General features: G+C 45.4%; 1 long non-coding RNA gene across 1 annotated transcript; it reads left to right on the top strand.

Annotated features, from left to right (window-relative positions):
• Positions 1 to 26,601: 26,601 nt before the first annotated feature.
• Positions 26,602 to 48,122, top strand: LOC146064892 (uncharacterized). Its single transcript, XR_014471866.1, has 4 exons — positions 26,602 to 27,106; positions 28,443 to 28,597; positions 46,315 to 46,384; positions 47,721 to 48,122. It is a non-coding gene; the product is annotated as an uncharacterized LOC146064892 (long non-coding RNA).
• The last annotated feature ends 23,967 nt before the right edge of the window (positions 48,123 to 72,089 follow it).

Genomic DNA, 72,089 nt, shown 5'->3' with positions numbered 1-72,089 from the left:
ATCAACCTGCGACGGTACAGGCCCTGTACCAACCCATTTAAATTGTAACAAATGCCTTCTGCCATATGAGTTCTTTTGTGCATTCTCTTGATTAGCATTATTATCTTTAGACCTTACGTCCCCACTTAATATTTTTGCATACGATATTGGGGTCTTAATCTTAGTCGACACAGACTCAGCTGACATGTCAGCAACTGACTTTTTCTCCACTTGGTCTGCAATAATTTTTAGAGCACTCTTAGCACCCACAGGCGCACCAATCTGACCAAACACAGTTTTAAAGATAGCTTTTTCCCTTGCAGTTAAATTGTCCACATTCAGTCTTTTTTGTCCTTGCGTAAGTAGTTCTCCCGCCTTTGTTACTGCTGACACTTTTCCACTTACACCATTCTCATGCCCTAAGCAAACATTATCAGCATTTACTTTTGCAAAAGAAACAGGCTTCTCAATGAATTGGACATTACTTGGTCCAGCCTTTTGACTGTCCATAACACAGTCTTTAAATTTATTGGAGGTAGTCGCAACCACAGTCTTTGGTATCTCCCTTCGGTCCTGAACAGCGCTATCAGCAGCCGCTGCTTTTCCCCCCGCTGTTAGGACCTCACAGGGCGACGGCAGTACTTCTGACATTACATGCGCCTTAGATCTCAAGACCTCTGGTGTCCCCAGGAAGGCAGCGTCTCTCTCGGTCTTACACATAACGATTTCCATACTCACCGCCTCCTGGGGGTCCTCCGATCTGGGCTGGATGGTAGATTCTTCCTCCATCCTCTCCATCTGCATCATGCTCTGCTGTCTTTCTCCCTCTGGATTGGATTGGCAGTTTTTTTCATACACAAATGGCAATCTGTCAATCTGCACTCTGGCCTCTGTTTCCATGAGGCTGTTTTCTTCCACTCTCTGTGCAGGATCAGCCTGGAGCAGTACCCCTCCCCCATGGATGATGTCATCACTGCCTTCTGCTGCTGCAGGTGAAACCTGCATCACCTGGACTGCCATTAACCCTTCTCCTGCTGGTAAGGATTGACCTTTTTCCTTTTCTTCTTTCATTTTGATAGATATTTGATTTTTAACTTTGGAACAGGAGTTAGTGTGTAACATTATTCGATCTCTCCATTTCTGGCGCTCCCATATACGACAGGTATTTCTTTTCTTTTTTGCATGATATAACCTGCTGTGGATCCTTTTCGATTCAATGAGTAGCTCTTTTAGACCCATTTTGACAAAAGTCTCTGTTTCACTTTCCATCTCACTGGCATTTTCCTCTTCAGACACTATGAGGTCATCCTCCACCTCAGATGGTAGGTCTCCTTTGCTTTGTCCCCCCGCGGCCGCTATTTTGCCGCCGCCGACGTTTGCTCCCCCGCCGGGTTCTTCCATTATTTCCCCCCGCAGCTGGCTTGCTACTGGGGTACCTCCGGAATCATCCGGGGGGACATTCTCCATACCTTGCACATTTTCCTCTGAGGTTCCCGCTGCTGATGTACTAGCAGCAGGGATGTTTTTCCTCCTGGACGGGCACACAGCACAACGTCTTCTGCCTTTCACCATGATATAGCAGGCCCTCCGGCACCAGGACCTGCCTGCACTCTACCCCCACAGAGGTCCCCTGGCTTGGGGAGGCCTGAGGGGGGAGCTCTCGCTGTGCACTGGGATTCTACCTTCTCAGGAGCTTCTGCAAAACACATCCACTCCCTTGAAAGTTACAGTGTCTTATATAGCGCAGCAGATTACGTCACAGTGTCTTATATAGTGCAGCAGATTCCGTCACAGTGTCTTCTATAGCGCAGCAGATTCCATCAGTGTCTTATATAGCGCAGCAGATTCCGTTACAGTGTCTTATATAGCGCAGCAGATTCCGTTACAGTGTCTTATATAGCGCAGTAGATTCTGTTACAGTGTCTTATATAGCGCAGCAGATTACGCTACAGTGTCTTATATAGCGCAGCAGATTCCGTTACAGTGTCTTATATAGCACAGCAGATTCCTTTACAGTGTCTTATATAGCGCAGCAGATTCCGTCAGTGTCTTATATAGCGCAGCAGATTCAGTTACAGTGTCTTATATAGTGCAGCAGATTCCGTTACAGTGTCTTATATAGCGCAGCAGATTACGTTACAGTGTCTTATATAGCGCAGCAGATTACGTTACAGTGTCTTATATAGCGCAGCAGATTACGTTACAGTGTCTTATATAGCGCAGCAGATTACGTTAAAGTGTCTTATATAGCGCAGCAGATTCCGTGACAGTGTCTTATATAGCGCTGCAGATTCTGTTATAGTGTCTTATATAGCGCAGCAGATTCTGTTACAGTGTCTTTTATAGCGTAGCAGATTCCGTCAGTGTCATTTTAACCCCTTCCCGACATTTGACGTATATATACGTCATGGCTGGGATGTACTTCCCGACACATGACGTATATATACGTCATGACTTTAAACTGTCCCCGCGTCTATAGACGCGGGGACAGAGGGACGATGTCTGCTGTCCCTGACAGCAGACATGTCCCTGCATGCCCAGGGGGGGCTGCGATGCCGCCCCCCCGTCGGCGATCGCTGTGATTGGCTGTTCAGTGTGAACAGCCATTCACAGCGTTTTCCTGTGTTACCGGCGAATCAGACGCTCGGTAACACAGGTGTCAATCACCGCCGGGCGTCAGGGGGCATGAGGGGGTCATCGGTGACGACGACACCTCACCCCACCTGCCCCCAAGGCTGTGATTGGTCCGTGGGACCCACGGACCAATCACAGCCAAGGCGCATGATTTAAACTAACGGTGACTGCACTGCAGACGTCATTCCGGTCTGGAATTGCGTGCAGAGCGGTCACCGTGCCAATCTGTCGTGATACATACCTGATCCTTGCCTGAAACTTACCTGATCACCGCTGATCACCGCTGGTAGCGTCCTGCCAGCAGCTGGATACTTCCTGGATCTTGTGACTTCTGTGTGTGCTGCTGTCATAGAGTCACAGATCGTGAGAGATAGGGACAGATAGTGACAGAGAGTGATAGAGAGTGATAGAGAGTGATAGAGAGTGCTATATTTTGTGTCTGCTGCACCCCCTTTTGTGCTGATAACTATATCTGAGGTGATCAGCAACTTTTTGGGGGAGCAGAGCTTTTTTATATATATATATACCTGTCAGTTCCAGCAAAGGTTGTGCTGCCTGTGCAACTGACTGCTGCCCCCCCCCCCTGCTGCCCCCCCTTTTGTGCTGATTGTGCTGATTAATTAACTGATCAGCAACTTTTTGGGGGTCCAGGGTTTTTTTTTTTTATATATACCTGTCAGTTGCACCAAAGGTTGTGCTGCGTGTGCAACTGACTGCTGCCCCCCCTGCTGCCCCCCCTTTTGTGCTGGTCAGTTTAAATTAATTAATCAGCAACTTTTTGGGGGTCCAGGTTTTTTTTTTATATATATACCCTGTCAGGTTGTGTGTCTGCTGCCCCTCACTGCTAATCAGTGGTGCATCACTGTATCACTGATCTGCAGTTTTGTTTTTTTTGGAGAGTGCAGTGGGGTTTTGTTTTTACACCCACGTTGCTTGTGTGGGTGTCCTGTGGCCACTGAGCACTGATCAGTGACGTACAATCACTGAACAGCATTTTTGGCACAGGGTTGATATCATTTTTTTTTCTGCAGTTTTTTTAAATTGTTTTTTTTTTTTTGGAGAGTGCTGTGGAAATTTTTTTAAATTGTTTTTACACCCACGTTGCTTTTGTGGGTGTCCTGTGGCCGCTGATCAGTGACGTACAATCACTGAACAGCATTTTTGGCACAGGTTGATATCATTTTTTTTCTGCAGTTTTTTTTAAATTGTTTTTTTTTGTTTTTACACCCACGTTGTTTTTGTGGGTGTCCTGTTGCCTTTGAGCGCTGTTCAGTGACGGACGTTACTGACCAACATCTGTGCTCAATTTTTGGCGCAGGACCTTTTTTTTTTTTAACCCCTTCAATTTTTTTTTTTTTTATTGGGATCAAATTCCTGTATAAAGTATTTTTTTTTTCTGCACTACATACACACTACACACTACATACCCCCCGTGTTGAAATAAAGTTTGTACCCCCCCTACACTATACACGTGTTGAAACATTACACTTACAGAAACACAAAAATAAAAATGGCATCCCAAATGTCATCCCAAATGTCATCCCAGTCATCCAGAAGAATGTATTCAGCGGAGGAGGCATATGCCATGCTTGCCTCTGACTCTGACACAGCCAGTGATGCAAGCGGGGAATTTGAAGGATTCGCCTTAAGCTCCTCTTCCTCCTCTGCTGATGAGGGACCCCCTCAAAGACGCCCCCGTAGAGCAGCTGAGACCCCCCCCAAATGATTGATCCCGTATGGACCCCACCACCAGACAATTTTGAGCCCCAGGTTCCTGAGTTTTTGGCCATCCCAGGAATCCAATTTGATTCAGCAGGTCTCAGAGAAATTGACTTTTTCAAATTATTTTTCTCTGATGATTTTATAAATTTAATGGTGGACCAAAGTAATTTATATGCCCAGCAGTTTATTGCTCAAAACCCCACGTCATCATTTGCTAGGTGGACCCCTGTAGATGCAGTAGAGATGATGACGTTTTGGGGTCTGGTGTTACATATGGGCATAGTAAAAAAGCCAGAAATTAGGCAATATTGGAGTACAGATGTTCTGTACAGCACCCCATTTTACCGTATGGCCATGACTCAGGCTCGTTTTGAGATAATCCTTAAATTTTTACATTACACCGATAATACACTGTGCCCACCCAGAGATGATCCCACCTTTGACCGGCTATTCAAAGTCAGGCCGGTCATTGATCATTTCAGTGCCAAATTTGCAGAGATGTACATCCCTGAAAAATTTATTTGTATTGACGAGTCCCTTATACATTTTAAAGGAAGGGTTAAATTCCGCCAGTACCTTCCCAGTAAGAGGGCAAGGTATGGCATAAAAATGTATAAGCTGTGTGAAAGCACCTCAGGGTACACCCACAGGTTTAGGGTATATGAAGGGAAGGATTCAAGAATTGAACCGCCAGAATGCCCCCCCTCCCTCGTAGGTATTAGTGGAAAAATTGTCTGGGATTTAGTGCACCCCTTCCTGGATAAAGGTTATCACCTCTATGTGGATAACTTTTACACTAGCATCCCCCTGTTTAAGGCCCTTGGTTCAAGAGGTACAGCAGCTTGCAGTACTGTGCGTAAGAACCAAAGAGGCCTCCCAAAAACGCACATTGCCCAAGTAATGAGAAGGGGTGAAAGCAGGGGAATATGCACCGAAAAAATGTTGTTGGTCAAATATAAGGACAAGAGGGATGTCCTTATACTGACAACAATTCATGGAGACAGTACCACCTCCATCCCTGTACGAGATACCAGTACCCACACCTCAAAACCTAATTGTATCCTAGATTACAATAGGTACATGGGCGGAGTGGATCTTTCAGATCAGGTACTGAAGCCGTACAGTGCCCTGCGGAAAACAAAAATCTGGTACAAGAAGCTGGCCGTGTATATCATCCAGATGGCACTGTATAACGCTTACGTGCTATTCCGTTCTACCAGCCAGAGGGGGACATTTATGAACTTTCAAGAGGAAGTCATAAAGGGCCTAATATTTGGGAACCAGCAGGCAGAGGGCCCCAGTACTTCTAGTACTGACCCCCGTATTGTACCAGGGCAGCATTTTCCTAACGAAATCCCCTCCACTGCAAGAAAGGGCAGGACACAAAAAAGGTGCAAAGTTTGCTATAAAAAGGGAATAAGAAAGGAAACTATTTTCCACTGTGAAACTTGCCCCGACAAACCCGGCCTATGTATAAAGGAGTGTTTTAAAATATACCACACATCTATGGATTATTAGGTTCATCATTTCACCGTGCTTCGGGGGTCTTGCTAATGCCACATAGCACCCACCATTCATTCCACCAGAATCTGAAAAACCCCTCCTTCCCTTCTGAGTCCTGCCATGCACCCAACTGGTATTTTTTGGTCACATATGAGGCATTGCCATACTCGGGAGAAATTGGGGCACAGATTTTGGGGTGCTTTTTCTCCTTCATACCTTCTGAAAATGAAAAATTTTGAGCCAGAACTGCATTTTTGTGTAAAAAAATGTAATTTTTCATTTTCACTGCCCAGTTGTATCAAAATTGGTGAAACCCCTGGGGGTTTGAAATGTACACTATACCCCTAGATGAATTCCCTGAGGGGTGTAGTTTGCAAAATGGGGTCACTTGTGGGGGGGTTCCACTGTATTGGTGCTTTGGGGGTCTTGCTAATGCGACATAGCACCCACCAACATTCCACCAGAATCTGTGCTGCAAAATCCAAATATCACTCCTTCCCTTCTGAGTCCTGCCACTTTTTGGTCACACATGAGGCATTGCCATACTCGGGAGAAATTGGGGCACAGATTTTGGGGTGCTTTTTCTCCTTCATACCTTCTGAAAATGAAAAATTTTGAGCCAGAACTGCATTTTTGTGTAAAAAAATTTAATTTTTCATTTTCACTGCCCAGTTGTATCAAAATTGGTGAAACCCCTGGGGGTTTGAAATGTACACTATACCCCTAGATGAATTCCCTGAGGGGTGTAGTTTGCAAAATGGGGTCACTTGTGGGGGGGTTCCACTGTATTGGTGCTTGGGGGGTCTTGCTAATGCGACATAGCACCCACCAACATTCCACCAGAATCTGAGCTGCAAAATCCAAAAATCACTCCTTCCATTCTGAGTCCTGCCATGCACCCAAATGGTATTTTTTGGTCACATGTGAGGCATTGCCGTACTCGGGAGAAATTGGGGCACAGATTTTGGGGTGCTTTTTCGGTACTTGTTTCCTATCTGGGCGCCCGTCGCGGGCATCGCGGGTACATTTATGTATGGCCGAGACGCGACCGACGCGATGCCCGCGATTTCCCATTGAAACCAATGTTAAACTTGGAAATCGTGTCGGTCGCGTCGCGGCCGGCCATAAATGTACCCGCGATGCCCGCGACGCGATGCTCCCGATTTCCCATAGGAATCAATGTTAAAAGCCGCGATGGACCCGATTTTACTGTTAAATGCCTCAATCCACCCGATTTGGCCATAGAAATCAATGTTAAATGGGCCACAGAGCCCATTAACCCTTAAATGTCCCCCCCAATTTTTGACGCCACCCCACGATCGACGCCAACCCGAAGCGTGGCGAGCGCAGGGAGCCCGCGAGGGGCGGCGGTACGCATCCTCCGACCTTTTCATGCCCTACTATCCACTAGGGCGTGGTGTGAGAATATAATAGTGTGGCGAGCGCAGCGAGCCACCGAGCCCGAAGAGTGGCGAGCTCAGCGAGCCCCGCGAGGGGACGCGGATACCTTCACAGTTATGCGCGTCCCCTCGCGGGCTTCACAGTGAAGGTATCCGCGTCCCCTCGCGGGGCTCGCTGCGCTCGCCACGCTTCGGGCTCGGTGGCTCGCTGCGCTCGCCACACTATTGTATTCTCACACCACGCCCTAGTGGATAGTAGGGCATGAAAGGGTCCGAGGACGCGTACCGCCGCCCCTCGCGGGCTCGCTGCGCTCGCCACGCTTCGGGTTGGCGTCGATCGTGGGGTGGCGTCAAAAATTGGGGGGGGGGGGACATTTAAGGGTTAATTTGCCCTATTTGGACCCAAACCGGGTCCATTGAGGCATTTAACAGTAAAATCGCGGTCAATCAGGATTTTTAACATTGTTCCCTATGGGAAAATCGCGGTCATCGCGGTCATCGCGGGCATCGCGGCCATCCCAATTTACCCGCGATGCCCGCGATGACCGCGATGACCGCGATTTTTACCCCCGATGACCGCGATTTTGATCGTGGGCGCCCAGATAGGAAACAAGTACCGCTTTTTCTCCTTCATACCTTCTGAAAATGAAAAATTTTGAGCCAGAACTGCATTTTTGTGTAAAAAAATGTAATTTTTTCATTTTCACTGCCCAGTTGTATCAAAATTGGTGAAACCCCTGGGGGTTTGAAATGTACACTATACCCCTAGATGAATTCCCTGAGGGGTGTAGTTTGCAAAATGGGGTCACTTGTGGGGGGGTTCCACTGTATTGGTGCTTGGGGGGTCTTGCTAATGCGACATAGCACCCACCAACATTCCACCAGAATCTGAGCTGCAAAATCCAAAAATCACTCCTTCCCTTCTGAGTCCTGCCACTTTTTGGTCACACATGAGGCATTGCCATACACGGGAGAAATTGGGGCACAGATTTTGGGGTGCGTTTTCTCCTTCATACCTTCTGAAAATGAAAAATTTTGAGCCAGAACTGCATTTTTGTGTAAAAAAATGTAATTTTTCATTTTCATTGCCCAGTTGTATCAAAATTGGTGAAACCCCTGGGGGTTTGAAATGTACACTATACCCCTAGATGAATTCCCTGAGGGGTGTAGTTTGCAAAATGGGGTCACTTGTGGGGGGGTTCCACTGTATTGGTGCTTGGGAGGTCTTGCTAATGCGACATAGCACCCACCAACATTCCACCAGAATCTGAGCTGCAAAATCCAAAAATCACTCCTTCCCTTCTGAGTCCTGCCATGCACCAAATGGTATTTTTTGGTCACATGTGAGGCATTGCCGTACTCGGAAGAAATTGGGGCACAGATTTTGGGGTGCTTTTTCTCCTTCATACCTTCTGAAAATGAAAAATTTTGAGCCAGAACTGCATTTTTGTGTAAAAAAATGTAATTTTTCATTTTCACTGCCCAGTTGTATCAAAATTGGTGAAACCCCTGGGGGTTTGAAATGTACACTATACCCCTAGATGAATTCCCTGAGGGGTGTAGTTTGCAAAATGGGGTCACTTGTGGGGGGGTTCCACTGTATTGGTGCTTGGGGGGTCTTGCTAATGCGACATAGCACCCACCAACATTCCACCAGAATCTGAGCTGCAAAATCCAAAAATCACTCCTTCCCTTCTGAGTCCTGCCACTTTTTGGTCACACATGAGGCATTGCCATACTCGGGAGAAATTGGGGCACAGATTTTGGGGTGCGTTTTCTCCTTCATACCTTCTGAAAATGAAAAAATTTGAGCCAGAACTGCATTTTTGTGTAAAAAAATGTAATTTTTCATTTTCATTGCCCAGTTGTATCAAAATTGGTGAAACCCCTGGGGGTTTGAAATGTACACTATACCCCTAGATGAATTCCCTGAGGGGTGTAGTTTGCAAAATGGGGTCACTTGTGGGGGGGTTCCACTGTATTGGTGCTTGGGAGGTCTTGCTAATGCGACATAGCACCCACCAACATTCCACCAGAATCTGAGCTGCAAAATCCAAAAATCACTCCTTCCCTTCTGAGTCCTGCCATGCACCAAATGGTATTTTTTGGTCACATGTGAGGCATTGCCGTACTCGGAAGAAATTGGGGCACAGATTTTGGGGTGCTTTTTCTCCTTCATACCTTCTGAAAATGAAAAATTTTGAGCCAGAACTGCATTTTTGTGTAAAAAAATGTAATATTTCATTTTCATTGCCCAGTTGTATCAAAATTGGTGAAACCCCTGGGGGTTTGAAATGTACACTATACCCCTAGATGAATTCCCTGAGGGGTGTAGTTTGCAAAATGGGGTCACTTGTGGGGGGGGGTTCCACTGTATTGGTGCTTGGGGGGTCTTGCTAATGCGACATAGCACCCACCAACATTCCACCAGAATCTGAGCTGCAAAATCCAACAATCACTCCTTCCCTTCTGAGTCCTGCCATGCACCCAAATGGTATTTTTTGGTCACATGTGAGGCATAGCCGTACTCGGGAGAAATTGGGGCACAGATTTTGGGGTGCTTTTTCTCCTTCATACCTTCTGAAAATGAAAAATTTTGAGCCAGAACTGCATTTTTGTGTAAAAAAATGTAATTTTTCATTTTCACTGCCCAGTTGTATCAAAATTGGTGAAACCCCTGGGGGTTTGAAATGTACACTATACCCCTAGATGAATTCCCTGAGGGGTGTAGTTTGCAAAATGGGGTCACTTGTGGGGGGGTTCCACTGTATTGGTGCTTGGGGGGTCTTGCTAATGCGACATAGCACCCACCAACATTCCACCAGAATCTGAGCTGCAAAATCCAAAAATCACTCCTTCCCTTCTGAGTCCTGCCATGCACCCAAATGGTATTTTTTTGTCACATGTGAGGCATTGCCGTACTCGGGAGAAATTGGGGCACAGATTTTGGGGTCCTTTTTCTCCTTCATACCTTCTGAAAATGAAAAATTTTGAGCCAGAACTGCATTTTTGTGTAAAAAATTTAATTTTTCATTTTCACTGCCCAGTTGTACCACAATTGGTGAAACCCCTGGGGGTTTGAAATGTACACTATACCCCTAGATGAATTCCCTGAGGGGTGTAGTTTGCAAAATGGGGTCACTTGTGGGGGGGTTCCTAAATTTTAGCATCTTATGGTGCCTAGAAACCTACATGGTGCCTAAAAATTAATCTCATAAAAAGGAGGCTCCTAAATCAAGTAGGTGCTCCTTCTATTATGAAGCCTGTGGTTTGGTCAACGTGCACACTAGGGCCACATATAGGATATTTATGAAAACAAAAGAATTGGGGGAAGAATCAATTTTTAGTCACATTTCTCTAGTAAAATCTACTGTGTTCCTTAGAAAAATGTATTAAAATTGCAAATCTGCAAAAAAAATTAAATTTTGAAATTTCACCTACACTTTGTTTTAATTCCTGTGAAACACCTAAAGGGTTAACAAACTTCCAAAATGCTGTTTTGAATACTGTGAGGGGTGCAGTTTTTGAAATGGCATCATTTATGGGGGTGTCTCACATACAAGTCCCTCAAAGTCACATCAGAACTGAACTGGTCCCTAAAAAAATCAGTGTTTGAAATTTTCTTGAAAATTTGAGAATTTGCTATTCATATTGTAAGCCTCCTAGTGTCCAAAAAAATTAAAAAGAAGTTGAAATAATGATGGAAACATAAAGTAGACATATGGTCTATGTTAGTTATTAACTATTTTGAGTGGTATGATTATTTGTCTCACAAGCAGAAAATTTAACATTTTGCAAATTGCTAAATTTTCCATTTTTTTACGACATTTTGGTATTTTTCACAAAAAAACACAGACTGTATCGACCCAAATTTACCACTAATTTGAAGTACAATGTGTCACGAGAAAACAATCTCAAAATCACTGGGATAAGTAAAAGCAAAAAAAAGTTATCCCCACTTAAGTGATACATGTTAGATTTGAAAAAAAGGGCTCTGTCAGGAAGGCAAAAACTGGCTGTGTCAGGAAGGGGTTAATGGGGCGCAGCCCCCTACGACGGTGTGAAGAGCGCCTGTAGGGCGCGATGAATCACCTAGTATATATATATATATATAAACACACACACAGTATATATATTATATATATATATATATATATATGTATATATATATATTTATACACACAGTATATATATACTGTATACACAGTATATATATATATATATATATATATATATATATATATATATATATATATATATATATATATATATATATACACAGTTCGTTTATTCACTCTGGGGACAGTTTTACAGACCCGGCCAGTGGTAAGGATTATAAAATTCGCTTTCACCTGACTTGTGAGACCCGTTACGTGGTTTATGTTATCATGTGCCCGTGCCGAATGGTTTACGTAGGCAACACCATACGCCTTCTTAAAGAACGCATAAACCAACATCGTTCTTCTCTCAAAAAAGCCCTTAAAGGTGTCTATGCCAATACTCCACCTGTGGCGAGACATTTTTTTGCAAAAAAGCACACTGTAAGGGATTTCAGCTTTATGCCCATAGACCATATCCCTCCCCTCAGACGAGGGGGCGATCGGGATAAGCTCCTCTTGCAGAGGGAATGCATGTGGATCCACAGACTACGTTCCATGGCACCTCACGGTCTGAATGAGGAACTATCCCTTAGTTGTTTTTTATGATATATGGTGGTTGGCTGTGTTCAGTTTATGCATCATAATTTTTGTATATATTTTTGAATTTAATTGTATGCAGTGTATTTGCGTAGCTGTATTACTGTTTATTCTTCACATTATTCTCTTTCGTTGCCTTGTCTCTATGTCTGTCCCTGTCTTGTTTATGTGTTTTCGCACAATATATGTATATACCATGGTAGGGCAACACAATCTGCTTAGCGATCCCTATATTCTCTTTAATATGTGGACTGGTCCGGCGCCATATGTGGCTCTGTTTATGCTCTATATTATATAAGTCCGGCCACTCTCCCTTTAAATTGTTGCCATGCCAACCTTCCGTTGTTGATGGGACACACGTGACCCAGCGCCGGCTGACGCGGGTCGTGCCCTCCGACGGAATTACAGCATGACGCTATACCGGAAATACGTCTTTGACACTTCCGTTTTTTTGATACTGCTGGGGTCCGTCCTCTGTTTGTGACGCGCGGCGCACGTGGGTGTGTGTCCGCTTAGCCAATCAGTTCATTCCCTCTATGGTATATATACCTGTGGTTGATCTTTAGGTCAACAGCACATGACTAAGGTGCTTGGCTGCACCGAAACGGCCGTCGTGCCATGACCTTATTGGAGATGTACCGGTTTTCAACTATGCTGCTAAGTATCTCTTGATTGCACTTTATTTGCATGTACCGGATCTCTTTTTGTATACTTTTGTGTACATTGTCACTCTTGCACTTTAAATAATATGCCATAAAATCTTTTTTTGCATTTATCTGATGTTGCTGGCTATCAGTTTGTAAGTCTATATATATATATATATATATATATATATATATATATATATATATATTAGAGCCCCACTGTCACTGTTAGGGCCAGAGCAGACATGCTGCAATGCTGACAGCCTGACAGGTTATGCATCCATCCAGGGAAGGTATGGGAAGCAGGGAAGGTATGATAAGGGGAGGAGAATACAATAGGGGGCGGAGCCACGTGTGTACCTGGGTAGTAGGGGCTGGCTGGGGCGGCTGTCCTTTGGCCACTGCTCAGCAGTCAGCACTCTCCCGCTACCCAGCCCGACTCACGCCGTCGCCGCTGCTGCAGTGCTAGCCCCTCCGCTGGCCAGGCAATCACCGCAGCTGCAGGAACATGAGCTCTGATTGGCTGGCGGACGGAGCTACATTTCAATTAGCCACCGGCTAGTCTGTATAGCTGGGGGAAAGGGGCGGGGGTGACCATTACCTGGTGGCCCGAGACAGTGAGTAATAGAGCGGCTCAGGGGGCACATTGCATGCTGCCACCCTGCCCAGCCCACAACTGCTGGTGAGCACCGGCGGCGCCCCGCTGGAGCTTGCTCCCTCAAGCAGCCGCGGTGGCTGCCTGTCCGTGTGGCATTATGTGAATTTTGGCTCAATCCATGTGGCATTATGTGAATCTTGGCTCAATTCATTGGGTAGGAAAAAACACAGACTTGTTCGTACAGGTCCAAATTCTGCCCCGGCCCTGATGGTGAGTGTCCGTGCATGCACATTAATGCACATGTTTTTCCCTCAATGGGGTGTTCAAAAATTGAGTGACAGGCAGGGAGTGGTCACTGGGGTACACCCAGCGTTTCATGGTCATGCTGGGTTTCCATGCTGGATGGATAGGTGGGAACGCAGGCGTGGTCCTGCATGCTTGAAGTGGGCGGATGACTTAGCATGATGTCAGCGCCTGCCCCAAAATCGACGGGAACCGTCCATCAAAAAAGTAAGCATAGGGTTACAGAGAAATCATTGTAAGGGTAGTAACCGGGAAATGATCTCTCCTCTGTGCAGATGCATGGGAGCGAATGTGTAAGCGGTCACAACTGCTGGCATCGTATAGCAGGGATTCGGGGGGGGGGGTGTTTGGCATGCGTTCGGTGGGGCAGCGCTTACCTGCTTGCTAGGCAGCAAATATACACAGCCTACGAGCCAGTCTGAATTACCTCCCATTGTTTCCCCAGCACACTGAATTATATCAGTAACCAGATTTTAAACCCACAAGGTACTGTAGTACAGGTTGAGATATCCTTATCCGAAATGCTTGGGACCATGAGCATTTTGGATAAGGGATTTCTGGGGGATTTCGGATTATATTTAGTTTTTCATACTTACCTGGTTTCCTGGTGGTGCCCCGATGGTCCCCCGGCATCCACGGCGGCCTTCAGGATCCTCTTCAGCGGCATCTCCGGTCCCAGGGGTGCATTGAGCGTGCACCCCGTTGACGTCACAGGCGCACCCGTGCATTCGTGCAGTGCACCCCTGGGCCTGGAGATGCTGCTGAAGAGAATCCCAGAGGCTGCCGTGGACATCGGAGTATGAGGTAAGTATGAAAATAAGTAATACTCTGAAAAATCCAAGGTTTCTGTAATATTTCGCTTTCTGGAATACACAGATAAGGGAGACCCGACCTGTAATATTCAGATATCTTGGTTACATATATTTGCAAATACACATATACTGTACAGATACTGTATCACTAAACTGATTGAGAGTCTGCCAGTATGTATTTGTGTTGTGAGAGGCTGAAGGGAGCCTGCATTAAGAGGAGGAGCTGGTCCTGACTTGCCACATGGAGCACTGTGGGATTGCTTAGTTGCTTAGATTAGGTATAGTTAACTATGACCCACTAACATCTGGCGCTATACTAGTTAATTATATGACCCACATTGGAGTTAACATGGGCTTGGGAAGTGGTTCCCCTATGTTGGTGTGGCTGGGTGGCTCTAAGGTGGCTCTAAGGTGGCACACCATTACTGTATAGTCTATTTAACACTTTTCTATTACAATTTGAAGATCCCTTATCCAAAATGCTTGGGACCAGAAGAATTTTGGAGAGCCGATTATTCTGTATTTGAAATATTTTTATATTTTAATGAGGTATCTTGTATTTATGTTGTATAAAGCCCATTAAACACATGGAACACACACAAATATATTTTATTTGTAATAAAATAGTAAAAAAAACACAAGCTTTGTGTACTATCTCAGAAAATCAATGAATATGATGATAATCAATCATTTTATTGCACGGGAAGCGGTCATCTATTAGAATGAACTTAGGTCTACAGTCATTAGGTCGACCCCACTAGGTCGACTGGCAGGAAGGTCGACCTGACTTAAGGTCGACATGGGCCAAGGTCGACATGACGTAAGGTCGAATTTGCATAAAGGTCGACATGAGGAAGGTCGACTGGTCATAAGGTTGACATGGGGTTTTTCACTGTTTTTTGAGCCAACATGTGCCGACAGGCGGTATTTCATGCCCTACCATCCACTAGGGCGTGGAGGAGGTTAATAAAGCGGTGGCGAGCGAAGCGAGCCACCGTGCCCGAGGCATTGCGAGCGAAGCGAGCAATGCGAGGGTCCGATTCTCATTGCCAACTGTGTCCATGTCGACTATGTCGACATTTGGGTAAAAAAAACAGTGAAAAACCCATGTCGACCTTATGACCAGTCGACCTTCCTCATGTCGACCTTTATGCAAATTCAACCTTAAGTCATGTCGACCTTGGCCCATGTCGACATTAAATCAGGTCGACCTTCCTGCCAGTCGACCTAGTGGGGTCGACCTAATGACTGTAGACCTAAGTTCATTCTGATAGATGTACCGATTCCTATTGCACATATTTAGTGCCAGTTACATATCATGTCCCCAGTAGTGTCAGTTACATATCATGTCCTCTGTAGTGCCAGTTATATATCATGTCCCCAGTAGTGTCAGTTATGTATCATGTCCCCAGTAGTGTCAGTTACATATCATGTCCTCTGTAGTGCCAGTTACATATCATGTCCCCAGTAGTGTCAGTTATGTATCATGTTCTCTGTAGTGCCAGTTACATATCATGTCCCCAGTATTGCCAGTTACATATCATGTCCCCAGTAGTGTCAGTTACGCATCATGCCCTCTGTAGTGCCAGTTACATATCATGTCCCCAGTAGTGTCAGTTACGTATCATGTCCCCAGTAGTGTCAGTTACGTATCATGTCCTCTGTAGTGCCAGTTACATATCATGTCCCCAGTAGTGTCAGTTACGTATCATGTCCCCAGTAGTGGCAGTTACGTATCATGTCCTCTGTAGTGCCAGTTACATATCATGTCCCCAGTAGTGTCAGTTACGTATCATGCCCTCTGTAGTGCCAGTTACATATCATGTCCCCAGTAGTGTCAGTTACGTATCATGTCCCCAGTAGTGTCAGTTACGTATCATGTCCTCTGTAGGGCCAGTTACGTATCATGTCCTCTGTAGTGCCAGTTACGTATCATGTCCTCTTTAGTGCCAGTTACATATCATGTCCCCAGTAGTGTCAGTTACGTATCATGTCCTCTGTAGGGCCAGTTACATATCATGTCCCCAGTAGTGCCAGTTACAGATCATGTCCCCAGTAGTGTCAGTTACGTATCATGTCCCCAGTAGTGTCAGTTACGTATCATGTCCTCTGTAGTGCCAGTTACATATCATATCCACATTAGTGCCTGTTACAGATGTCACCAGTAGGTTTTTATTTTAACAAAAAATACATTTTGGAAACTGGTTTTCTGAATAATTTGGATAAAGGATACTCAACCTGTACTAATAATTTCATCACTAACCCTATCCCTTCATATTTTAATTCCATTCCTCACTTTTGTATCACTTGCTGTGCTCTGGCTTCTTAACACTTACTGATACTTTTTAGCACTTACATTTTTTTCTCTGGTGTGTTGCTCTGGGCCTTCTGGCTTATACCGATTTTTGGGGTGCCACACCCCGCACTTTGATATATCATACTGACCCTCAATACTCAGAGAAGATTTGAGGGATGGCTTGGGAGCTTACCCATCTATTTGCAAGTATATGTAAAGAAGATCTATGAATCCTACTACTACAGTATGTAGTTTTGAAATCTGGATACTAATATCATTCAAGTGTGCTGGGGGAAATAGTTTTTTTCTTACTCAGGATAACCTCAGTTTCACCCACCTGAGTGTTATCACTAAACTGATTGAGCATCTGCAAGTTTGTACTTCTGATGAACTGTTGACAAACGGTGTCTGGTGTTCTCTTACTTTCTCCAGACAGCATCAATAGCTACAGCATTTTTTTCTGGGTGGTATAGTTGCATATTACATGGATCTGTGAGGCTGTATCATTCTCAGAATTTTTTCTTCTAATTACCCTAACATCTCAAATCCTTCCCCTAATGCCTGACCCTAACCTCATCCCAAAGCCTAACCCTAACCTGCTCCCAAAGCCTACAGTAACCCTAACCTCCTCCTACAGTAACCCTAACCTCTGCCTACAGTAACCATAACCTCCTCCCACAGCCTACAGTAACCATAGCCTCCTCCCACAGCCTACAGTAACCATAACCTCCTTCCACAGCCTAAAGTAACCATAACCTTCTTCCACAGCCTTCAGTAACCCTTAACCTCCTCCCACAGCCTACAGAAAAAATAACCTCCTCCTACAGCACACAGTAATCATAACCTCCTCCTACAGCCTACTGTAACCATTAACCTCAGCCCACAGTAGCCATAACCTGCTCCTGCAGCCTAACTTCATCCCACAGCCTAACCTTAACCACCTTCCACAGCCTACAGTAACCATTAACTACTCCAACAGGCTACAGTAACCATAGCCTCCTCCTACAGCCTAACCTCATCCTGACTGACCCTAACCTCCTTCCAAACCATTGCAAATCTATGGATTACATCTGTTTGAACAGTGGACATCCATGGCCATTGAAAATCCGTATGTATCCATGGTCTTATAAAAGTGCTGAGTCCCAGGACCAGTACGCAGACTACAGTATTTATTGCCTCAAAAGATCAAGCATACTTGAGCTATTTTGTCATTTTTTTAAATAGTTTTAGTCACCCATGAACATATGTAAGGTAAGTTACAAGTTATGTTGTTTATTCTTTTATTTATGGAGTAGGCGCCACTGTGGTCTTCCCAAACTTACCTTCTGTTTTCTTGCGGGAGGGGGGTGTCGTTTTGGGTGATGAACCAAGGGAATCCAGGTAGATCATGTTGTCACTTACCAGACATTATATCCAAAAATATGTACTTTAAGACCAAGGAGTTGGACTTCCGCTTCCGGGTTTGATGGCGACGGAGCTCCCACTCTGAGCTCCACTCACACCGCCCGAATCCTGGAGCCTCCACTGACCCCTCCTTACCCCAGGACTCCTGCTGAATGGACCGTTACCTTGCGCCTCAGTCCTCACAGCTGCCACAGCAGCAGACGTCTGACATGTGGCGTGGAGCAGGCAATATGGCGTCTGACGACGCTGACTCTCCCTCTCTCCCTGCACACAAGAAGGATGGTGCTGAAGGTACTATACTGAGGGGACACTTACAAAAGGGGCTGGAAACACCTGTAACATACAGAGAAGTGGTAGAGGCAATTAATGCCACCATGTCCCTACTACTATCGAAAGCTGTGGAAGACATCACCTCTCAGATACAGAGGCTGTCCCAAAGAGTCACGATTACTGAAAATCAAATTGTCGGTGCATGACATGATATAGCCAAAACCCAGGTGGATTTAATTAAGCTCACCGAAGAAAACTATCAACTCTGAAACAAAGTTGACGAACTTGAGAACAGGGCACGCAGAAGTAATATTAGGCTGGTTGGTCTTCCCGAATCTGTAAAGGGCCCTGCTCTAGCCCAGTTTGTCAGCAACACCCTCCCCTCGCTACTAGGCATAACAGATGCCTGCAAGGACATGGTCATAAAGAGGGTACATAAGGTGGGCCCACCACTGACTCCGAACAAACCACGCCCATGTGTCACATTGTTCAAGTGCCTCAAATATTTGCATAAAGCTGTAACTTGGTCTGCCTCACATAAAGTCAAGAATCTCACCTGGGAAGGCAACAAACGTTTTATATTCCAAGACTTTTCGGCCAAATTGTCTAAAACTAGAAAAGCCTTTTCTCCAATCTGCTCAGCCCTGGCCTCTGAAGCAATGAAATTGGGCTTTTATACCCAGCTAAACTGCGGATCTACGATGGTTCCACTTTTAAAGACATTTTGGACCCTTCTGATGCATCGGCCTATTTGAAAGAACGATCTTATTCTACTATGGATTACATCACTGACACTCCACCTTGACCGGGACTGCTGTCCCTGACCTCCATCTTGGCCTCCTGCCACACAGTTAATACCCTGCCCGCACCAGCACCGTACTCCCCCACCCCCTTCACCTAATCAAATAATTTTCTGAATGACAAATCTTATTTCTAAGTCCACCTTCTATTTTAAGGTTGTAATACTGTGTTAGCTATCATAGATGTGTTTTTTTGTTAGAGATTTAATAATTGAATTATATGTCTAAGCGGTAGTAATCTCGCTCAAAGCATCACTTATGATAAATTGATCTATTGTTCCTTATCCCCCCTCCACACTCCCATTATAGGATGCAGGATTCAGCTCCATGCTTCTTAAGCGATTCTGGAGTGCTATGAACCCTATCACTGCCGATTCACTACTTAGTTTGTCTACACACCATGTATATATTATTTAATTCAGGAAGTTTTTCCCCAGGCCTCTCCACCTGCGGGATATTACTGCTGTTCTCATCTACCATAATCTTCTTTTCCCTTGCTCTTACCCCCGTCCCCCTTATCCCTCTCTACTTAGGCCTAGAGGACTTGTCGACAAAGAATCTCCCACTTTCTAAGACACAAGCAGGTCTTGGTGTCATAACCCATTTAGTAACTGGAAGGGTCATTCCCCATTTACTTTTGCTGGCTCATACTGTAGCATACGTACATCTTTTCACTGGTACACACCATGACTAATAATGTATAAATCAGCACCTGGAATGTAGGTGGCATCAATTCTTTTTCTCCTATTAAACGCAGATAATTGCTAGTCTATTTAAATAAATGCCACACAGACATTGCCTTTTTGCAGGAAACTCATTTAATATCTTCTGAGGTCATGAAGCTGCAGATGACGGGATGGTCTGTGATAACCTATTCCTCTTTTTCCTCCGGAGCTCGTGGAGTTGTTACTTTCGCCCACAGGTCTCTCGTACTGGAGGTGATGCACGAAGAAACAGATGTGGATGGCAGATACACACTTGCGGTGGTGAAATACCTAGGTAAACAATATACCCTCGCTAACATATACGCTCCGCCGCCATACTCCAAATTACTATATCGCACTATGCTGACCCTCCTCACCCCACATATGGACAATAACCTTATCATAGGAGGCGACTTTAATATGGTATCCTCCCAGACTTTAGACAAATCCACTGTAAGAGGCACTCCTTCTCCTCTCCCAAAAATAGGTCTCAACATACTGATTAAATCCCTTAAGGTCATTGACGTCTGGAGAGCACTGCATCCCACAGACAGACAATATACATGCCGCACATGGTTGCTTATCAGGTATTTATTTTCTTCTGGTTTCTCCTGCACTCTTTCCACTCATCTCTACCTCTTTTATTGCCCTATAATTATCTCTGAACATGCTTTAGTCTCTATAGAAATGCAACCAGCTCCTGAATCAGAGTCAACTAAACTATGGAGATTTCCCTCCAGATCTATAAAATCAACCAAATTTAAGGATTTCTTGAAGGCAACCTTAACAGAATTCTGCCTCAATAATGAGAAACATAAACACACTAACCCCCCACTGTTTTGGATGACTATGAAAATGGTTTTACTAGGGGCGATTCTCTCCTTCATGGCTGCCTCCAACAGAGACGATACTAAGCAATATTTGTCACTTCAATCCTCCCTAACGGACGCTTATACTTCTTTTCAACAAAACCCCACTCCACTACTTAAAGAACATTACACCCTAGCTAAAACCAACATGGAAAGTTATATTTCAGAGATTGGAGAGAGACAACTGTTTTCAGTTAACTACAAATTTCATAAATTTGGTAACAAGACTGGCAAACTTCTATCTGATCTCTTGAAAGGCATGGTAAAGCCCTTGATAGTCCACCCTTTACTTACCCCAGAAAACACCCTCACTGGGTCCAATAGAGAGATCGCCCAAGTTATGCAGATGTTCTACAAAGATCTCTATACCTCCTCATTACCTTCTCCTACTCCAATTAACTTAGAACTCACTGAGCCTGTCCACTCCCCACCCCATCCCTCACCATTGTGGAAAAACCTACAATTCTCTACATTTTCTTCAGATATGTCCTCCTTCCTCACAAAATCTGTCACCTATACAGAAGTAGAATCAGCTAACAAACAACTAAAGCCCAATAAAGCACCTGGCCCTGATGGTTACTGTGGCGCTTTCTATAAGCTTCTGCTGCCCAAAATAGCCCCGATACTAGTGGACCTTTTTAACTCTATCATACTGCCGGATACAAAATCAATCTCTCTAAATCCGAACTCCTCCCTCTTCTTCCCCCCAACACCCAAATTCCATTAATCCTTACTACAGATGGAGCCGGCCTGGTTTTTGCAGGGGATGGCGGAAGAATCGCTTCCCCCGGGTCCCCGCCGCCTCCCCGCTCTCCCCCACTGCCTCCCCTAACCCTGTCCATCTCCCTGAAGCGGAGACGGACAGGGTTCCCGTCGCCCCGCCGCCCGGAAACTGAGATGCACGCGCATCTCAGTCAGATGGAGCGCCTCGCCGCTGGTGGATTGCCAGCGGAGACAATCTGGCGATTCGCCAGCAAGAGGGAGGCCGGCTCCATCTGTACTCTCCCGTTTGCTATCACTAATTCACATTTTAAATATCTGGGAATCCAAATCATCACCTAGCTTCAAGGCTGACATGAACTCCTCCTGACTTTCTGTAATCAAATCTATTATATTCCTGAAACTTGTCATGCAACTATTACCTTTTAAACTGTCCTCTCCTGATGAAAACACCTCAAGAAAGCTGTTACCCATTTCTTATGGCATGGTAAAAAAAAAATAGCACTCGCGAAGATGGTCATGGACAAACTTAGCGGCGGCGTCAATGTCCCAGACTTTACCTTATACTTCATGTCCATCTTGGCAATATATGCTGCTGATTGGATACTAGAAAATAACTCGTACACAGATCTTTCCTTGGACACAGAAATTTTTCACCCCTACTCCCCTAACGCACTGCTTCACTCCAAAAGATATCTTATTCCTCCACATATACTCTCCCATCCCCTATTCCATGACACTTATTTCAACTGGATTAAACTACGTAAAAACTAGCTAGCGATCACTCGGCCATCTTCAGTGGAAAGCTAAGGGACTGTGTGCGGCAAACCAAATGTTCGACCCAGGTAGGACCTTACTCCCTTTTTCCTCGTTAATGGATAATTATAGCCCCCCAAATTCACACTTTTATATGTTCCTCCAAACACGCCACTATATCTCATCCCTTCAGTTACAGTCGTGCCATACAACTCCCTCCTCTTCCTCCCCTATACTGAGACAGCTTCAGAGGTGGCAGAAACAACCTTGCAAATTGAAACATGTCTACAATCTACTAATTAGCAAGCTGGGAAAAATTCTATATATGCTTTCAACATATATGTGATATGTTAAACCAAGCATGTTGTCTCTCACTGTATGCTTTTTATGATTATCAACATTTACAAAACCTAAAAAAATTGATTATCGAAAAAAAAGACCAAGGAGTTCTCCTATTGTTAACTATTGACATACAGGATATGAAAACTACAACCATTCAGATACATGATCAAAAGTGAGAAAAATCTTGGAATGTTTTTCAACATTTTCTCATTGGTGGAAGTTTTCGACCAATCACAAATCATAGAAGATTATGGAAGAATTTATTTGGAGCCATGAAATTAAAAATTTTCTCATACAGTATGTATATATTTTGCACATTTATTTGCAAAAGGAGTTGGTCTATTCTGTTCTCAGTTCTACCCTATATTGGAAGAGAGGAGGCTGACATAAATATGGTCAAATACCAGTAAACCAAATTTCATTCTATCCCATTGTTTAAAGCTATACCTTGGGATGTGTAGAATATGGTTTATCCTTTTTTAGATGCTAGCAGAACGAGGATGTGTGCTCACAAGTAAGGCTTTGCAGATAATGTACCAAATTGCTATGCAGTTATTTGGGGATTACAGGGGACCAGTTTGATTGTATTATAAAATCCATTCCCTTTATTTTTATGAACACCTATTTTTTTTTATTAATTGTGCTTGCTTCTGTAGTTACATGACTATGAAACAGCAATGGGTATCAGGTATTCCCCAAGTTTTACCAACCTATTTACAGAGCTTGGCTTGGCAATGGGAACCAGGTTTGCCAAAACTTTTGCTAACCATTACATGGGAATGCTTGAACAGTATTTGTTTTGTTCTGTGGAATGCCTGGTGCTCAGCAAAAGATAACTAGAATATTTTATTTTCTTTATTTAGTATGTGGTCAAGATTTTATCTCTAAATGCGTTGATCATTTTAATCACAACATATTCAACCTGACTTTCATGAGAACACTTCACTCTTATACTATTTACTTCTTAGATATTTGAGTAAACAAATATCTTAGAAATGCGAATTCCTCCTACCTGATTGGCAGGCAGAGGCCTTCACAGAGATGGATGGGGCAAAGGCGTCTGGCATTCATCAAAATGGGGGTTGCCCCCTTTTTGCAGCTCTGTGGCAAGGACAAGGACTGCATCACATATACAGTTTCCTTGGCCTCACAAGGCCCACTGCGACTAAAAGCCTGGGTAAGGTTAGACTTAGTTAGGCTGCAGTTGCAGTTGAACATCACAATCTGGGATCGCATCACAATTTTAGCAACCGCAAATGCAGGCAGGAGGTGGTAGGCTGGAAGAAGGTGGTATACAGGCAGGGGGAGGTATAGAGGCAGATGGTGCATGGCAGCCATCAGGGGGGTCTGCCGGGACTCCAGTCCAGGGCCCAGACAGAAAGAGGGCCCAGGAATGGAGTATATAAAGCATAATTTGTTACAAACAAAGTCCACATATCCCTTGAAGCACTGTAGAGATTGATCAGTGAGGCCAGTGCTGTAGACACAGGTCTAACAAGCCATTCCAGGTGTTTCAGAATGGAAAGGGGGACCCTGCCTATTTTGTCAGTCTCAAGCCCCACAATTTCTTATGGCAGTCCTGAGAAGGTGGTATGCAGGCAGGGGGTGGTATGTAGGCAGGAAGTGGTGTGCAGGGAGGTGGTGTGCAGGTAGGAGGTGGTGTGGAGGTAGGAAGTGATGTGCAGACAGGAGGTGGTATGTAGGCAGGAGGTGGTGTGGAGGCAGGAGGTGGTGTGGAGGTAGGAGGTGGTGTGGAGGTAGGGGGAGGTATGCATACAGGGGGTGGTGTGCAGGCAGGGGGAGGTATGCAGACAGAAGGTGCCATCTAGGCAGGAGGTGGTGTGCAGGTAGGAGGTGGTGTGCAGGAAGAGGGAGATATGCAGACAGGGGGAGGTGTGCAGGCATAAGGTGGTATGCAGACAGGAGGTGGTATGTAGGCAGGAGGTGGTGTGCAGGTCCAAAGATACCACTGATCAGAACATAGGACGGGTTATCTGTGTAATTCAAAAGCATAATGTTTGCCCATAACAGAAAAGAGACCATGTTCCTGATTACACTTATGTGGGTGTCTAGATGGATATTAGTGAATCCGGAATCTTTCCTGCACATATTCTGGGCATGTTTGAGGAGTGACACAATTAGAATACAAATGGCTGCACAGAATATGAGGAACGGTGCGATTGATCCTACAAAATAGACATTAAGCACATCCACATAATTGGCGTCCACAGTTCCATTTCCAAAGCTAGAATTATTACTGTCCTGGGTACAGGTCACGTGGTGTCCTGGGTACATGCACCATATGCTGCACAGACTGGAGAGAAGAGACACCAGCAGTGATGTCAGAAGTAGCCAGGGTGCCATCCTGGAGATGTTCATCTTCAGTCTCAGGAAAAACCTGTTGCTGTAGTTTGTGATCATCACGCAATAGAAGATGTAGAGCACGGTGCTCCACCACAGGCTGCAGAATGCGACAAACATCATTCCAGCCTCAGAAGTGATCCTAAGAAAACTAGTTAGAAGAATCATCCTCACCGCTCCCAGGCTGGTCATAATGATGTCAACTGTTTGTAGAGTTTGCCCCTTCAGCCACCAATTTAAGTTCTGCATCAAAATAAATGCATTGAGAAGAAAACCAGTCAATATCAGAGAACAGCTGACAGTTAATATCAAGATGAAAGTTGGAAAATTCATATTTTCTTCGCAGGAAGATGCAGCAATGTCAGAGTGATAATCGTCTTGTACTGTCTGGTTTGATAACTGTCTGCTATGTGACATATGTACATTTGGAGTTTACATTAAATAAAGGACGGTTTAATTTATGTTTTACATAACGTTTGACTACAGATTTGCAATTTTACATTTGAATGCGATGAGTAATTTACTTCCTTTAAAGCAACAGCAGATATGAGAGAAATTTGTCTCCTTGTCCTTGTGGTAGAAATCTCTGGAAACGTGTCATCATTATTACAATATTAAACTATATTATAGGCAGCACTGTTGGGTAGTGGATAAAATGATGCCTTTGAGTTCTGAGGTCGTAAATTGATTTCCTAAATAGGGCCCAATCAGTGGAAGTGTCTTCATTTTATTTTTGTCTGCAAGGGTTCCTCGTCATGTTCCATTTGGAATACATACACGAGGCCAGAGGTCGGGATGCGGCAGTCAGAAGACCAACAGCGGCATCCCAGTGCTGAGAATCCCAACAGGAGTGCCCGAGGTATACCTAGCTTCTCCCTGCCCCCCTAACTCTCTGCCCCAGCCTAACCCTCCAGTTTAGTGCCTTAATCTCCCCCCAGTACCCCAGTTCTGTTGCAGTTGATTATGGCTCTTTAAATAACTTCCTTCACTAGCATAAGAAATAAGGAACCTACTGCAACTTGTTACCCAACTCTTCCTGTTTATTGCACCATTCATACAGGCATGAGAAAACACAACCATAATGGCAAAGTGCCAAATATATACTTATAGAGTGTATTTACAAATATATTGGGCGCAAAGTAAATACTTGAACATACCCTCTTCTGCCCAATTTCAAATAAATGAAACATTACACCACAGCTATTGGCAAATAAATCTACATAATATACAGTAGCCTATGATGAAACAAAGCAGCTACAGTTATGGCATTCATTTGGTTCCTGCGCAGGGCAGAGCGGCCAGGAGAGAGCGCTTCAGTTTGGCATGGCTCGATATTAATACAGCAGAGTGCAGGCTGGGGTAGGCAGATACAAAAATGCCACAAATGAAATAATAACACTCATTTCCTACCTGGAAGCTTAAAATCATCAAGTATGAACTTATAACATACAGAGCATAAAAAAACAGAAAAGAGACCATGTTTCTGATGGCACTTATGTGGGCGTCCAGTTGGCGATTAGTGAATCTTGAACCTTTGCTTCTCATATTCCGGGTGTGTTTCAGGAGAGACATAATAAGAAGACAAATGGCTGCGCAGAATATGAGGAATGGTACCATAGATCCCGTGACAAAGATGATAAATGTGTTTCGATAATCTATTTCAAAACATTCATCCCCAATGCTAGAGCTGTTACTGTCCTGGGTAGAGTTCATGTAGCGTCCTGGGTACATGTGTAATATTCCACTTAGGTAAGTATTTATTCTCTTTGTTTTCCGAACAAATCTCTCAGGCAAGGTTTAACAACAATTTATTACACGGCTAGCAAACAGTACAATAATTAATTTCATGTACACAGGCTTCAGTGAATACAATATAAACAATACCAAAATGAACCAAGTTTTATTTCTCTGGAACAGTAGTAGTTTGTCCTGGAATTTCTGCGATAGCCTGGTTTCAGGAACTACTTAACAATGCATTACTCTAATAATCCTACCTTTTCCTATAAAGTAATAAGGTTATTTCACATCTCAATTACATACAATAACCAGGCAATTTCACGTTTCAATTAGTAACCGTAAGATATGAGAGGCCTCTCTATTACCAGTATTTATTATTGCGCAATAATCCTCTGACCTTACAATAGTCCTGAAATGTTCCTATCGTAACTGCAGTTACTGCTTCACTAAGCGCTTAGTTTAGGCTAATGTCTTTTTCCTGACAGGAGTTCAAGTTCCACACTGAGAAGCCGCGTTCCCAGTGTATTTGTAATCCAACAGAGAGATCCTGTCCCGGTAAGTATTACAAAACCCAAAACTCTGTCCTTTCTACTGGTAGGTGCTGAATAACAGTTCCTAGACCATAAACGCTGTTAGCTGTGCTTAGTACTCCCTGCACTTTGTTCCTCGCTGTCCGCCTGACGTACTTAGTTACAAAGTGAAGAGATAGGGTCTTGAGGTTGGAATAAATTAACTTCCACTGCAGCTGGCTATAGGTATTGTTTCTCCTAACCAACTTTGCTTGAATACTATGTGACCGCTGGCAATAAATTATACAATTACAGTCTTAGAGATAACTGTTCTTTCAAGCGTTTGCTGAGGTGAATGCTGTTACATCTAGAATCACTTTAGCCCCTTCTATTTTGGGCAGTTTCTGAGTAATCTGAACTCAATGAAGATATAAACTGTGTATCACTTTTCTGTATACAAACTTGCTAATTTCCAGAGGTATACTGACTGGCTTGCACTTCCAATAAGCTGCTATATAGGTTTCCTGTCAATAAAAGTCTGGTTTGCTGACCTGCTAGCAGTGTAGTATTTATGGTGCGGAGTCCAATTTATTACTGTTAGTATAGTCTCTGTTTTACCAGCTACTGTTTTCTTGTAATGATTTAACTGCCTTCCTGTGGGGTGTGTAATTAATGAAGTAGGTTTTCTGGAGCCTAATAATTGAGGGATATGAAGGAATAAATAGACTGTCCTGTCCCCTCAGGGTGAATAATGTCTATCACCCTCCTCTGCGCTGCTGCAGCTGTACTCTCCCTGTATATTTCCACTGCGCTAGTGCAAACTGTGTTTGACTTACTGTAAGCACTGAAATAGTTAATATCGCTGGTGGAAGGATGTACTGAGGATCTGAGCAGTAACCAATGTACTCTAATGGAGGTGGGTAGCGTTTTGTCCCTCACTGAAATGCTATAGAGGGAAAGCCATTTTACAGTCTCTATCAGTATGCCGCTGCCTGTACTTTGTAGAAAGTGGCTGTGTGATTCTCCTGATGATAATGGAGGCTCTGTCTATAATTACTGCCACAGAGCTATGCCCTGAATGCTGAAATACTGCAAACGTCCACTGATTAGACTAAGCTGTCCCAGTTGCTATGTGTGAGTTTGGGGTACAGCTCTCCTCATGTAAAGATGCCCAGTCTACGCTGTCCTGAAGCTGAAAATGTCACTATGTAGCAGGGCTCTGTTTCACCAGGTATCAACTATGGGTTGTACTTTGGCTGCCCATACACTCCTGTGGGCGTCTCTGTGAGTGGCTATGACTATTATATAGGCTGTACTGGGGATGTCTAAGCTGCTTTGTGGGTTGGATTATCACTCACCACTCCCCACTTTGTGTCTTTCAGGCTTCCCCTTTCTCCGGCTCAGCCACCTCCTTTCTGGACCACACTCCGCCTCTGATGCCGCCCCCTGTATGATGCAGCCTCTCACACTCCGGCACCTCCTGCAACAGTGTCACTGGAGCTGATGAGGACACCACCAGATCTCAGCCCAGCCTCCGGTAAGACACCTCTCTTAGCCCTCAGCACTGCTGTCAGTTTTCTGTAATGCTGCACAGCTCTGCCTAGTTGTATTCCCTGAGGTAACTCTCCTCTCCGTTATCAGCTGTGTTCTATTTATAACCCAGCAGCACTCGATCCTCCAGCTTCCCGCTCTCAGCGCGTGCTGTAAAACTTTATTACACAGAGATTTATTGCTGTCTTTGATCCCCTCTGTACAGGGCATTTTAACTCTGTAAGGGCATTCCCCTCCAGGGAACTTCAGTGCATAAAATAAATAATAAACACACTGCTTTCTATGAGAGTCTCTATTGCCTTCTGTGAAGGCATCTTTATATATATGTCCATGAAACATGTAATGTCCCCATGGGGATGGCAGATATGCCTATAGTCCACAGTATGCAGGTATTAGCACACAACAATTGTACCCCTAATACAAGGATATCACATTCTTCCCGTTTGGAATATTGCATGTCCTCATGCATTTAACATTTATAATACAACAATAAACTTTCAACTGTATATGTTTTATGTTCAACATTTCAAATCATTTCATGCAATTAAAGACATCAAAATGTACAATCTGATTATTCCCTGAACCGAAGGGGTTTCACCCCTCGTGTATTTCGAACAGGCCTATCCGGCTTTATTTCTAAGTCTATTTCACCATTGAGTGGTGAACTCCAACTTCTACTTGGAAGTCTGACTCTGGGATCATACATTAACATGAGTATCTCTGCAGGATCCATCTCAACTCTGGTTTCGGACTGACCAGTTTCTTTTTCAGGAGATGCTTCCTTTAACAGCAATGGACTTTCTTGGAGAGTACAGGGTTTTAGCTGTTCTCTGGGGACGGTAACAACTGTTCCTCCTGCATTCTTCTGAATCTGATATGCATGACAGTTTTTAGTTGGAATGCCAACCACTGTGTATGGATTGATTTCCCACATGAGGTCCAATTTACTGGTGCGACAGTTCTTTTTACGCCATACTTGATCACCAATGTGGAGTGGGATGGGTTTCAGACCAGCATTGTAGCTTCTCTCTTGTCTTTGGTGTACTCCTTCCATCCGCTTGACAACGATCTCCTTTGCTAACTCCATACGTCGCTGATGCTCTTCAACCCAACTAGTGGTCGGATGTTCCTCTTCATCCACCGTCCGGCATAACTCTAGATCCTTTGGAAGTCTTCCTTGTCGCCCGAACATGAGATAAAAGGGAGTGTATCCCGTGGAGCAATGTTCTGTGTTGTTGTACAGATACACTAGATGGGGCAACAGATTTGGCCATTGGGCTCGCTGTTCTATAGAAAGTTTTCTGAGCATACCGATGATGGTTTGATTGGCTCGTTCACATAGACCATTTGTCTGTGGGTGATAGGCAGTAGTTCTAATTTTCTTGCACTCATACAGAGCGCACAGTTCTTTGAACAACGTAGCCTCAAAGGCGGCGCCCTGATCCGTGAGGACTTGTTCTGGACTGCCATACAAGCGGACGAAGTGATTAAAGAACATACATGCTGTTGTCTTTGCCGTCAAGTCTCTAACTGGAACCACCCCAATCAATTTAGTGAAATGGTCAGTGATGGTGAGTGCGTATTCTATACCACCAGAGCTAGCTTCCAATTTGACATGGTCCAATGCGACTAGCTCCAGAGGTCGCTGGCTTTGGATGGGGCACAAAGGATCCTTTTGCTTGGGGTCTGGATTTCTCTTTAAAGTGCATGCCACACAATCTTGACACCATTTTGCAATGTCATTCTTCATGCCTATCCAAAAGAATCGCTGTCGGAGAGTGGCTTCAGTTTTGTGTGCCCCGAAATGTCCTGAGTGGTCATGATAGGCTTGGAGCAAGTCTTTAGCTTTCCACCTGGGCACCACAATTTGACTGATGCGTTCATGAGTCACAGGGTCATAACTTCTGCGAACCAACACTCCTCCAACCATCTTCAATCTCTCACGGTGTCGCAGTAGTCTGATGAGATCAGGATCTGACTGTGTACGCTGTAGCTTGGTCAGTGTTCGCCCAGACTCTAGGATCGTATTTAACTCTTGCAGGATGGAATCTTCTCTCTGAACCTTCTCCCACTCTATCTGCACTTCATCAACCACGGTCAGGGGATTTGAAGTTATTTTCTTCCACCGGTCTCTTTGAGGTTTGGGGACAAATGCAGGTATCTCTACCTCTTCATACTCGTCTCCTTCTTCTGTAGTCCACCCGGCCATGGGCAATCTTGACAATACATCTGCATTCACATTGGACTTTCCTCTTCTGTACGTTATGGTGTACCTAAAGTTGGCCAATCGTGACATCCACCTTTGCTCAAGGGCACCGAGGTGTGCAGTGGACAAGTGTGCAAGGGGGTTGTTGTCAGTGATGATAGTAAATGATGTAGCAGTCAAGTAATTTCGAAATTTTTCTGTCACAGCCCAAACGAGAGCCAGCAATTCCAACTTAAATGCGCTGTAATTTTCTGGGTTCCTTTCGGTTTTACGCAAACCCCGGCTGGCGTATGCAATTACTCTCTCGTGTCCGTCTTGCATTTGGGATAGGACGGCCCCCAATCCGGCACAGCTGGCATCTGTGTACACTCTGAAGGGTTTTTCATAATCTGGGTAGGCCAGAAGTGGTGCACTGATCAGTGATGTCTTCAGTTGTTCAAAGGAGGCTTGATGTCGTTCGGTCCAGATCACAGAAGTCGAGCCTCTCCTTTCGACTCCTGATTGTCCCCGTAGTAGCTCGTGAAGGGGTGCGGCTACTGTCGCGAAGTGCTTAACGAATCTTCTGTAATACCCCACAAAGCCAAGGAAGCTTCTCACTTCTCTTACTGTTGTCGGGACCGGCCAATCTTTAACTACACTAATCTTTTCCGGGTCGGGATGGACTCCTCCAGCACTTACAATGTGCCCCAGATATTGAACTTCCGGTTTAAGTAAGTGGCATTTGGCTGGGTTCAATTTTAACCCACTCTTGATCAGCTGCCTGCACACTTCCCCGAGATGTTCCAGATGTTGTTCATAGTCTCTGGAAAAGATTATGATGTCGTCCAGATATAGCAGAATCATTTCAAAATTCCTATGTCCAAGACAGTGTTCCATTAGTCTCTGAAACGTAGCAGGGGCGTTGCACAGGCCAAAGGGCATACGTTCAAATTCAAAAAGCCCCATTGGTGTTGTAAATGCTGTCTTTTCTTGATGTTCCGGTGCCACAGGAATTTGCCAGTACCCACTGGTAAGATCTAGCGTTGAAAAGAATCGAGCTGCCTTCAATGCTGTCAAGGACTCTTCAATTCTCGGCAACGGATAAGCGTCCTTGTGGGTAGCCTCATTCAATTTCCGGTAGTCCACGCAGAATCTTAAACTGCCATTTTTCTTGCGGACAAGGACTATAGGTGCTGCCCAGGGACTACAACTCTCTTTAATTACACCGGACTGTTGCATCTCCGACAGCATCTCTCGCACTGGCTGGTATAGTGCTGGAGGTAGAGGTCTATGCCTTTCTTTAATTGGGGGATGAGTTCCCGTGGGGATGTAATGGCATACGTCTTTGGCCCTTCCGAAATCTGCTGGGTATTGACTGAAAGCCTGGGCATGTTCTCTGATGACTTGCAACACTCCGGCTCTCTGCTCTGGAGAAGTGTCAGGGTTTCCAATTTGAATTTTGTCCCACCAGGCTTCGGCTTGGTCTTTTTCTACTGTTGGGGAGATCACTGCGGTCTGTACTGCCATAGATGCTTCACTCTCAAACACATCTTCGAAACTAATTTCTGATATTCTAGCCACCGGACAGTTTCTTAACAATTTGACTGGGAAACTGTGGGGATTCAGGATACGGATTGGGACTTTGCCTTTTCGTACTTGAGCTAGAGTTCGGGCAACTACGAAAGAATTTTGACCTTCTGGGTCGCAGGACTCAATCAATGCCTCATAATCGCCTCCTCCCACTCCGAACCTGGCTTTACACCATATGACGTTTTCCGTATTAGGGGGGAGTATCACAGCACCTCGGTCGCCAATTCGGGCCTTCCCTACTTCTCCTTGAGGGTTGGTAAATCTCTTTATCCCCCGAAGAAACCTGACCATTTGCTGGATGGCTTGAAGTTCTTGACCAGACACAGCTTTCATTTCTCGGCCCAGGGTTTCAATCAGCTCATCTGAACAGTGTCTGAGCACATTCATTCCGAGAATGATGGGAGGTAGTTGTTCGTTTTGTGCCTGGGTGATCAGACATCCCTGTCTTGCCAGTGTGTGGTTTCCAATTGTCAGGTCGGCTTCCCAATATCCATGATATTGTATTGGCTGACCGTTGCTGGCTGATAGCTGTAACCAGTTAGTGGGTGGAGTCTTTATATCATTTACGTTCCAATGTTGTCGAAACTCATTGATGTTAATGGTGGTAACTTGTGAACCCGTGTCTAGCAGAGCTGGTATCTCAATTCCATTAACTAATATGTTCACATGAGGGCAAGCTCCAACATAACGGGACCACCAGTCAGTCGAGGGTGGACCTACTGAGGTAGATTCTCCCGAGGGTAGGTCCTCTGCCTCGGGTCTTCTCCATTTAAATTTTCTTCGGGGCACTGCCTCTCAATATGGCCACTCTGGTTACATCGCCGACAAATCGGTCTACCTTGGGCGTCAAATTGATCTGACGGTCTTCGTCCCCGGCCTCTAGTGGGCGTCCATTGAGTCCGACCTCGGCTATCTTGCTCTCTATACCACCCTCTGCGTTTAATTGTCGCTTGTTCTTCGCGTAAATCTTTTAGTTCTTGTCCCATTTCAGCCAGACTTCGAGTGATCTTATCAAGTTGAGCTGTAAGAGCCCCGGACGAGTCTTTACTGGTCTGGGCTTGTTGCGTGCCGGTCCCTTTTATAGCCCAAGTTGGAATCTGAAGTAGAAAAGGAGCTGATAACAAGAAGATATCAGGTAGGGGCGCAATTAGCTAGACCTGGTTTGCAAAAATACAAGCTGCAGTACCAAAAAAAGGGGGTTGTCACTCCCCTGCAAGAAGATACAAAAAAGAAAATACAATAGACTGCGCTAATTAATATAAGAAAGGTGTTAAAGAAATGCTAGTAACCTGAAGATTGAACATGATTTAATGAAAAGTATCAATAAAGATATATATAGCAGCTCAGGTTAAAATCAACAATTTTACATACATTGTGCACATATAAAAATAGGATAAAAAAATATTTGGAATGAAAAAATGAAAAAATGGGGGAAATTTAAAATTCTTAAAGTGACTGAAAATTGTGTCCATACGGTACCGTATATTTTGGAAAGAGTCCCGCTGGATGGGGGGCAAGGATTGTTAAGCCCACTTGGATCCGTTCCTATTTTGCCTCAAATGTAAACGACCTGGAAGGCAGGGGGAGGGATAGGCAGCTTGATGTTTAGGGAGTAGGTGGAACTCCTGCTGTTCCTCAGATGCCAGGGGAATAACCTGGTTGTGAATGGTCTCCCCAAATAGATGCCAAGGTAAGGTCTGGAGGCTGGTCCGGTCTCTCAGGTGGTAAAAAGCTTTGTGGTCTTGTGGTAAAAATCAGTCACTTTAAAGGTTCACCAACGCGTTTCGCTCTATGGTAGAGCTTTTTCAAGGTGTGTGCATGGCTGCATTCAGAGGGTTTAAATACCCTTCTCTGTTTATGAGGGGGCGGTTACTTGGCAAAAACAATTAATCAATTAACAACAACACATATAAAAATATACATACCTAACATTACCTATCGTGAGCAGGAGACAGGAGTATTCATATAGGATGTAAATTAGTGGAAAACGAGTTATATAAATGCGTTTTTATCCTTCAGAAAGGATCTTATCATAGTTTTCATTACACTATCGTTTCCGGATGTCCGGGAGTGACGTGCTTCCGGTATTTGGAACGCACGTCACTTCCGGTATCCATAGCGCTGGACCGCAAGCGAGTGAGTCCAGCGGTCAGCTGGGTGGGAGTGTCCGGCTTATTGATGTGGGGCGCGCTTCCGGAAATACGGAGCGTGTCTTCTAATACACATTTGCCATCCCCACATTTGTTATGGATAATCTCGGCGGCCATCTTTGAGAATTTGGACAGTGTCGTGAGTTCATACAAGATCGGCCATGTTTCTGGTTTGAGAAGGGGGATTTCACCATTTGTATATGGGATCGCTTTATTTAAGGTGACTTAAATGGCGGCGGCCATTTTGTTGGTTAGACACAGTATTTATACTCATTCTGACCGTATTAAACATTGCTAAACTATAATAAATAATAAATAATAAACAATAATAAATAATAAAGAGATATGTACAAAGTAATGATAAATAATATACAATGAATACATGATACAATACAATGAATACATAATAAAATGATGAATTAAAATAGCGATATTCATATGGGTAACAATGATGCATGTGATATGCCTATCACAATAAGTATTTCCAAAACATCGTGAACAATACTTTAGATAGTCTGAAAAGATTGTCAACAAAGCATATTAACCCACATTCCTCAGATAGTTCTTTTATTGCATTTTCAAAAATTCTTCAAAAAAGATTAGACCTAGAAAGGATAATAAGGATTTATGGGAAAAACTTTTATAAAACGGAATTTAGTTCTACAGCTTCATTTAACCCTTCAGGGAAGATGGTTTGTAGGCGGAACATCCAATAGATTTCTTGTCTGCAGAGTTGACCAAAGCGGTCTCCTCCTCTTGTGGTCTTTTTAATATGTTCTAAGCCCATTAATTTTAATCCCATTGGGTTTCCTGAGTGGGCTTCATGAAAATGTCTGGAAATGCTGTGGGTAAGGACATGTTTCAGGATGTTTCGTCGGTGTTCAAGGAAGCGTGTCTTAATTTTTCTAGTGGTGCGACCCACATATTTAAGGTGACATGGACAGCTGAGCACGTATATCAGATAATCAGAGTTACAATTTAAAAATGTCTCTGCAATAATTGTGTTCCCTTCTTTATCCTTAATTGGGTAATCAGTTTTAGTTAGTACATATGCACAAGTTGTGCATCTGCTAGACCCACATTTAAAAAAACCCTTGGGTTTGGGGTTCAGCCAAGTGGAAGTTATAGGTGATTGTGGCTGTGTCACAATAGGTTTTAACATGCTAGGTGCTAGAAGATTTTTAAGTGTTCTGTTTTTTTTGAACACGAAGAGAGGTTTACTGGGGATGACTTCGGCTAGAAGATTGTCCTGTTTTAAAATGTTATAATTCTTCCAGACTATTTGTTTGATCTGACTAGAGTGGCTATTATATTTAGAGATGAAGGTAACATCTAGATTGTTTTTCTCTTTGGATGTTCCAATCTGTCTAATTTTTTGGTTATTTGATTGGTCTAATAGGGTTTCTCTATTTAGAATAATGACCTCTTCGTAGGCTTTTTTCAAGAGATGGGAGGGATACCCTCTCTGCTCAAATGATTCAATCATTTCTGAGGCTTGTTTTTCAAACACTTCTTTGTTAGTGCAATTCCTAAAAAGTCTCAATAGTTGCCCCTTGGGTATGCCCTTTTTCCAGGGCTGGTGGTGTGCACTTTTATAATGTAGGTAGGCATTTGAGCCTACCTCTTTAGTGAAGTTTGAGGTGGAGATACCATCCCCCTGTGCTTCTAGGGTCAGGTCCAGGAAAGAGGTCCGCTTCGAGTGGATGTTGTGAGTAAAGTGTAAATTAAAAATATTAGTATTAAGGTGCTCAACAAAATCAAGTGCACGGGAGTGTTCCCCATCCCAAATAATAAACAGATCATCTATGTAACGGCCATAGAGGACCAGATTCGCGCGGAACTCGCCATCCCAAATCAGTTGTTGTTCCACCTCCCCCATATATAGGTTCGCGTAGCTCGGCGCGAATCTGGTCCCCATGGCCGTCCCCATAGTTTGTAAGTAAAAAGTGTTTTCAAAAAGAAAATAATTGTGCTGCAAAATATATGAAATAGAATCTGTGAGGAATTTTTGGTGTCTCACCCCCAGGTCCCCGTCAGATTGTAGACGTTTTGCAATAGTCTCTGTTCCCTTGTCGTGGGGAATGTTGGAGTAAAGACTGGTTACATCCAAGGTGAGAAAGGAGTAAGAGTCCTTCCACTCAATCCTTTTTACCAGCTGTAAGAAGTGTATAGTATCTTTGACGTGGGACCTGAGGGTGGCGACTCGTGGTTGGAGATAGGTATCAACATAAAAAGAAAGGTTGGATGAAAGTGAATTAATGCCAGAAATTATAGGACGCCCGGGAGGTGCTGTGAGGGTCTTGTGTATTTTCGGAAGGTGGTAGTAAATTGGTGTCAAAGGGTGTTCACAGAAAAGGAAGCGGAACTCTTCCCTGGAAATGACCCCATCATCTACTGCTGATCGTAGAAGGTTAAATAATGTTAATTTAAATTCCTCAGTGGGGTCGGCAGCTAATGGAATATAAAATTCTTTATTCTTAAGTTGCCTATTGGCTTCTGCGATATAGTCTGATCTGTTTTGAACTACCAGTCCGCCTCCCTTGTCTGCCTCCCGAATTGTTAGGGAAGTATCTTTAGTTAACTTTTTGAGGGCCTTCTTTTCATTTTTACTAAGGTTGGACTTCATTGTATGCGTCTTAGAGCTCGCAGTTATACACATATTTTTAAAATCGTCGAGCGTGGTCTTATAAAAGCTCTCCACGCTTGACCCCTTAGATTTAGTGGGAAAAAAGTCTGATTTTAATCGAAATTTTTCTTTTGAGATATCAAATAATTTCATCGGTTCTGGTGAACCAGGCCCTAATTCCTCCAACAATTCGTTTAAGGCAGCCAAGGCTGGCTGGTCGCCTTCGTCTAGAATGATCGCCGCTGCTTGGTCTCTATTTTTGTTGAGCACCTGTCTCGCAAAGTAACGTTTGCGACATAAGCTTCGTATAAACCTATTAAGCTCGACAAAGAGGGTAAACATATTTGGTGGGGTGACCGGGGAGTATTTTAGACCTTTTCCCAGAAGGGAAAGGTCAGAGGGGGAGAGGCTTTTACTGGATAGATTAAATACTGTCTGTTTAGCTTGTTTAAAGTTTTTAGTTCTTATATTCTTTTGTTTCGTCTTCTTTCCTCCTCTTCTCCCTCTGAATCTAAACTTCTCCCTCTTTTTGGTGTCCCCTGGTATTTTGTTCGAATTAGTCTGGATTCTTCTCCTCGTTGTATTCTTTTCTCTAAAAAAACCTCCTCTGATTCCCTTTCTCTTTCTTTAACGGTGCGGCTATTTTCTTTAGGGCGTGCTCCTAGTTGGACATTTTCTGTTTCTCTTGGGTCATTCCATCTATTGGGTTCTCTCTGTGGTTTAGGTGAGGCGGGTCTGAGGGATTTAATGGGCGTACGGGGACCGGAGTGGACCCTCCGTGTTCCAGTTTGTCCATATTTCCTTCCCTCAAATCTATCCCTTCTATTGGTAGACCCATCCTGGTTGGTACTTAGTCTGTCCCTGTTCCTTCTAGGGTGATCGTTTCTGCCATTATTCTCTGGGTAAACTCTATTATTTCTCATCTTATTCTTTTCTCTATACGATCTAACTTCTCCTCCCCTATAGTCCTCGAGGTCTCTTCTAAATTTCTTCCCTTTCATCTCTATAAGTGACACTTCGAATTTGGAAATTTTGTCATTAACTATTTCGTCTCTCTCTTTGTATTCTCTTGTCTGTTTATGGGTGTCTAATTTCTGTTTAAGTTGTTCTATTTCCTTTTCTGTCTTCTCTGCTTGTGTAGTCCTGTACTTAATGACTATCTTCATTAGCTCCATTGAGCACCTATCAAGTGTTCTCTCCCATTCAGTTTGTTCCACTGATTCTGGTAAGAAGATGGATGGTTTAAATAGCCGTAACCCTCTGGGTATCATATTTTTATCAATATATTTTTGTAAGTTTACACTATCCATCCAGTGTTTTAGCTCACATTTAAGCAAGTTTTCCAACGTGAAAAAATCATCTCTTAGTTCTGGATATGGGGTGTCTATATCTGTATTGGGTAACTCCCATTTAGAAAAGAAATTCTGTCTCCTGCTCATACGATCATTAAAGTTTGCAAAACAGCTCATGATTGCTGCCCCAGAAAGACTATGTGAGGTAGAAAAGGAGCTGATAACAAGAAGATATCAGGTAGGGGCGCAATTAGCTAGACCTGGTTTGCAAAAATACAAGCTGCAGTACCAAAAAAAGGGGGTTGTCACTCCCCTGCAAGAAGATACAAAAAAGAAAATACAATAGACTGCGCTAATTAATATAAGAAAGGTGTTAAAGAAATGCTAGTAACCTGAAGATTGAACATGATTTAATGAAAAGTATCAATAAAGATATATATAGCAGCTCAGGTTAAAATCAACAATTTTACATACATTGTGCACATATAAAAATAGGATAAAAAAATATTTGGAATGAAAAAATGAAAAAATGGGGGAAATTTAAAATTCTTAAAGTGACTGAAAATTGTGTCCATACGGTACCGTATATTTTGGAAAGAGTCCCGCTGGATGGGGGGCAAGGATTGTTAAGCCCACTTGGATCCGTTCCTATTTTGCCTCAAATGTAAACGACCTGGAAGGCAGGGGGAGGGATAGGCAGCTTGATGTTTAGGGAGTAGGTGGAACTCCTGCTGTTCCTCAGATGCCAGGGGAATAACCTGGTTGTGAATGGTCTCCCCAAATAGATGCCAAGGTAAGGTCTGGAGGCTGACACCTTGAAAAAGCTCTACCATAGAGCGAAACGCGTTGGTGAACCTTTAAAGTGACTGATTTTTACCACAAGACCACAAAGCTTTTTACCACCTGAGAGACCGGACCAGCCTCCAGACCTTACCTTGGCATCTATTTGGGGAGACCATTCACAACCAGGTTATTCCCCTGGCATCTGAGGAACAGCAGGAGTTCCACCTACTCCCTAAACATCAAGCTGCCTATCCCTCCCCCTGCCTTCCAGGTCGTTTACATTTGAGGCAAAATAGGAACGGATCCAAGTGGGCTTAACAATCCTTGCCCCCCATCCAGCGGGACTCTTTCCAAAATATACGGTACCGTATGGACACAATTTTCAGTCACTTTAAGAATTTTAAATTTCCCCCATTTTTTCATTTTTTCATTCCAAATATTTTTTTATCCTATTTTTATATGTGCACAATGTATGTAAAATTGTTGATTTTAACCTGAGCTGCTATATATATCTTTATTGATACTTTTCATTAAATCATGTTCAATCTTCAGGTTACTAGCATTTCTTTAACACCTTTCTTATATTAATTAGCGCAGTCTATTGTATTTTCTTTTTTGTATCTTCTTGCAGGGGAGTGACAACCCCCTTTTTTTGGTACTGCAGCTTGTATTTTTGCAAACCAGGTCTAGCTAATTGCGCCCCTACCTGATATCTTCTTGTTATCAGCTCCTTTTCTACCTCACATAGTCTTTCTGGGGCAGCAATCATGAGCTGTTTTGCAAACTTTAATGATCGTATGAGCAGGAGACAGAATTTCTTTTCTAAATGGGAGTTACCCAATACAGATATAGACACCCCATATCCAGAACTAAGAGATGATTTTTTCACGTTGGAAAACTTGCTTAAATGTGAGCTAAAACACTGGATGGATAGTGTAAACTTACAAAAATATATTGATAAAAATATGATACCCAGAGGGTTACGGCTATTTAAACCATCCATCTTCTTACCAGAATCAGTGGAACAAACTGAATGGGAGAGAACACTTGATAGGTGCTCAATGGAGCTAATGAAGATAGTCATTAAGTACAGGACTACACAAGCAGAGAAGACAGAAAAGGAAATAGAACAACTTAAACAGAAATTAGACACCCATAAACAGACAAGAGAATACAAAGAGAGAGACGAAATAGTTAATGACAAAATTTCCAAATTCGAAGTGTCACTTATAGAGATGAAAGGGAAGAAATTTAGAAGAGACCTCGAGGACTATAGGGGAGGAGAAGTTAGATCGTATAGAGAAAAGAATAAGATGAGAAATAATAGAGTTTACCCAGAGAATAATGGCAGAAACGATCACCCTAGAAGGAACAGGGACAGACTAAGTACCAACCAGGATGGGTCTACCAATAGAAGGGATAGATTTGAGGGAAGGAAATATGGACAAACTGGAACACGGAGGGTCCACTCCGGTCCCCGTACGCCCATTAAATCCCTCAGACCCGCCTCACCTAAACCACAGAGAGAACCCAATAGATGGAATGACCCAAGAGAAACAGAAAATGTCCAACTAGGAGCACGCCCTAAAGAAAATAGCCGCACCGTTAAAGAAAGAGAAAGGGAATCAGAGGAGGTTTTTTTAGAGAAAAGAATACAACGAGGAGAAGAATCCAGACTAATTCGAACAAAATACCAGGGGACACCAAAAAGAGGGAGAAGTTTAGATTCAGAGGGAGAAGAGGAGGAAAGAAGACGAAACAAAAGAATATAAGAACTAAAAACTTTAAACAAGCTAAACAGACAGTATTTAATCTATCCAGTAAAAGCCTCTCCCCCTCTGACCTTTCCCTTCTGGGAAAAGGTCTAAAATACTCCCCGGTCACCCCACCAAATATGTTTACCCTCTTTGTCGAGCTTAATAGGTTTATACGAAGCTTATGTCGCAAACGTTACTTTGCGAGACAGGTGCTCAACAAAAATAGAGACCAAGCAGCGGCGATCATTCTAGACGAAGGCGACCAGCCAGCCTTGGCTGCCTTAAACGAATTGTTGGAGGAATTAGGGCCTGGTTCACCAGAACCGATGAAATTATTTGATATCTCAAAAGAAAAATTTCGATTAAAATCAGACTTTTTTCCCACTAAATCTAAGGGGTCAAGCGTGGAGAGCTTTTATAAGACCACGCTCGACGATTTTAAAAATATGTGTATAACTGCGAGCTCTAAGACGCATACAATGAAGTCCAACCTTAGTAAAAATGAAAAGAAGGCCCTCAAAAAGTTAACTAAAGATACTTCCCTAACAATTCGGGAGGCAGACAAGGGAGGCGGACTGGTAGTTCAAAACAGATCAGACTATATCGCAGAAGCCAATAGGCAACTTAAGAATAAAGAATTTTATATTCCATTAGCTGCCGACCCCACTGAGGAATTTAAATTAACATTATTTAACCTTCTACGATCAGCAGTAGATGATGGGGTCATTTCCAGGGAAGAGTTCCGCTTCCTTTTCTGTGAACACCCTTTGACACCAATTTACTACCACCTTCCGAAAATACACAAGACCCTCACAGCACCTCCCGGGCGTCCTATAATTTCTGGCATTAATTCACTTTCATCCAACCTTTCTTTTTATGTTGATACCTATCTCCAACCACGAGTCGCCACCCTCAGGTCCCACGTCAAAGATACTATACACTTCTTACAGCTGGTAAAAAGGATTGAGTGGAAGGACTCTTACTCCTTTCTCACCTTGGATGTAACCAGTCTTTACTCCAACATTCCCCACGACAAGGGAACAGAGACTATTGCAAAACGTCTACAATCTGACGGGGACCTGGGGGTGAGACACCAAAAATTCCTCACAGATTCTATTTCATATATTTTGCAGCACAATTATTTTCTTTTTGAAAACACTTTTTACTTACAAACTATGGGGACGGCCATGGGGACCAGATTCGCGCCGAGCTACGCGAACCTATATATGGGGGAGGTGGAACAACAACTGATTTGGGATGGCGAGTTCCGCGCGAATCTGGTCCTCTATGGCCGTTACATAGATGATCTGTTTATTATTTGGGATGGGGAACACTCCCGTGCACTTGATTTTGTTGAGCACCTTAATACTAATATTTTTAATTTACACTTTACTCACAACATCCACTCGAAGCGGACCTCTTTCCTGGACCTGACCCTAGAAGCACAGGGGGATGGTATCTCCACCTCAAACTTCACTAAAGAGGTAGGCTCAAATGCCTACCTACATTATAAAAGTGCACACCACCAGCCCTGGAAAAAGGGCATACCCAAGGGGCAACTATTGAGACTTTTTAGGAATTGCACTAACAAAGAAGTGTTTGAAAAACAAGCCTCAGAAATGATTGAATCATTTGAGCAGAGAGGGTATCCCTCCCATCTCTTGAAAAAAGCCTACGAAGAGGTCATTATTCTAAATAGAGAAACCCTATTAGACCAATCAAATAACCAAAAAATTAGACAGATTGGAACATCCAAAGAGAAAAACAATCTAGATGTTACCTTCATCTCTAAATATAATAGCCACTCTAGTCAGATCAAACAAATAGTCTGGAAGAATTATAACATTTTAAAACAGGACAATCTTCTAGCCGAAGTCATCCCCAGTAAACCTCTCTTCGTGTTCAAAAAAAACAGAACACTTAAAAATCTTCTAGCACCTAGCATGTTAAAACCTATTGTGACACAGCCACAATCACCTATAACTTCCACTTGGCTGAACCCCAAACCCAAGGGTTTTTTTAAATGTGGGTCTAGCAGATGCACAACTTGTGCATATGTACTAACTAAAACTGATTACCCAATTAAGGATAAAGAAGGGAACACAATTATTGCAGAGACATTTTTAAATTGTAACTCTGATTATCTGATATACGTGCTCAGCTGTCCATGTCACCTTAAATATGTGGGTCGCACCACTAGAAAAATTAAGACACGCTTCCTTGAACACCGACGAAACATCCTGAAACATGTCCTTACCCACAGCATTTCCAGACATTTTCATGAAGCCCACTCAGGAAACCCAATGGGATTAAAATTAATGGGCTTAGAACATATTAAAAAGACCACAAGAGGAGGAGACCGCTTTGGTCAACTCTGCAGACAAGAAATCTATTGGATGTTCCGCCTACAAACCATCTTCCCTGAAGGGTTAAATGAAGCTGTAGAACTAAATTCCGTTTTATAAAAGTTTTTCCCATAAATCCTTATTATCCTTTCTAGGTCTAATCTTTTTTGAAGAATTTTTGAAAATGCAATAAAAGAACTATCTGAGGAATGTGGGTTAATATGCTTTGTTGACAATCTTTTCAGACTATCTAAAGTATTGTTCACGATGTTTTGGAAATACTTATTGTGATAGGCATATCACATGCATCATTGTTACCCATATGAATATCGCTATTTTAATTCATCATTTTATTATGTATTCATTGTATTGTATCATGTATTCATTGTATATTATTTATCATTACTTTGTACATATCTCTTTATTATTTATTATTGTTTATTATTTATTATTTATTATAGTTTAGCAATGTTTAATACGGTCAGAATGAGTATAAATACTGTGTCTAACCAACAAAATGGCCGCCGCCATTTAAGTCACCTTAAATAAAGCGATCCCATATACAAATGGTGAAATCCCCCTTCTCAAACCAGAAACATGGCCGATCTTGTATGAACTCACGACACTGTCCAAATTCTCAAAGATGGCCGCCGAGATTATCCATAACAAATGTGGGGATGGCAAATGTGTATTAGAAGACACGCTCCGTATTTCCGGAAGCGCGCCCCACATCAATAAGCCGGACACTCCCACCCAGCTGACCGCTGGACTCACTCGCTTGCGGTCCAGCGCTATGGATACCGGAAGTGACGTGCGTTCCAAATACCGGAAGCACGTCACTCCCGGACATCCGGAAACGATAGTGTAATGAAAACTATGATAAGATCCTTTCTGAAGGATAAAAACGCATTTATATAACTCGTTTTCCACTAATTTACATCCTATATGAATACTCCTGTCTCCTGCTCACGATAGGTAATGTTAGGTATGTATATTTTTATATGTGTTGTTGTTAATTGATTAATTGTTTTTGCCAAGTAACCGCCCCCTCATAAACAGAGAAGGGTATTTAAACCCTCTGAATGCAGCCATGCACACACCTTGAAAAAGCTCTACCATAGAGCGAAACGCGTTGGTGAACCTTTAAAGTGACTGATTTTTACCACAAGACCACAAAGCTTTTTACCACCTGAGAGACCGGACCAGCCTCCAGACCTTACCTTGGCATCTATTTGGGGAGACCATTCACAACCAGGTTATTCCCCTGGCATCTGAGGAACAGCAGGAGTTCCACCTACTCCCTAAACATCAAGCTGCCTATCCCTCCCCCTGCCTTCCAGGTCGTTTACATTTGAGGCAAAATAGGAACGGATCCAAGTGGGCTTAACAATCCTTGCCCCCCATCCAGCGGGACTCTTTCCAAAATATACGGTACCGTATGGACACAATTTTCAGTCACTTTAAGAATTTTAAATTTCCCCCATTTTTTCATTTTTTCATTCCAAATATTTTTTTATCCTATTTTTATATGTGCACAATGTATGTAAAATTGTTGATTTTAACCTGAGCTGCTATATATATCTTTATTGATACTTTTCATTAAATCATGTTCAATCTTCAGGTTACTAGCATTTCTTTAACACCTTTCTTATATTAATTAGCGCAGTCTATTGTATTTTCTTTTTTGTATCAAGTTGGAATCTGAACTGCTTGTTCTTCGTCCTCAGCCTCATCTTCATCTTCAGCCCCCAAAACTGAACTGTATTCATTTTCGTCACTCTGGTTCAAGCCTAGTATTTGAAAGGTCGACTCTTTGAATTCTTCAAAAGTACTTTTAATATTCTGCTTTCTCCACATCCGTAATTGTGCACGGGTGGAGTCTCCTCTTGCACCTTCAACGAATAAATTCACCAGTGTCTCATCATCCCGCATTTTGTTTCCAGGTGCTCTTGCTCTTATAGCCTGCATGGCTTCCTGTAATGCCAATGCATAATCACGTAGGGATTCTTGTGGCTTCTGCTTCCGGGCATACAGTCGCCCCTTCAGATCAGCTATGGTGTTTGCATCAAAAGTTCCAGCTAATTTTTTAAATATTTCTTGTACAGTCTTGTTTTGGTCCCTTTTCCAGGCTTTCACTTCCCTCCTTGCAGGTCCTTTTAGCTGTCCTATTAGGATTTCAACCTGTTGAGTCTCGCTCAAGGGACATACCTGAAACATGGACTGCATTCGGTCTTTAAAGTCTCTAAATGTGGTCGCCCCGGCAATGCGATTACATCCGGAATAAATAGGCAGCCACGGGGCACCAAAGTAGTAGGGCATGGTTATAGGTGAGTTTTCTATAGGATTTACTTTCTTTCTGGTGGATATTCCTTCAGGTGATGGTAAGATCCTCCTCCTTGTTACATCAGGTGTTTGGGACTCCGTTCCCGACATTTTGCCTTCTTTACTTGTTGTCTTTGGTTTGATCCTGTTCGTGGACGCCAGTTGTAATATTCCACTTAGGTAAGTATTTATTCTCTTTGTTTTCCGAACAAATCTCTCAGGCAAGGTTTAACAACAATTTATTACACGGCTAGCAAACAGTACAATAATTAATTTCATGTACACAGGCTTCAGTGAATACAATATAAACAATACCAAAATGAACCAAGTTTTATTTCTCTGGAACAGTAGTAGTTTGTCCTGGAATTTCTGCGATAGCCTGGTTTCAGGAACTACTTAACAATGCATTACTCTAATAATCCTACCTTTTCCTATAAAGTAATAAGGTTATTTCACATCTCAATTACATACAATAACCAGGCAATTTCACGTTTCAATTAGTAACCGTAAGATATGAGAGGCCTCTCTATTACCAGTATTTATTATTGCGCAATAATCCTCTGACCTTACAATAGTCCTGAAATGTTCCTATCGTAACTGCAGTTACTGCTTCACTAAGCGCTTAGTTTAGGCTAATGTCTTTTTCCTGACAGGAGTTCAAGTTCCACACTGAGAAGCCGCGTTCCCAGTGTATTTGTAATCCAACAGAGAGATCCTGTCCCGGTAAGTATTACAAAACCCAAAACTCTGTCCTTTCTACTGGTAGGTGCTGAATAACAGTTCCTAGACCATAAACGCTGTTAGCTGTGCTTAGTACTCCCTGCACTTTGTTTCTCGCTGTCCGCCTGACGTACTTAGTTACAAAGTGAAGAGATAGGGTCTTGAGGTTGGAATAAATTAACTTCCACTGCAGCTGGCTATAGGTATTGTTTCTCCTAACCAACTTTGCTTGAATACTATGTGACTGCTGGCAATAAATTATACAATTACAGTCTTAGAGATAACTGTTCTTTCAAGCGTTTGCTGAGGTGAATGCTGTTACATCTAGAATCACTTTAGCCCCTTCTATTTTGGGCAGTTTCTGAGTAATCTGAACTCAATGAAGATATAAACTGTGTATCACTTTTCTGTATACAAACTTGCTAATTTCCAGAGGTATACTGACTGGCTTGCACTTCCAATAAGCTGCTATATAGGTTTCCTGTCAATAAAAGTCTGGTTTGCTGACCTGCTAGCAGTGTAGTATTTATGGTGCGGAGTCCAATTTATTACTGTTAGTATAGTCTCTGTTTTACCAGCTACTGTTTTCTTGTAATGATTTAACTGCCTTCCTGTGGGGTGTGTAATTAATGAAGTAGGTTTTCTGGAGCCTAATAATTGAGGGATATGAAGGAATAAATAGACTGTCCTGTCCCCTCAGGGTGAATAATGTCTATCACCCTCCTCTGCGCTGCTGCAGCTGTACTCTCCCTGTATATTTCCACTGCGCTAGTGCAAACTGTGTTTGACTTACTGTAAGCACTGAAATAGTTAATATCGCTGGTGGAAGGATGTACTGAGGATCTGAGCAGTAACCAATGTACTCTAATGGAGGTGGGTAGCGTTTTGTCCCTCACTGAAATGCTATAGAGGGAAAGCCATTTTACAGTCTCTATCAGTATGCCGCTGCCTGTACTTTGTAGAAAGTGGCTGTGTGATTCTCCTGATGATAATGGAGGCTCTGTCTATAATTACTGCCACAGAGCTATGCCCTGAATGCTGAAATACTGCAAACGTCCACTGATTAGACTAAGCTGTCCCAGTTGCTATGTGTGAGTTTGGGGTACAGCTCTCCTCATGTAAAGATGCCCAGTCTACGCTGTCCTGAAGCTGAAAATGTCACTATGTAGCAGGGCTCTGTTTCACCAGGTATCAACTATGGGTTGTACTTTGGCTGCCCATACACTCCTGTGGGCGTCTCTGTGAGTGGCTATGACTATTATATAGGCTGTACTGGGGATGTCTAAGCTGCTTTGTGGGTTGGATTATCACTCACCACTCCCCACTTTGTGTCTTTCAGGCTTCCCCTTTCTCCGGCTCAGCCACCTCCTTTCTGGACCACACTCCGCCTCTGATGCCGCCCCCTGTATGATGCAGCCTCTCACACTCCGGCACCTCCTGCAACAGTGTCACTGGAGCTGATGAGGACACCACCAGATCTCAGCCCAGCCTCCGGTAAGACACCTCTCTTAGCCCTCAGCACTGCTGTCAGTTTTCTGTAATGCTGCACAGCTCTGCCTAGTTGTATTCCCTGAGGTAACTCTCCTCTCCGTTATCAGCTGTGTTCTATTTATAACCCAGCAGCACGCGATCCTCCAGCTTCCCGCTCTCAGCGCGTGCTGTAAAACTTTATTACACAGAGATTTATTGCTGTCTTTGATCCCCTCTGTACAGGGCATTTTAACTCTGTAAGGGCATTCCCCTCCAGGAAACTTCAGTGCATAAAATAAATAATAAACACACTGCTTTCTATGAGAGTCTCTATTGCCTTCTGTGAAGGCATCTTTATATATATGTCCATGAAACATGTAATGTCCCCTATGGGGATGGCAGATATGCCTATAGTCCACAGTATGCAGGTATTAGCACACAACAATTGTACCCCTAATACAAGGATATTACACATGTACCATATGTTGGGCAGACTGGAGAGAAGTGACACCAGCAGTGACGTCAGGAGCAGCCAGGGGACCATCCTGGAGATGTTCATCTTCAGTCTCAGGAATAACCTGTTGCTGTAGTTTGTGATCCTCACGCAGTAGAAGACACAGAGCACGGTCGCCCACCACAGGCTGCAGAACGTCACACATGTCTCTGCTTTCGCATAATATATGTAATTCATTATTGGCATGTATGACTGAGTGATGCTTCCCACAGCCTCCTGGAGAGACATAATAAGAAGAATGGTCCTCACCGCTCCCAGGCTGGCCATGATAATGTCAATGGTTTGCAGAGTTTGACCCTTCAGCCACCAAATGAGGATCTGAGTCACAATAAACGCATTGAGGAATAATCCGATAGATATCACAGAACAAACAATAGAGAATAACAAGATCAAGGTTGCAAAATCCATATTTTCTTCACAGGATGATGATAGTTTGTCTGTTCATCTGATTCCGACACAATCACCTAGAACTGTCCGGTGTAATGTGGAGACTGTCTGATCTGTGACATGAGCTGAGATTGAGATAATATTGAATACAGGATTCATTATGTTTTGCATGACATTTGGCTACCAAATTTTCAAGAGCTACAGCAGTGTCCTCATTACATTTGAATGCATGGAGTCATTTTCTTACTCAGGTGTAAATGACATTTCTCTCCTTGTACATGTGGTGGTAGATGTCTGATACTAGTTACCAGCGTATCAAAATGAAGGAACATAGCAGCAGTGTCAGCAGTGATAGCAGCTGTGCATGCCCAACTGGTGCAAACAGTGGCGGATTTAGTGTGGGGGGGAAGGCACCCGGGCACGTGCCCCTTCTGTCATTTTATTTTGTAGCTGAGGACCAGGGCTTTCCAACGAGCCCAGCCCCGTGTCTCTAGCCCCCCGGGAACCAGAGATATCGCCTTGCAAAGCTGTAACGTTTTTTCCCCATAGGATAATATGGGACCCGTCAATTCCGACCCCACCCAGTTCCGACGGCTGCCAGTTCCCCCCCTGACATTAGAGAAGTTTGTGGTTGATCCCATTTAATTCCAAATCGCTGGTCCTTCAATATGATACCAGGCTGGTCCATATCGGTCAATCGGTTCCAGAGATATTGCGTGTAAACCTATATTTTTATTTTTGAAATGTAATTTCATAGCTGTTCATGTTCTTTGAGGGCAGATTACTCTGGAACCAAACGTTCCAGTTTCACTGGACCAAAATCATTCAAAGCCCACTCAAAAGTTCTTCAATATGATACTTGTCTCATGTACATGGGTCAGTTGGTTCCGAAGATATAGCCGGTTAAATGAAATAACTGGTTAAAGGGGAGGGGTGGTTTTCTCTCCCCCTCACACCAGAAAATGCAGGGACTAGGCTGGTGTAAAAGGGGCCAACCTGGGAATGCATTTTCTGGTGTGAAAGGGGTATTATTTCAAATAGCCGGGACCTGGAAGTGCTCTGAATACAGCCAGGCTCTGCCACTGTCAGTGGCTATCACTTCTGCATGGCGGCGGCTGTCCCCCATTTACCGCGAGCATGTGTTCCCCCTTGGCAATGAGCATGTAATCCCACATGGCAACGAGCATGGAACCCTTGGCAATGAGCATGTAGATAAGCAGCACTTATGTAGTATAATTTTTAATAGGCATTATGGTGTTTGGCATAATACATAATGGACATAATGGCGTGTAACTTAACGTGTAATGGACATTATAGGGTAAATGTTTAATGCGCGCCTTTGGTGGACAATGTCCCTGTTTATGAAGTGTATTGTGAATTTTGGCCCTTATTCGGATCGGTGCGGTAATATCCGCGTGCGTTCGTGCCGCCGATGTTTTGTGTCTGTGCATGTGCAGAGGCATCTCTGCGCATGTGCGAGCGGGGCGTACGGCCAAATCCCGCATGAAATGTGAACACTCCGAACAGGGGGTGGAGAGGGGCGTGAAGGGCTATTTGGGCTCATTACCATATGCATACGCCCCGCATTTCATGGGCGTTCCCATGCAAACGCTGGGCGTACGTATGGTAATGCGGCCGTGACGCACGTGTAGGGGGCGGACATATGACATCGCCGGATGTCAGCTGCCCGCCCAGATCCCTGCTTTTGCACGGAAAAATGTCTGTGTGGTCTGAGGTTGCGGGAGCTGGTGGACCACTCGGTCCTGCATTCGATGATCTGCGACCATCGAATGATGGGGGAGGTTCCCTGAGATGGAGGAGGCGTATTCCGTAAAAAATACACGTGCGGTCCGTTCGTCCAGCTTCTTACCGCGTACGGACGGAGTTGGCGATCCGTATGGAAGGCGGGGTTTCGCACGCACGGTCCTGGCCGCATATTCGGATCCGGACGCACCGATCAGAATAAGGGCCATTGTCTTAATCTGTGTGGCATTATGTGAATTCTGGCTCAATCCGTGTGCAGTGGCGTAACTAAAAATTTTGCTCCCCCCAGCCAAAATATCGTCTGGCGCCCCCCTCCCCCCCAAATTGCCTACCCCCCGAGTTGCCTACCCCCTGATGGATATATGTATATATATATATATATATATATATATATATATATATATATATAAAACAGGGGTTTGGCACTCCTTGTAACGATAAACGTAATAGCGCCGGTGCCAGCACAGGGAGAATGTAGGAGACTTGCGGTGGGGCACTCGTGGCTGTTCTGTCAAGGAACAAAGCTAGCCCGCAGATGATAGCAGCAACGTTTCAATTTATTTTTTCAAATTTTCGTCAGGTTACACAGAATAAAAATAACAACATACCTTTATAGCACACTACACCAGAGGAGTGAGGCCGAGACGCCGGGGGAATGGAACGCCGCCCACGGGACGCCATATGATGATGTCACCTGTTCAGCCAGTGAACAGCGTATGGAGAGCTGGGTTACCAAGGAAACGTGGTAGGGCTCCAAGCTGGAGGGATAAAAAAACAAAAAACGAGAGGGTGTGGGAAGAGGATGCTGGGCAAAAATAGTAACTGCAGGCAATCTCGGGCTCACTTCTCAGATAGGTGTAAAAGATAATGACAACAGCAGAGCAAATATAAAGAGGGAGAATAGATGTAACAACATCGTAATAGCTTATTAAGAATAGTACACACTGCTGCGATATATACAAATGAAGTAGCACTGATAGAAAAGAGACGGACAACGTAGAGTATAGCAGCATCGAATGAAATAAGGAATTTGGTACTTACCGGTAATTCCCTTTCTCCGAGGCAGCAGGGGACACTGCAGTCTACACGTGTGGGATAGTGTGGGTGCATTGGAGGAGTCGGCACTTTAAGAAATTTGAATACAGCTGGCTCCTCCCCCCGCTATCCCCCAGCAGACTCCAGTCTTAGAAACTGTGACCGAGAGAGGATAGGGGGCAGGGCTCGATCCCTGGAACAGAGGAGACACTTTGCAGAAGAGAAAAGATTAGCAAGAATAACTCATAACAAGAACTCACAACTTGCAATCGGCAAACATTCAATGTTAAAGCAAAACAACTTGTAAGATGGCAGGAATAAAGCGCTGGGAGGGCGTGCAGTGTCCCCTGCTGCCTCGGAGAAAGGGAATTACCGGTAAGTACCAAATTCCTTATTTCTCCTCCCAGCAGCAGGGGACACTGCAGTCTACACGTGTGGGATAGTACAAAAGCACTAAACCCGGGAGGGAGAGCGCTGAGAATCCTGCAAAACAGCTCTGCCGAAAGATGCCTCCTCACTGGCAAAGCTGTCAAACTTATAGAACTTGGCGAAGGTGCTAGCACCCACCCAAGTGGCCGCCCTACAAACCTGTGTGAGCGAAACACCCCTGGCCACAGCCCACGATGTGCTTACGGCCCTTGTTGAATGGGCGGAAATCCCTGAAGGGAGGACTTGGTTAGCCCTAGCGTAGGCATCCTTGATTGTGAGGCACAACCACCGAGCCAGCGTCTGCTTGGACGCCGGCCAACCCTTCTTTCCTGCTCCATACAACATGAAAAGTCTTTCTCCACGATGCCGTTCTGGAAACGTAGATACGCAGAGCGCGCACCACATCCAAGGATTTCATATCTCGCGAAAGGGCTGGAACCACAATAGGCTGGTTCACGTGGAACGAAGAAACCACCTTCGGAAGGAAACCCTGGCAAGTTCTGAGTTCCGCCCTGTCCTTGTGGAAAACCAGAAACGGGGAACGACAGGAAAGAGCCCCAAGCTCCGACACCCTGCGGGCCGAAGCCAGCGCCATCAACATGACCGTCTTCCACGTCAGGAACCTTAGATCCACCGAATCCAAGGGCTCAAAAGTATCAGATCTTAGGAATTTCAGAACCAACTCCAAATCCCATGGTTCTGAAGGCGGAACGAAGGGAGACTGTATACGAACAACCCCTTTTAAGAAGGTCTGTACCTCCGGAATTAGAGCCAGTCTTCTGTGAAAAAACACCGATAGGGCAGACACCTGGACCTTCAAAGATGCCAGTCTGAGACCCTTCTCTAAACCCGATTGTAAGAACTCCAACAAACGGGAAAGATGAAACACTGCCTTTGGCACTGATCTAGCTTCGAACCAGGCTATGTAGGATTTCCAAATCCTGTGATAATGAGAAGCGGTCACCTCCTTCCTAGCTTTCAGCATAGTTGGAACTACAGACTGCGGTATTCCACGTCTCCTTAACAAGTCGGCTTCAACAGCCACGCCGTTAAACGTAGAGACTCTAAGCCGGGGTAGATGAATGGTCCTTGTTGTAGAAGATCCTGTCTGAGTGGGAGGCGCCACTGCACATCCGCTTGAAGAAGCTTGAGGTCCGAATACCAGGCCCGTCTCGGCCAGTCCGGGGCAATCAGAATTACTGAAGCGGACCCTCTTTTTATGCGCTTGAGCACTCTTGCTATGAGTGGAAACGGCGGAAACGCATATATCAGCTGGAAATCCCATGGGATGGAGAATGCATCCCCCGCCAGAGCTTCCGGATCCCGAGACCTGGCACAATACCGAGGTACCTTCCGATTCAACCTGGAGGCCATCAAATCCATCTGAGGCATGCCCCACCGGACCGTCAACTGATGAAAAACCTCCGGATGAAGGGCCCACTCTCCCGGGTGGAAGTCCTGTCTGCTCAGATAATCCGCCTGCCAATTCTCCACGCCCGGCAGAAACACCGCAGAGAATCGAGGGACAAACGCCTCGGCCCATTCCAAGATAGGACGCACCTCGCGCATGGCCGCACGACTTTTGGTTCCTCCCTGTCGCATTGTCCAACTGGACTCTTACCGGACGTCCCCTGAGCAAGTTGTGTGCCTGACCCAAAGCCAACCTGATTGCTCTTAGTTCCAGGACATTTATCGGAAGCTTTGCCTCCTGAGCCGACCACCGCCCCTGAAAAGTCTGGTTGAGAACAAAAGCTCCCCAGCCCCTGAGGCTGGCGTCGGTGGTCAGTATCGTCCAACTGCATGGACTGAAACTCCGGCCCTGGAGCAAATTGGGAGTGTGAAGCCACCATTGAAGTGACTGACGAGCTGCTCTTGACAGGGTAATCTTCCCGTGTATCTGTAGATGCGACCCTGACCACTGTGACAGTAGGTTCCATTGGAACGTTCTGGTATGAAATCTGCCGTACGAGATGGCCTCGAAAGAGGCTACCATCATCCCCAGCATCTTGGTGCACAACAGGATCGAAACTCTGCGGGGAGCTAGGACCTGTCGTACCTTTAACTGCAGCGCCGCGATCTTGTCCATTGGAAGAAATACCGCCTCCTGCGCCGTATCCAAAATAAGGCCCAGAAATTGAAGCCTCTGTGTTGGATTGAGTTGAGACTTGCCGAAGTTCAAGATCCAACCATTTTGGACCAGAAAAGAACATGTGGCCAGAGCGTCTGCTATCAATTTGTCCTGAGAAGAAGCCTTTATCAAGAGATCGTCCAGGTACGGGATGATCGTTATCCCCTGTAACCTGAGTACCGCCACCATGCAGGCCATGATCTTGGTAAAGACCCTGGGAGCGGACGACAGGCCGAAAGGCCGAAAGGCAGAGCCCTGAACTGGAAATGAGAAGCCTGTATTGCGAACCTTAGAAACCTCTGGTGAGGTTCCCAAATAGGGACGTGCAAATAGGCGACATAAGGTATTCTCCCGGTTCCAGTGATGCAATCACGGACCGTATGGACTCCATCTTGAACCTGTTGTAACAGATGTATTGATTTAAATCCTTGAGGTTTAGGATAGGCCTTACGGAGCCGTCCGGTTTGGGGACTACGAACACATTGGAGTAAAACCCCTGTCCCCTCTGATGTTCTGGGACCGGTATTATTACAGAAGCATCCAAAAGCTTTTGAACTGAATCCTGTAAGGCCTTTTTTGTCTGATCCAGCTTTGGAAGGCCCATTGGAAAGAATCTTTCTGGAGGTGGTGCTGAAAATTGAAGTCTGTATCCCTGTGCAATAATTTGCAAGACCCACTCGTCCCTGCAGTGAGTCTTCCAAACCCGAGGGAACAACAACAGACGAGCGCCCACCCTGGATTCTCCCACTAGAGCCGGAAGACCGTCATGCCACGGTCTTGTCGGAAGCCTTGGGCTCCTGGCGACGTGCTGGGGCAGCAGCGGCCGCTGCTGTTCCTGCCCCTCTACCTCTGCGGCCTCTAAAGGCCGTAAAACCTCCTCTGGGCCTGCCTCTAAAGGCAGAGGAGCCTCGAAAGGACCGAAAGGACTAAGTGAGGGACCGCCTCTTAGGCGGAGGAGCGGCTGTAGGTAAGAATGTAGACTTACCCCCCGTGGCCTGGGAGATAAGTTTATCGAGCTCTGGCCCGAAAAGCATATCCCCTGTGAACGGCAAGGCTTCAACAGCCTGCCATGACCTCAACCAGACCGACCGTCTGGCCACCACAGCTGACGCAGAAATTCTGGCTCCTAGAGTCTAAATGTCTGCCGCTGCCTCACCTATGTAAGTAGAAGCATCCCTGATGCCTTCCGCCATAGGCAACAAATCTGCCACAGGCATATTTTGCTCCAGACCAGCCACAAGATCAGCAGCCCATTGCTCCATAGCCCTGGCCACCCAAGCAGAGGCCAAAGCAGGACGCAAAAGGACCCCTGCCGTGGAATAAATGGTCTTTAGTGAGCAATCTACACGCCTATCCTGCGCCTCTTTCAAAGAGGCCACCCCGGGGACAGGCAGAGTAGCTCGCTTAGATAACCTGGATAGCGAGATATCCAGAGTGGGAGGAGTCTCCCACTTGGCCCTGGATTCAGGAGAGAAAGGATATAGTGTCCTTAGGCGAGCTGACACCTGGAATTTCCTATCCGGACACTTCCATATAGAAAGGAGAGGAGAGTCTAATTCCTCCGAATCCGGAAAACACAACTCCTGTCTTTGAGAGCGTCCAAAAATGGACACCTGGGGAGTAACCTCAGGCTGCTCTAATTTCAGAGTGGACCTAACAGCTCTAATAAGCCCCTCCACACCCTGTGATTCATCCTCCCCTACATCCAAGGGTTGGATATCCTCCACAGGGGGAAGAACCTCTCCTTCCTCTATAATATAATCCTCATGGTCTGAATCATCAGCCAAAAACAGAGAGGGCATAGCCTTTCTTTTAGTTACAGCAGCAGCCGAAGGTCTCTTAGCAGGACCTGCCATAGACTGAGTTAAAGAGTCCACTGACTGAATTAAGGATTGAGCCCAAGCAGGCTCTGCAGAGGTCAATCTAGAAAGCTGAGTCTGAAACACCTCTCTATTTTTCCTAGAGGCAGCCATTTCAGCATTCAGATTAGACAGCAGTGATTGCAGCACCTCTGAGGAAACAGCAGGTGCCTGCCCAGGTGCTGCAGGAGCAGCAGTAATTTGAGAAGCCTTATAGCAGGGGTGTCAAACTCAAATTCATCGGGGGCCGCATCAGCAGTTTGGTCACCCTCAAAGGGCCGCTGTATAATAATAATGCAATGACACCACAGGCTGCTCCCGCTGTATAATAATAATGCAATGACAGCACAGGCTGCTCCCGCTGTATAATATAACAATAGTAATGCCTTGACACAAATTATTATACAGGGGGAGCAGCCTGTGGTGTCATTGCATTATTATTATTATACAGAGGGAGCAGCCTGTGGTGTCATGGCATTACTTTTATATTATACAGGGGGAGCAGCCTGTGGTGTCATGGCATTATTATTATACAGGGGGAGCAGCCTGTGGTGTCATGGCATAATGCCATGACACCACAGGCTGCTCCCCCTGTATAATAATAATGACACCACAGGCTGCTCCCCCTGTATAATATAAAAGTAATGCCATGACACCACCACCAGATATATTGTTTTTTTATGCAACTTACTGTATTTTATCCCTCAGGCTCCTTTACTGCTGCTGCTGCTGCTGCGGCTCCAGTAATTTCAATTCCACTCTCTGCGCCGCGGCCTGTCCTGCTGCGGCCCCCCGACTCGGCCTACCTTCCTTCCTCTCTGCAGACGCGTGGGTGGGAGGCGTCATCGTCATGACGTCCCCACCCAGCGTCTGCCACTGCCTCGATAAGAGGGAACAGGCTGCCGGGCCCTCCTCCACGTAGCCGTGGAGGCCGGTGGCCATGTTCCTGTGGCCGCAGACATCTTAAAAGACCACAGGAACATGGCCGCCGGCAGTGCAAAAAAAACCTCTCAAAAAAGATATAAAAAAAGAGAATAAAAGGTGAAGGCTGGCGGCGGCTGCGCGGGCCACATGACGAGGTCTGTCGGGCCGGATTTGGCCCGCGGGCCTTGTGTTTGACACCGGTGCCTTATAGCAAATCTCACAGAGGGAACACCCTCTAACATGCTGTGTGTATTGCTGCTTACAGCTCTTGCAGGAATAAACCTTCAAAGCAGCCTTAGATGAAGTTGCTTTTCCTGCCATCCTGCCCAGTAAATGTGATAATACTGACAGACACACAACACCAGTCACACAAGAACACCCCAAATACAGCCCAACAGCAGGGAAATACCCAGTAAAGTAGCCCTGAAGTCTGGCAAGTTACAGGGGAAGAGGAGCCAATTAATAACCCCCGATTCTTGTGTGTGTAATGTACCCCTTAAGACTTACAGTGTCCCTGTAGTCCGCTGGGGAGCGCTGAGCTGCACAGGTAACAGAGGTCCCGTTCTGTACAGCAACTGCAGAGAGAGAGCACCGCAAAAGCCACCCCACAGCTCTAAAGCTCAGAGAGAAGAGAAAGAAGCAAGCTCCGCCCTCCTCTCTTACGCTGAGGCGCGAAAACCAAGCCCGCCCCAAACAGCCGGCATACTGGAGGGTGCGCTGACGTCACCACCGCGACTCAGCTCTCTCTGCCACCAACCATCGCGCTTAATGGCCGCCCCCTGTCTGGCGCGCAGCGCCCTTACATGTCACCGGCGTCCCTGGAGTTCGGGGGAGATAGCCCAGGACCGGCGACGCACACCGCATGCAGCTGCGGGCGGGTCCCCGGAACGGAGGCTCCGGTGGCTGGACAGTGGAGGGAGGCTGCATGCAGTCCCGACCATGTCCCTCCAGGGTCCCACGTCGCAGACAGGCATTCCCAGCCTGTCTGTGTCCAAGCATATATAAAAAAAAAAAAAAAAAAGAAATGAAAAGCCTAATCTCCTTAGGAGACATAGCCCGGGAGTCCGACTCCTCCGGGCACTTTTTCTAAGACTGGAGTCTGCTGGGGGATAGCGGGGGGAGGAGCCAGCTGTATTCAAATTTCTTAAAGTGCCGACTCCTCCAATGCACCCACACTATCCCACACGTGTAAACTGCAGTGTCCCCTGCTGCTGGGAGGAGAAAAAAACATTATGACAAATAACAGCATCAGCAAAAGACGGCAAACGAAATTTGCTCATTGAGGCCTTTCGGTGCAATAGTGCTAAGTCGGTGTATCCACCGGGCTTCACAGCGTAACAATTGGGTACCACGATCGCCACCACGGATATTGGGGGGCACCCAATCGATCATCCTGTATCTAAGACTATGCAAAGGATGATGATGCTCAACAAAATGCCTAGCCACAGGGTGTTCGCTGGCACCAGAAATCAGTGCTTGGCGAATGGTACTCCTGTGCATAGTCATTCTCTCCTTAAATTTCCTAATTGTTTTGCCTATATAAGACAAACTGCACGGACAAATCAATTGATAAATAACAAAAGAAGAATTACAAGTAAAATAATGCCGGATTTTAAATGCCTGTCCAGTGTGGGGGTGATTAAAGGTATCGCCCGACAGGAGAAATTGACAAGTAGTGCATGCACATTTAAAACAACCTTTCTTCTTATTGGCACCCAACCATGTCGTTATTTGGGGTGCAGGGTCAAAAGAAACATTCGTTTTAACCAAAATGTCCTTTAGACTACGACCCTTGGAATAGCACGGCATGATCCGATGCTCGCCAAGCGGTAGAGTCATGTCGCTTTTGATCAGAGGCCAATTAGTTTTGACCAAAGCAGTGATGTCAGTGGAGACAACATTATACCGGTTGACCCAAGGCATGATTTTCGACATCGTTTTATCTTTGGGTCTAGATAGTAGTAGGGATTCACGGTTTAGTTGTAGTACTTTGTTCTTACATGCCAGCAGATCTTGACGGTTAAAGCCGCGTGCCAGGAATTTTTCAATAAGGGCATCAAGCTGTAATTCGCAATTAGCGCGATCGCTGTTAATGCGATAATAGCGCAACATTTGTGAATATGGCAGAGACATGACAAGACAGCTATATATATCTTATATATTTGGCTACATCTGTCAATCATCTGCGGCTGTAACGCTGGGCGGGGTCACACACCACCCAGCCTGCAAGATCGTAGCCAAATATATAACAGAAGAAGAGAACCAGGGGTTAAAGTGGGCCGGAATGGGGCGGAAATTCTTATTGAAGCTGGAACTCAGTTCCGCCTCCTTCCACCCATCATGTCTGGCTACAATTGCAGTTCCCCAAAAGCAGGCAGGCTGGCTTAGGCTGCATTAAGCACTGCAGCCAGCTTTTACGTCTTGCGCACGGGCACCTTAATGTCTGGCCTGCGCAGCCTCAGGAGTCAGGACACTCAGCTCAGCCTAACAAGCGTCCTGCCGCCGCCAAAGCCACCTGCCCCGATAACAACACCCCCCCCCCCACACACACCGCAGTGTAGTGGTAAATGCGTTAATTACCTCCAAGCTCCAGCTGTCAGCAAGGTGGTTTCAAGCAGCAGTGGACCGGAGCTTTGCACTATGCCATCCCCCTGCCGAGTGAGACAACCCCGAGGGTGTGACTCTTCTCACCCTCAGGATTGTCTCACTCGGCAGGGGGATGGAATAGCGTGGAGCTGCTTGATTCCCCCTTGCTGACAGCTGGAGCCTGGAGGCATTTAAAGCATTTGATGCAGGGTGCACTAGATCTTAAGAATACAACTTAACAGGCAGTGTGCGCCGGCGGCTGCCCTGCCCGCCGCCTGCCTCTTGCCCTGCTCACCCGGTCCAAACGTCACGGACCGGACGGTGAGGCCGGGCGGCTAATTCACTGCTCTCTGTTGCTGCTGCTGCTCGGGCCGGCTTCCGGGCACTGCAGCGCAGTGCAGCATAACTCCTCTTACAGTCACCCACCTGCCCATGCTACCCTCCTCCCTGGCTACAGCAGCGTTATCAGCCATCCCAAGCGCTGGCTGTAGCCTGGAGGAGAAGGTGTTCTGCTGCTGCCCGTGCTGCCCTGGACCTGCTGCAATCATTGATCCTTATCTACAAGGTGAAGGTGGATTTTTTTTATATATAGCTAATTAAAGATGTTATAAACTTGGGGTTTGGGGGATTGGTGGGGCCGGGGGAGGGGCGTGGATGCTGTATTTATTTAAAGCATCTTATATAGCGCAGCAGATTCTGTTACAGCGTCTTATATAGCGCAGCAGATTCCGTTAGTGTCTTATATAGCGCAGCAGATTCCGTTACAGTGTCTTATATAGCACAGCAGATTCCGTTACAGTGTCTTATATAGCGCAGCAGATTCTTTTACAGTGTCTTATATAGCGCAGCAGATTCCGTTACAGTGTCTTATATAGCGCAGCAGATTCCGTTACAGTGTCTTATATAGCGCAGCAGATTCCGTTACAGTGTCTTATATAGCGTAGCAGATTCCGTTACAGTGTCTTATATAGCGCAGCAGATTCCGTTACAGCGTCTTATATAGCGCAGCAGATTCCGTTACAGTGTCTTATATAGCGCAGCAGATTCCGTTACAGTGTCTTATATAGCGCAGCAGATTCTGTTACAGTGTCTTATATAGCGCAGCAGATTCCGTTACAGTGTCTTATATAGCGCAGCAGATTTCGTTACAGTGTCTTATATAGCGCAGCAGATTCCGTGACAATGTCTTATATAGCGCTGCAGATTCTGTTACAGTGTCTTATATAGCGCAGCAGATTCCGTTACAGTGTCTTATATAGCGCAGCAGATTACGTTACAGTGTCTTATATAGCGCAGCAGATTACGTTACAGTGTCTTATATAGCGCTGCAAATTCCGTGACAGTGTCTTATATAGCGCTGCAGATTCTGTTACAGTGTCTTTTATAGCGTAGCAGATTCCGTCAGTGTCATTTTAATGGGGCGCAGCCCCCTACGACGGTGTGAAGAGCGCCTGTAGGGCGCGATAAATCACCTAGTATATATATATATAAACACACACACAGTATATATATTATATATATATTTATACACACAGTATATATATACTGTATACACAGTATATATATATATATATATATATATATATATATATATATACACAGTATATATATATATATATATATTCCAAAGACAAAAAACCTTACGGTTTCACATGTCCCATTAAGGCTTCTTACACATGATCTGGCATTTCTGAAACCTGTTGTAACTCTTCCACTCAAACGCCAAAAAGCAATGAAATTCCGATCATTAAGGCTGACGCCTTAATGGACGTGTTCCTTGCGCAATACAGATATGGTACGCCATCACAGCCTGTGGGTAAGTGCAGATTCAGCACTCTCACAGAGTGAGATTGCTGTCACTCACACAATGGTGGAGCTGCTAATTCACAGATTTGTGTGCTCATTGGAATACACACATGCAGTCTATGCAACTGAAGGTCTGAGCAGTTATGTGGCGCACTCATCCTAATACTGTAATTACCCGCAATCATCTAAAACTGTCTATACTGTACCTCCGAGTTACTATAGTGTTCATTCTAGCACCTGCCATCTTTGAAAATCCATGCAGTTCCTCTTCCCTGCCTGGGGTGTAGCTGTCTGCTGTAGTGCTTCTAGCACAGTGTGGTCTGTATATCAGCACTGCAAACCAGACCTTTGCTAGAAACACTACAGCAGACAGCAACACCCCAGACAGGTTAGAGAAACTGCATAGGTTTTAAAAGATACCGGGTGCTAGAATAAACACTATTACTAGAACTATCCCACTGAGGGTCCAACATCTTTTACACCCACTACATATATCCATTTAATTTAGTATTCACATGCAGTTACCAAAAACATCTTTTATAATTGCAAAAACGATAATGCTCCCAACTACTATGCATCTACACTCTCTTCTCCTATACGCCTTCATGCTGTTCTGTCTTCCCCGATGCCTACTGCTGTGTGTATTGCCTCTTCTGCACCAATGTGTCTTTCCCCATCTGCGCTGCCCTGTCTTTCCACACAGATGCCACTGGCTTCCCCTCTATTAGTGATACTCTGTCTCCCCCTCCATCCATGCTGCTCTGCCCGCCTCATCCATGACACAGTTTCCCTCCATCTGTGCTGCTCTGTTTTCCATTTATCCCCTTTGCTCTGAACCCCCTCCCCCATCAGTGCTGTCTTTCCTCCAACTGCTCCTCTGTTTCCCACCCAATCGCATCACTCTTTCCTTCCCCAATCTGTGCCACTCTTTTCCACCCATCTGCTTTGTTAGTCCCTCATCAGTGCTGCTTAGCCTTCCTACCATCTACGCATTTCTATTGCTCACCACCCGCACCACACTGTCTCCTACCCAAATCAACACCACTTTTACCCCATCCTCTCGGCTCTGTTTACTGCTCAGACCTTCAGTTGCATAGACTGCATGTGTGTATTCCAATGAGCACACAAATCTGTGAATTAGCAGCTCCACCATTGTGTGAGTGACAGCAATCTCACTCTGTGAGAGTGCTGAATCTGCACTTACCCACAGGCTGTGATGGCGTACCATATCTGTATTGCGCAAGGAACACGTCCATTAAGGCGTCAGCCTTAATGATCGGAATTTCATTGCTTTTTGGCGTTTGAGTGGAAGAGTTACAACAGGTTTCAGAAATGCCAGATCATGTGTAAGAAGCCTTAATGGGACATGTGAAACCGTAAGGTTTTTTGTCTTTGGAATTTCATTGCTTTTTTTCAATTTATTTTTTTAACTCAAATGTAAAATTGTACTGTAAGAATAAACATTGGATTTTTAAAAATGTTTAACAATAACGCACCCTTGTCAATGAGCATTACCACTGGCTACAAGCATTACAAACCCCTGGCAATGAGTATGACACCCATATGATTATGGGTGTGTGTGTGTGTGTGTGTGTGTCTGTGTACAGGGTTAGGATACAGGTGCCAGAGTCAATGATGCCTACCTATACATGACACGCTTACCTTACCAGGTCATGGAACTCCACCAGGCTGAGTGTTCCTCCCGGGGATGGCGATCAATCTGTTCCTTCTGTGTAACTTGATGGTTTCCCCTCCAGCAGTGAGTTCCAGGCAGCCGCTCCCCTTTTCTCTGGTGTCTGCAGATGCTGAGCAGGAACACAGAGCCTCCTCCTTCTGGCATGGCAGTGGTGCGGTCTCCAGACTGGATCGCCGGAGTTAAAGGAAGTGTCGATGGGGGGCTGCTGTGCATGTGCCTCCTTTTATGGTCCTCCCTGCAAAGGACCGTGGGAGGAGCTACACATGTGCATTCGCAGCAGCCTCCCGGAGCCATTTTGGCTTTGTGCAATGATAAAATTTGTTTTTTGGTTACGATCAAATTCTAATAAGAGGAATGTGACCTATTTCAATCTAAAAAAAATGGAGGGAGGTAGTGAGTCACACCATACCTCTGGTGCTATTTTGAATAAAACAATTAATAGCCAAGGAAACCCGCATATGATAACAAGCAAACCAGCTTGTAAGAAATAAAAGAAAACATTGGAAAGCTGTCACAGCATTAGCAATTATACCTTTGATTAAAGTTAAAAATTGAATGTAATATAGGTCCACCTTTTCAATAATAACACAAGTCTCAGTTCAATTGAAATATCAAAAATATTTTATAAACACATAAAATATACAAAAATATACATAAATCACAATTAATGGTAAAACAATGTAACTTAAGGTGCTGTCGTCCCAATTAATTAAAATAAATAAACATAGGAGCAGCAGACCTCACTTGAAGCTCAGGCGATGGAGCCGTCGGAAAAGAGCTGGGTGTATGTATGGTTAGGGTTATAGGCTGCAGTGTGTGTGTGTATGGTTAGGGTTATAGGCTGCGGGGTGAGTATGGTTAGGGTTATAGGCTGCGGGGTGTGTATGGTTAGGGTTATAGGCTGCGGGGTGTGTATGGTTAGGGTTATAGGCTGCGGGGTGTGTATGGTTAGGGTTATAGGCTGCACGGTGTGTATGGTTAGGGTTATAGGCTGCGGGGTGTGTATGGTTAGGGTTATAGGCTGCGGGGGGGGGGTGTATGGTCAGGGTTATAGGCTGCTAGCGGATGTGTGTGTATGGATAGGTTATAGGCTGCGGGATGTGTGTATGGTTAGGTTATAGGCTGCACGGTGTGTATGGTTAGGTTATAGGCTGCACAGTGTGTATGGTTAGGGTTATAGGCTGCGGGTGTGTTTATGGTTAGGGTTACAGGCTGCGGGGGATGTGTATGGTTAGGGTTACAGGCTGCAGGGGGGGAGGTGTATGGTGAGGGTTATAGGCTACGGTGTGTGTGTATGGTAAGGGTAATAGGCTGTGGGGGGTTATATGGTTGGGGTTATAGGCTGCGGGGTGTGTGTATGGTTAGGGTTATAGGCTGTGGGGTGTGTGTATGGTTAGGGTTATAGGCTGCGGGGGGGGGGTGCATGGTTAGGGTTATAGGCTGCAGGGGGGGGCATGGTTAGGGTTATAGGCTGCGGGGGGTGTGCATGATTAAGGTAATAGGCTGCGGGATGTGTACATATGGTTATAGGCTACGGGGGATGTGTATGTTTAGGGTTATAGGCTGCAGGGTGTGTGTATGGTTAGGGTTATAGCCTGTGGGATGTGTGTGTGTGTGTGTATGGTTAGGGTTATAGGCTGCAATGTGTGTGTGTGTGTGTGTGTGTGTGTGTGGTTAGGTTTATAGGCTGCAGGTTTGTGTATGGTTAAGGTAATAGGCTGCGGGGTGTGTGTATGGTTAGGGTTATAGGCTGCGGGATGTGTGTGTATGGTTATATGCTACGGGGGGTGTGTATGGTTAGGGTTATAGGCTGCGGGTGGTGTATATGGTTAGGATTATAGGCTGCGGGATGTGTGTGAGTGTGTTTAGGGTTATAGGCTGCTGGATGTGTGTGTATGGTTAGGTTTATAGTCTCTGCAGTTTGTGTATGGTTAGGTTTATAGGCTCCGGGGTGTGTGTATGGTTAAGGTTATAGGCTCCGGGGTGTGTGTGTATGGCTAGGTTTATAGGCTCCGGGGTGTGTGTATGGTTAGGGTTATAGGCTCCGGGGTGTGTGTGTGTATGGCTAGGTTTATAGGCTGCGGGGTGTGTGTGTGTGTGTATGGTTAGGGTTATAGGCTCCGGGGTGTGTGTGTATGGTTAGGGTTATAGGCTCCGGGGTGTGTGTGTGTATGGTTAGGGTTATAGGCTCCGGGGTGTGTGTGTGTGTGTGTGTATGGTTAGGGTTATAGGCTCCGGGGTGTGTGTGTGTGTATGGTTAGGGTTATAGGCTCCGGGGTGTGTGTGTGTGTGTGTATGGTTAGGGTTATAGGCTCCGGGGTGTGTGTGTGTGTGTGTGTATATGGTTAGGGTTATAGGCTCCGGGGTGTGTGTGTGTGTATGGTTAGGGTTATAGGCTCCAGGGTGTGTGTGTGTGTGTGTATGGTTAGGGTTATAGGCTCCGGGGTGTGTGTGTGTGTATGGTTAGGGTTATAGGCTCCGGGGTGTGTGTGTGTGTATGGTTAGGGTTATAGGCTCCGGGGTATGTGTGTGTATGGTTAGGGTTATAGGCTCCGGGGTGTGTGTGTGTGTATGGTTATAGGCTCCGGGGTGTGTGTGTGTATGGTTAGGGTTATAGGCTCCGGGGTGTGTCTGGGTGTATGGTTAGGGTTATAGGCTCCGGGGTGTGTGTGTGTATGGTAAGGGTTATAGGCTCCGGGGTGTGTGTGTATGGTTAGGGTTATAGGCTCCGGGGTGTGTGTGTGTGTGGTTAGGGTTATAGGCTCTGGGGTGTGTGTGTATGGTTAGGGTTATAGGCTCCGGGGTGTGTGTGTGTATGGTTAGGGTTATAAGCTCCGGGGTGTGTGTGTGTGTATGGTTAGGGTTATAGGCTCCGGGGTGTGTGTGTATGGTTAGGGTTATAGGCTCCGGGATGTGTGTATGTGTGTGTATGGTTAGGGTTATAGGCTGCGGGGTGTGTGTGTGTGTATGGTTAGGGTTATAGGCTGCGGGGTGTGTGTGTGTATGGTTAGGGTTATAGGCTCCGGTGTGTGTGCATGGTTAGGGTTATAGGCTCCGGTGTGTGTGTGTATGGTTAGGGTTATAGGCTCCGGTGTGTGTGTATGGTTAGGGTTATAGGCTCCGGGGTGTGTGTATGGTTAGGGTTATAGGCTCCGTGGTGTGTGTGTGTGGTTAGGGTTATAGGCTCCGGGGTGTGTGTGTGTGTATGGTTAGGGTTATAGGCTCCGGGGTATGTGTGTGTATGGTTAGGGTTATAGGCTCCGGGGTGTGTGTGTGTGTATGGTTAGGGTTATAGGCTCCGGAGTGTGTGTGTGTGTGTGTGTGTATGGTTAGGGTTATAGGCTCCGGGGTGTGTGTGGGTGTATGGTTAGGGTTATAGGCTCCGGGTTGTGTGTGTGTGTATGGTTAGGGTTATAGGCTCCGGGTTGTGTGTGTGTGTATGGTTAGGGTTATAGGCTCCGGGGTGTGTGTGGGTGTATGGTTAGGGTTATAGGCTCCGGGTTGTGTGTGTGTGTATGGTTAGGGTTATAGGCTCCGGGGTGTGTGTGTGTGTATGGTTAGGGTTATATGCTCCGGGATGTGTGTATGGTTAGGGTTATATGCTCCGGGATGTGTGTGTGTGTGTATGGTTAGGGTTATAGGCTCCGGGATGTGTGTATGTGTGTGTATGGTTAGGGTTATAGGCTGCGGGGTGTGTGTGTATTGTTAGGGTTATAGGCTGTGGGATGTGTGTGTGTGTGTGGTTAGGGTTATAGGCTCCGGGGTGTGTGTGTGGTTAGGGTTATAGGCTGTGGGGTGTGTTTCTGTATGGTTAGGGTTATAGGCTGTGGGGTGTGTGTGTATGGTTAGGGTTATAGGCTCCGGGGTGTGTGTGTATGGTTAGGGTTATAGGCTCCGGGGTGTGTGTGTGTGTGTGTATGGTTAGGGTTATAGGCTCCGGGGTGTGTGTGTGTATGGTTAGGGTTATAGGCTCCGGGGTGTGTGTGTGTGTGTATGGTTAGGGTTATAGGCTCCGGGGTGTGTGTGTATGGTAAGGGTTATAGGCTCAGGGGTGTGTGTGTATGGTTAGGGTTATAGGCTCCGGTGGGTGTGTGTGTGTATGGTTAGGGTTATAGGCTCCGGGGTGTGTGTGTGTATGGTTAGGGTTATAGGCTCCGGGGTGTGTGTGTGTATGGTTAGTATTATAGGCTCCGGGGTGTGTGTGTGTATGGTTAGGGTTATAGGCTCCGGGGTGTGTGTGGGTGTATGGTTAGGGTTATAGGCTCCGGGTTCTGTGTGTGTGTATGGTTAGGGTTATAGGCTCCGGGGTGTGTGTGGGTGTATGGTTAGGGTTATAGGCTCCGGGTTGTGTGTGTGTGTATGGTTAGGGTTATAGGCTCCGGGGTGTGTGTGTATGGTTAGGGTTATATGCTCCGGGATGTGTGTGTGTGTGTGTGTGTATGGTTAGGGTTATATGCTCCGGGATGTGTGTGTGGTTAGGGTTATAGGCTCCGGGATGTGTGTGTGTGTGTATGGTTATAGGCTCCGGGATGTGTGTATGTGTGTGTATGGTTAGGGTTATAGGCTGCGGGGTGTGTGTGTATTGTTAGGGTTATAGGCTGTGGGATGTGTGTGTGTGTGTGGTTAGGGTTATAGGCTCCGGGGTGTGTGTGTGGTTAGGGTTATAGGCTGTGGGGTGTGTTTCTGTATGGTTAGGGTTATAGGCTGTGGGGTGTGTGTGTATGGTTAGGGTTATATGCTCCGGGGTGTGTGTGTGTATGGTTAGGGTTATAGGCTCCGGGGTGTGTGTGTGTGTGTGTATGGTTAGGGTTATAGGCTCCGGGGTGTGTGTGTGTGTGTATGGTTAGGGTTATAGGCTCCGGGGTGTGTGTGTATGGTAAGGGTTATAGGCTCAGGGGTGTGTGTGTATGGTTAGGGTTATAGGCTCCGGGGTGTGTGTGTGTGTATGGTTAGGGTTATAGGCTCCGGTGGGTGTGTGTGTGTATGGTTAGGATTATAGGCTCCGGGGTGTGTGTGTGTATGGTTAGGGTTATAGGCTCCGGGGTGTGTGTGTGTGTATGTATGGTTAGGGTTATAGGCTCCGGGGTGTGTGTGTGTGTATGGTTAGGGTTATAGGCTCCGGGGTATGTGTGTGTATGGTTAGGGTTATAGGCTCCGGGGTGTGTGTGTGTGTGTGTGTGTGTGTGTGGTTAGGGTTATAGGCTCCTGGGTGTGTGTGTATGGTTAGGGTTATAGGCTCCGGGGTGTGTGTGGGTGTATGGTTAGGGTTATAGGCTCCGGGGTGTGTGTGTGTGTATGGTTAGGGTTAAGGCTCCGGAGTGTGTGTGTGTGTATGGTTAGGGTTATATGTTCCGGGATGTGTGTGTGGTTAGGGTTATAGGCTCCGGGACGTGTGTGTGTGTGTGTGTATGGTTAGGGTTATAGGCTCCGGGATGTGTGTATGTGTGTGTATGGTTAGGGTTATAGGCTCCGGGATGTGTGTATGGTTAGGGTTATAGGCTGCGGGGTGTGTGTGTATTGTTAGGGTTATAGGCTGCGGGATGTGTATGGTTAGGGTTATAGGCTGCGGGGGGTGTGTGTATGGTTAGGGTTATAGGCTGCGGTGTGTGTGTATGGTTAGGGTTATAGGCTGCGGGGTGTGTGTGCATGGTTAGGGTTATAGGCTGCGATGTGTGTGTATGGTTAGGGTTATAGGCTGCGGGGTGTGTGTGTATGGTTAAGGTTATAGGCTCCGGGGTGTGTGTGTGTGTGTGTGTGTGTGTGTATGGTTAGGGTTATAGGCTCCGGGGTGTGTGTGTGTGTGTATGGTAAGGGTTATAGGCTCAGGGGTGTGTGTGTATGGTTAGGGTTATAGGCTCCGGGGTGTGTGTGTATGGTTAGGGTTATAGGCTCCGGGGTGTGTGTGTGTGTGTATGGTTAGGGTTATAGGCTCCGGGATGTGTGTATGTGTGTGTATGGTTAGGGTTATAGGCTGCGGGGTGTGTGTGTATTGTTAGGGTTATAGGCTGCGGGGTGTGTGTGCATGGTTAGGGTTATAGGCTGCGATGTGTCTGTATGGTTAGGGTTATAGGCTGCGGGGTGTGTGTGTGTAGTTAGGGTTATAGGCTGCGGGGTGTTTGTGTATGATTAGGGTTATAGGCTGCGATGTGTCTGTATGGTTAGGGTTATAGGCTGTGGGGTGTGTGTGTGTATGGTTAGGGTTATAGGCTCCGGGGTGTGTGTGTGTGTGTGTGTGTATGGTTAGGGTTATAGGCTCCGGGGTGTGTGTGTGTGTGTGTGTATGGTTAGGGTTATAGGCTCCGGGATGTGTGTGTGTGTGTGTGTGGTTAGGGTTATAGGCTCCGGGATGTGTGTATATGTGTGTGTGGTTAGGGTTATAGGCTCCGGGATGTGCGTGTGTGTGTGTGTGTGGTTAGGGTTATAGGCTCCGGGATGTGCGTGTGTGTGTGTGGTTAGGGTTATAGGCTCCGGGATGTGTGTATGTGTGTGTATGGTTAGGGTTATAGGCTCCGGGATGTGTGTGTGTGTGTGTGTGTATGGTTAGGGTTATAGGCTCCGGGATGTGTGTCTGTGTGTGTATGGTTAGGGTTATAGGCTGCGGGGTGTGTGTGTGTGTGTGTGTGTGGTTAGGGTTATAGGCTCCGGGATGTGCGTGTGTGTGTGTGGTTAGGGTTATAGGCTACGGGATGTGTGTATGTGTGTATGTGGTTAGGGTTATAGGCTGCGGGGTGTGTGTGTGTATGGTTAGGGTTATATGATGCGCGGTGTGTGTGTGTGTATGGTTAGGGTTATAGGCTGCGGGGTGTGTGTGTGTGTGTTTGGTTAGGGTTATAGGCTCCAGTGTGTGTGTGTGTGTATGGTTAGGGTTATAGGCTCCGGGATGTGGGTATGTGTGTGTATGGTTAGGGTTATAGGCTCCGGGATGTGTGTATGGTTAAAGTTATAGGCTCCGGGATGTGTGTATGTGTGTGTATGCTTAGGGTTATAGGCTCCGGGATGTGTGTGTATGGTTAGGGTTATAGGCTCCGGGATGTGTGTGTGTGTGGTTAGGGTTATAGGTTTCGGGATGTGTGTATGTGTGTGTATCGTTAGGGTTATAGGCTCCGGGATGTGTGTATGTGTGTATATGGTTAGGGTTATAGGCTCCGGCATGTGTGTGTGTGGTTAGGGTTATAGGCTCCAGGATGTGTGTATGTGTGTATATGGTTAGGGTTATAGGCTGTGGGGTGTGTGTGTGTGGTTAGGGTTATAGGCTGCGGGGTGTGTGTATGGTTAGGGTTATAGGCTCCGGGGTGTGTGTGTGTGTGTATGGTTAGAGGCTCCGGGATGTGTGTGTGTGTGTGTGTGTGTGTATGGTTAGGGTTATAGGCTGCGGGGTGTGTGTGTTTGTGTATGGTAAGGGTTATAGGCTGCGGGGTGTGTGTGTGTGTATGGTTAGGGTTATAGGCTCCGGGATGTGTGTATGTGTGTGTATGGTTAGGGTTATAGGCTCCGGGATGTGTGTGTATGGTTAGGGTTATAGGCTCCGGGATGTGTGTGTATGGTTAGGGTTATAGGCTCCGGGATGTGTGTGTGTGTGGTTAGGGTTATAGGCTCCGGGATGTGTGTATGTGTGTGTATCGTTAGGGTTATAGGCTCCGGGATGTGTGTATGTGTGTATATGGTTAGGGTTATAGGCTCCGGCATGTGTGTGTGTGTGTGTGTGTGTGTGTGTGTGTGGTTAGGGTTATAGGCTCCAGGATGTGTGTATGTGTGTATATGGTTAGGGTTATAGGCTGTGGGGTGTGTGTGTGTGGTTAGGGTTATAGGCTGTGGGGTGTGTGTATGGTTAGGGTTATAGGCTCCGGGGTGTGTGTGTGTGTGTGTGTGTATGGTTAGAGGCTCCGGGATGTGTGTGTGTGTGTGTGTGTATGGTTAGGGTTATATGTTCCGGGATGTGTGTGTGGTTAGGGTTATAGGCTCCGGGACGTGTGTGTGTGTGTGTGTATGGTTAGGGTTATAGGCTCCGGGATGTGTGTATGTGTGTGTATGGTTAGGGTTATAGGCTCCGGGATGTGTGTATGGTTAGGGTTATAGGCTGCGGGGTGTGTGTGTATTGTTAGGGTTATAGGCTGCGGGATGTGTATGGTTAGGGTTATAGGCTGCGGGGGGTGTGTGTATGGTTAGGGTTATAGGCTGCGGTGTGTGTGTGTATGGTTAGGGTTATAGGCTGCGGGGTGTGTGTGCATGGTTAGGGTTATAGGCTGCGATGTGTGTGTATGGTTAGGGTTATAGGCTGCGGGGTGTGTGTGTGTGTATGGTTAAGGTTATAGGCTCCGGGGTGTGTGTGTGTGTGTGTGTATGGTTAGGGTTATAGGCTCCGGGGTGTGTGTGTGTGTGTGTATGGTAAGGGTTATAGGCTCAGGGGTGTGTGTGTATGGTTAGGGTTATAGGCTCCGGGGTGTGTGTGTATGGTTAGGGTTATAGGCTCCGGGGTGTGTGTGTGTGTGTATGGTTAGGGTTATAGGCTCCGGGATGTGTGTATGTGTGTGTATGGTTAGGGTTATAGGCTGCGGGGTGTGTGTGTATTGTTAGGGTTATAGGCTGCGGGGTGTGTGTGCATGGTTAGGGTTATAGGCTGCGATGTGTCTGTATGGTTAGGGTTATAGGCTGCGGGGTGTGTGTGTAGTTAGGGTTATAGGCTGCGGGGTGTTTGTGTATGATTAGGGTTATAGGCTGCGATGTGTCTGTATGGTTAGGGTTATAGGCTGTGGGGTGTGTGTGTGTATGGTTAGGGTTATAGGCTCCGGGGTGTGTGTGTGTGTGTATGGTTAGGGTTATAGGCTCCGGGGTGTGTGTGTGTGTGTATGGTTAGGGTTATAGGCTCCGGGATGTGTGTGTGTGTGTGTGGTTAGGGTTATAGGCTCCGGGATGTGTGTATATGTGTGTGTGGTTAGGGTTATAGGCTCCGGGATGTGCGTGTGTGTGTGTGTGTGGTTAGGGTTATAGGCTCCGGGATGTGCGTGTGTGTGTGTGTGGTTAGGGTTATAGGCTCCGGGATGTGTGTATGTGTGTGTATGGTTAGGGTTATAGGCTCCGGGATGTGTGTGTGTGTGTGTGTGTGTGTGTAT

Source organism: Crinia signifera, chromosome 3 (genome assembly GCF_055691185.1).
Source record: "Crinia signifera chromosome 3, ASM5569118v1, whole genome shotgun sequence".
Taxonomy (NCBI): Eukaryota; Metazoa; Chordata; class Amphibia; order Anura; family Myobatrachidae; genus Crinia; species Crinia signifera.
The sequence above is the reverse complement of the archived record's forward strand: the minus strand, read 5'-3'. Positions and strand labels throughout refer to the sequence as shown.